We start from the raw sequence: 53,820 nt of genomic DNA on the forward strand, positions 1-53,820 counted from the left end.
TCGGAATTAGAATCCACGACCTTCTGACGCCCAGGCCCGTGCTCTATATACTACGCCACAGCCGTCCTCTCCCAAGTGCTTAGTACAGTGCTCTGCACATAGGGAGCACTCAGTAAATACCATCGATTGATCTTGGGATAAAAGGACCCCGGCTCCATGCTTCCACCGCTGTTAGCCGGCCACTTTCCCCATTCCAAAAATGCCAACTGTGGTGGCAGACTAGCGGGACGGGAGGGGCAGGGGGGTGCCTTGAGAAGAGCCAACCGGTTGGTGGTCTGGATCGCTGACAAAGCAACTTGATCTTTCCCCGGATTTCAGATGAAAAGGATTCTCCCATCCCTCCCTTCTCCTCTGGCTCCCAGAGGAAAGCGAAGAGGAAGCTCTCTTGCGGTCTCCCATACGAACTTTTCTTCCTCTAGTAGGAGTAACCAAGCCTTCAGAGCTGTAGCGAGAGGGAGGGAGGGGGGAGAGAGAGCGAGTACCCATCCGATTCCCTGCCTTCATCCACTTGGTCAGCGGGATCGATGAAACCCAACGAAGCTCCAGACGTGGGGCCCGGTGGTTCAGTCCCCTTTCTGGGGCAGAGAAAAACAAGCAGACCCGTTTACTCAACTCCCAGTCCCATAGCAATGCGACCGTTCCCTCCTTGACCATGGTCGCTCGCTCCCTGCGTGACGAACAGGAAGTTTGGGCCTTTTTCGGGCTCGGCTCTGCCGGGATGCAGCCTCCGTGTTAAATACTCGTTTTGGAACCGAGGCCAGAGCCCGGGACGGCAAGAAGGACTTCGCCAGCGGCAGGAGGATCGAAAGGCGGCGAGCAGGCCATGGGGGATGGACTGGAGGTTGGAGGCGGGAGGTCTCCTCCCTTGCAGCTGGGAAATGAGATCCAGAACTGGGAAGATGCAAGCGGTGGGACCCTGCCCGGCCCTGGAAACTCCACTCTCCCTGGCCGGTGGCCTGTCAGGTAATAATTGTGGAATTTGTTAAGCACTTACGATGTGCCAGGCACTGTACTAAGCACTGGGGTGGATACAAGTAAATCGGGTTGGACACAGTCCCGGTCGCACATGGGGCTCACAGTCTTAATCCCCGTTTTGCAGATGAGGTAACTGAGGCACAGTGGCAAGCCACAGTGACTTGCCCAAGAAAACACAGCAGACAAGTGGTGGAGGGGGATTAGAACTCATGACCTTCTGACTCTTGTGCCTATGCTCTATCAGCTACGCCATGGTGGGGAAAACCCTGGGGGTCGGGGCGCAGAGCCATACCGTGTTGCTGGGGCCCCGGGCCGGGGAGAAGCAGGAGACCTCTCTGTTCTCAGGAATGCCCCCAGAGCTGCCCTGCAGCTGCAGGGTCATCGTCATCATCATCAATCGTATTTATTGAGCGCTTACTATGTGCAGAGCACTGTACTAAGCGCTTGGGAAGTACAAGTTGGCAACATATAGAGACAGTCCCTACCCAACAGTGGGCTCACAGTCTAAAAGGGGGAGACAGAGAACAAAACCAAACATACTAACAAAATAAAATACATAGAATAGATATGTACAAATAAAATAAACAGGGTCATGCAGGTGACACCTCACCTCTCCAGTGGAAACACAGGAGACATCAATAACCCTGCCTCGCCGGCCCCCAGCGGATGTAGAGTGGCTCAGTGGAAAGACCCCAGGCTTGGGAGTCAGAGGTCATGGGTTCTAATCCCGGCTCTGCCACTTGTCAGCTGGGTGACTTTGGGCAAGTCACTTCACTTCTCTGGGCCTCAGTTACCTCATCTGTAAAATGGGGATTAAGACTGTGAGCCCCATGTGGGACAACCTGATTACCTTGTATCCCCCTTGCGCTTAGAACAGTGCTTTGCACATAGTAAGCGCTTAACAAATGCCATCATGATTATGTAGAGAAAGCCGGCCCCAGTGGGTGGAGATGGTTGGTGGATTCTGCTATCCATGCCCCAGGCAACCGGTATGGGTCACATCCTCAGCCTGAATCCAACATGGCTCAGTGGAAAGAGCACGGGCTTTGGAGTCAGAGGTCACGGGTTCGAATCCCAACTCCGCCAATTGTCGGCTGTGTGACTTTGGGCAAATCACTTAACTTCTCTGTGCCTCAGTTACCTCATCTGTAAAATGGGGAAGACTGTGAGCCCCCCATGAGACAACCTGATCACCTTGTACCTCCCCAGCGCTTAGAACAGTGCGTTGCACATAGTAAACGTTTAACAAACACCATCATCATCCGGGTCACATCCTCACCCTGAATCCAACATGGCTCAGTGGAAAGAGCCCGGGCTTTGGAGCCAGAGGTCATGGGTTCAAATTCCGGCTCCTCCAATTGTCAGCTGTGGGACTTTGGGCAAGTCACTTCACTTCTCTGTGCCTCAGTTACCTCATCTGTAAAATGGAGTTTGGGACTGTGAACCCCCCCGTGAGACAACCTGATCACCTTGTAACCTCCCCATCGCTTAGAACAGTGCTTTGCACCTAGTAAGTGCTTAATAAATGCTATTATTATTATTATTATTATTATTATGCCATGGCAGATCTGGTGATCCCAGGGTCGGTGGGGAGGGCTTGTACTGCAGTTTGGCCTTGCCATTTCAACAGGGCCACCAGGCAACACCTGGGGCGGTGGGGGCCCTTGAATTGGAGCCCCCACCCTGTCCTCATGGCTCTTCATGCATCCTCAGTGTTGCAGAGGAAACCGAGGCCCCGAAGGATCATCATCATCATCATCATCAATCGTATTTATTGAGCGCTTACTGTGTGCAGAGCACTGTACTAAGCGCTTGGGAAGTACAAGTTGATAACATATAGAGACAGTCCCTACCCGGCAGTGGGCTCACGGTCTAAAAGCAAAGGATGAGGGCTGAATTTGGTTGGGATTGAGCAGAAAACTGGGCCGCCTAGACGAGAGCAGGGTGTGTGTCCGCCTTGGGACATAGTGTTTGAAGCAGAGTGGGAGCTCTGGAATAAGTTTATCCTTGGGGGTGTCGTCCTCTCCACCGGGCCAATTTGGGGGTTGTGGGGGGAGCTGAGCTTCCCCAGCCCCCCTTCCACAGCCTCATCTACCCCTGGTCAATCCCAGGGACTCCCCCCGGGCCTTCACTTTCCAGTCCCTGTGCCAGGGGCAGCTAAAGGGGCAGGGCCCAGGGCCACGAGAAGGTCAAGCCGAGCGGGAAGCAGATGGGGAGAGCCTGGAGAGGAGGGCCCGGGCCCGGGCCCGGGATGGGTGTGGGATCCCAGGCCCCGAGCCAGGCCTGCCGAGAAGAGCGGAAAGAACAAGATCAAACCCCAGTACAGGGTGTGTGGAAAAGCAGGGACAGTTCCTGCAAAGTGTCACGGGTCCGCAACCCGCCCACCCCGCCTCATCCTCATCCGTTCCTTGGCGCCATCGCAGAACAGCGTGGTCCCCCCCTGGAGCGGCGGGTGGAGGGGAGGGGGCTTTCCCTCGGGATAGATCCAGTGGTGGGATGTGTGTGCATGCACCCATGTTCGACTGCATGCACGCATGTTCGACTGCATGCGAAAATGGACCCGAGTGTGGCGTTTGTACGGATGATTAGAGTCTTCCACGTGCGTGGACCTAGGTGGAGAGGAAGGGGCCCTCCGACATTGCGCCTTCCCTCTCCAGGGTTTAGTTTCTGCATCAGTGGAGAGGAAGGGGAACCCCGAATCTGCGTCTCCCCTCTCCCAGGGTCCGGTCTCTGAATTAGTGGGGAGGAAGGGGCGCCCCGACTTTGCATCTTCCCTTTTCAGGGTTCAGTCTCTGCATTAGTGGGGAGGAAGGGGCGCCCCGACTTTGCGTCTTCCCTCTTCAGGGTTCAGTCTCTGAATTAGAGGGGAGGAAGGGGCGCCCCGACTTTAAGTCTTCCCTCTTCAGGGTTCAGTCTCTGCATTAGTGGAGAGGAAGGGGCGCCCCGACTTTGTCTCCCCTTTCCCAGGCTCGGGTCTCTGCATCGGTGGGGAGAAGGGGCGCCCCAACTTTGCGTCTACCCTCTTCAGGGTTCAGTCTCTGAATTAGTGGGGAGAAGGGGTGCCCCGACTTGGCGTCTTCCCTTTCCAGGGTTCAGTCTCTGCATTAGTGGGGAGGAAGGGGCGCCCCAACTTTGCGTCTTCCCTTTCCAGGGTTCAGTCTCTGCATTAGTGGAGAGGAAGGGGCGCCCGGACTTGGCGTCTTCCCTTTCCAGGGTCCGGTCTCTGAATTAGTGGGGAGGAAGGAGCGCCCCGACTTTGCGTCTTCCTTTCCAGGGTTCAGTCTCTGAATTAGTGGGGAGGAAGGGGCCCCCCGACTTTGCGTCTCCCCTTTCCCGGGATCGGGTCTCTGCATCGGTGGGGAGAAGGGGCACCCCAACTTTGCGTCTTCCCTTTCCAGGTCTTAGTCTGTGAATTAGTGGGGAGGAAGGGGCGCCCCGACTTTAAGGTTTCCATTTCCAGGGTTTAGTCTCTGAATTATTGGGGAGGAAGGGGCGCCCCGATTTTGCGTCTTCCCTTTCCAGGGTTCAGTCTCTGCATTAGTGGGGAGGAAGGGGCGCCCCGACTTCAAGTCTTCCCTTTCCAGGGTTCAGTCTCTGCATTAGTGGGGAGGAAGGGGCGCCCCGACTTTGTCTTCCCTTTCCAGGGTTTAGTCTCTGAATTAGTGGGGAGGAAGGGGCGCCCCGACTTTGCGTCTTCCCTCTTCAGGGTTCAGTCTCTGCATTAGTGGGGAGGAAGGGGCGCCCCGACTTTGCGTCTTCCCTCTTCAAGGTTCAGTCTCTGCATTAGTGGGGAGGAAGGGGCGCCCCGACTTTGCGTCTTCCCTCTTCAGGGTTCAGTCTCTGCATTAGTGGGGAGGAAGGGGCGCCCCGACTTTGCGTCTTCCCTTTCCAGGGTTCAGTCTCTGCATTAGTGGGGAGGAAGGGGCGCCCCGAACTCGTCGTCTCCCCTCTCCCCGGCTCGGGCCCCTGCATGGGCGGACTGGAGCCTGCCTTCGCCGGCCACACTTTCGTTTTCTCAAGGGGGGGATCGGCGGGGATCGGCCCCTCCGAGGAGCCCAGGCCTCAGCCAGTCATTCCATCGTCGGCCCTGAGCGCTGATGGTGTGCGGAGCACTGGGATAAGCGCTGGGAAAGTACAAGTGGGCACCAAATAGGCCCAACAACAGGCTCACTAGAAGGGGGGGGTCAGATGACCAAACAGACTAAGTAGACCCAGCCCAGCCGGTGGGAACGCCCCCTCCCTCCCCTGGCTCCCCCCCCCTCCTCCTCCTCTCCCCCTGTGCCCGGGCTGCAAAGGGGCGGGGGGCGACAGAGGGTGGTCGCCTCGATGCCCTCGGCCTGCTCTCCTGAGAAGGTAGGTGCCCAAAGCCGGGAGGGGGTCGCCTGGCACGGGGGGACGGGGCCTAGACCGTTAGGCCCACCTAATTGCGTTGCATCGCACCCTCATTCACTCATTCCATCGTCTCAATCGAGCGCTTACTATGTGCAGAGCACTGGACTAAGCGCTGGGGTTAGCACAGGTCGGCAACCTAGAGAGACAGTCCCTACCCAACGACGGGCTGCCAACCCTAAGTGCCACTGGTTGATAGGAGCCCGTCGTTGGGTGGGGACTGTCTCCATCCGTTCCTGAATTAATAATAATTACGGAGTTTGTTAAGCGCTTACTAAGAAGCAGCGTGGCTTAGTGGAATCAATCAATCGTATTTATTGAGCGCTTACTGTGTGCAGAGCACTGGACTAAAGCGCTTGGGAAGTACAAGTTGGCAACATAGAGAGACGGTCCCTACCCAACAGTGGGCTCACAGTCTAGAAGGGAGCGCGGGCTTGGAAGTCGGAGGTCATGGGTTCTAATTCCGGCCCCGCCACTTGTCAGCGGGTGACTTGGGGCAAGTCGCTTCACTTCTCTGGGCCTCAGTTCCCTCATCTGGAAAATGAGGATTACGATTGTGAGCCCCACTTGCGACAACCTGATAATCTTGTATCTACCCCAGCGCTTAGAACAGTGCTTGGCACAGATTAAGCGTTTAACAAATACCATTATTATCGCTATTGTTATTATTATGTGCCAAGCACTGTATATTATTATTATTATGCGCCAAGCACTGCTCTAAGCGCTGGTGTGGATACGAGGCAATCAGGTTGGCCCACATGGGGCTCACAGGATTATTCCCCATTTTACAGATGAGGGAACTGAGGTCCAGAGAAGTGACTTCCCCGAAGTCACACAGCAGACAAGTGGTTGAGCCGGGATTAGAACCCAGGTCCTTGTCCCAAAGCCTGGGCTCTTGCCACTAAGTCACGCTGCTTCTCACTAAGCGATGCTGCTTGTACTTTCCAAGAGCTTAGTACAGTGCTCTGCACACAGTAAGAGCTTGATAAATGCAATTTAATTAATGAATGAATGAAGAAAAAGCCAGTTTCACTCCAGGGCTAGCAGAGGTAAGGGCCAGGGGGAGAAAGGGAGAGAGTGACAGAGATAGAGAAAGAGACACAGAGACACAGACGAATCCGGAATGGAAGCAAAGAAGGAAGAAACCCAGTTCCGACTCCTATCTTGAGAAGCGTCCCTTTACAGGAAGCCGCTTGTTACTTTCCAAGGCTGGTGTGGAGACCCACAGGATCAAACCTCCAACTCCCATCCCAGTGTCTGTCCTCCAAGGAGAGGGAAGTGGCCCATTCCCGCAGCCACAGATAAAGAACTGGGAGCCAGAACCATGTAGGTCGTGGACCAGGGAACATGGGGAGGACACTTAACGATGGTATTAAGCGCTTACTATGTGCCAAGCACTGTTCCAAGTGCTGGGATAGATGCAAGGTTCTCAGGTAGGGCGCAGTCCCTGCCCCATGTGGGGCTCACGGTTTTAATCCCCCTTTTACAGATGAGGTCACTGAGGCACGGAGAAGTGGAGTGACTTGTCCAAGGTCACAGCAGACAAGTGGCAGAGCCGGGATTAGAACTCAGGTCTTTCTGGCTCCCAAGCCCGGGCTCTGTCTGCTACGCCGGGCTGCTTCTTACTTAGCTCTCCTGCACTGCCCACTCTGAGTCAGGCTGGGTGGCCGGAGCCCTAGATCAGAGTCGAACATCTGGGCTTTTCCCTTGGCTTCATGTGAGTCCTGGGGCAGATAGTATTATTATTGCTATTGTTATTGTTAATAATTATTGTATTATTATCAATAATAACGATAGTTGAGGTATTTGTTAGGTACCTACTTCTACTGTGAGCCCCATGCGGGACAGGGACTGCGTTCAACCTAATTAGCTTATATCTATCCCGGCGGTTAGAACGGTGTTTGACACATAGTAAGCACTTTAAAAATTCCATAAAAAGCACTATATGCCCATTAGTCGTATTTGTTGAGCACTTACTGTATGCAAAGCACTGTAATAAGTGCTTGGGAGAGTACAGTATATAGCAGAGTTGGTAGTCACGCTCCCAGCCCACCAGGATCTTACTGTACATTTACTTAAAGAAATTATGGATAGGAATGTAAGTGCTGGGGGCTGCGGATGGGGTGAATAAAGGATGCAAATCCAGGTCGAAGGGCAGTGTAGAAAGGAGCACTCAATCACCTTGCCCCCTCCTACCTCACATCGCTACTCTTACTACAACCCAGCCTGCACACTTTGCTCCTCTAGCTCCAACCTTCTCACTGTCGCTCGATCTTATCCATCATCATCATCATCAATCGTATTTATTGAGCGCTTACTGTGTGCAGAGCACTGTACTAAGCGCTTGGGAAGTACAAGTTGGCAACCGCCGGCTTCTCACCCACGTCCTGCCTCTGGCCTGGAACGTCCTCCCTCTTCATATCCAACAGACAACTGCTCTCCCCAGCTTCAAAGCCTTATTGATGGCACATCTCCTCCAGGAGGCCTCCCCTGACTAAGCCCTCCTTTCCTTTTTTCCCACTCCCTTCTTCATCACATTGATTTGCTTCCTTTATTCATCCCCCCTCCCAGCTGCACAGCACCTATGTACGTATTTGTAATTTATTTATGTTAATGTCTGTCTCCCCCTCTAGACTGTAAGCTCACTGTGGGCAAGGAACCTGTCTGTTATATTAATTATAATAATGATAGCATTTGTTAAGCGCTTACTATACTGTTCTATTGTTCTATTGTACTCTCCCAACTGGTTAGTACAGTGCTCTGCACACAGTAAGTGCTCAATAAGTATGATTGACTGACTAACTGATTGAGTGGGGGAAGAGGAAATGAGAGCTCAATTTGGGGAAGGCTTCTAATGCCAAGCACCTACTCACTGAGATAGATACAGTATGTCTTTTGTACTGTACTCTCACAAGCTCTTAGCACAGTGCTTTTCACACAGAAAGTGCCCAATAAATACAATTGAATGAAAGATAATCAGTTCAGACAAAGACTTTATCCCACAAGGGGACTGACAGCCAATGAGGGAGGGAGAAGGAAACTGAGGCATAGAAAAGTTTTGACCTGCCCAAGATCACACAGGAGGCAAGTGCTGTAGCTGGGATTTTAACCCAGGTCTTTTGACACCCCACCCCCCAACCCCCTCATGCTCTTTCCACCAAGCTCCTTTAGGTGACTAAGATTTCTCATGGGGGAAGTCTTTCCCTCTCTTTCTCCCAATTTCTGGTGAGGTGGTGTGTGAGTATTGGGGCAGGCCTGGGAGCGATGGAGAGAAGTATGAGCGGCTAATTCATTTTTTTAAATGGTATTTGTTAAGCTCTTACTATGTACCAAGCACTGTACTAAACACTGGAGTAGATAGAGATAATCAGTCCATATCCCTCATGGGACCCACAGCCTTGTCTTGTCTTGTTTTATGCTGTCGAGTCATACCCGACCCATAGCGACTCCATGGACACATCTCTTCCAGAACGCTCACAGCCTCAATCCCCATTTTATAGATGCGGTAACTGAGGCACAGAGAAGTCAAGTGACCTGCCCAAGGTCACACAGCAGACAAGCGGCGGAGCCGGGATTAGAACCCAGGTCCTTCTGACTCGGAGGTCTGTGGTCTATCCACTAAGCCACGCTGCTTCTTATTCAGTGGCGTGGTTGGTACTGCCTTTCTGGGGGTCAAAAACAGGAAGGCCCGAGGCTCAGCTGATGAGGCAGGAATGTAGGATACCAAGCCAGTGAGGGGGAACTGGAAGACAGAACTCTCTGCTGGGGGTGGCTGACTCCTGATTCTCAGTTTTGCCGCGGACTTCCTCTAGATCGGCAGCCACTTCCCCTCTTTGCTCCTCAGTTTCCCCGGGAGTATTGCTGTGGCCCTTGGGTATGATGTGTTGTTGTTATTTCACCTAATAGATTCCAGATTTTGAATCCCTTTCTCCTCCTCCTTCTCTTCCCCCTTCCCCTCCTGGGGTGGGACTAGGCAGCATCCACTCTCCCTGGGATTTCAAGGCTGGACTGAGCAGCAAGAATCCCAACTAGCATTCTGCATCTAGGGAAGAGAGGAGCCGCCCCCGCCTTCCCCTGCCACCCTCCTGGTGCCCATTCTCTTGCCCCCTCTGGCCTTGAGCTCCGAGCAGGAAGTGTCCAAGAGAAACTAAAACCATCCTCATTTACAGGCAGATCTCCACCCCAGAACCTCCCATTCACACACCCACACACCTACTCTGCAGCAAACTAATCCCTACACCTACGCCATAGGGAGCCCTCACCCACCATCCATTTCTTTGGAATCCAGGGAGCCCCAAAATGCAGCCCTAGGACTTATTACAAGGCAGGGTTTGGCACTAAGGGGGCAGTCCACGTGCCCCCTCCACGCACTGCTCCGACACTCATCAGCCAAGTCCGTTTGACACTACCCACCGTGCCCTTTTCCTCCCTTCCTCTCCCTATTTCCTCTCCTCTCCCTCTGGTCCGTCCCCTCTCCGCCGCCCCCTTGCTCCATGCCTGCCCCATTAGTCATGGGCAGAGTCCCTGTTTCCCTTCAGGGCCATCTCACTCCCACCTCCTGCCTCTTGTGCCCTCTTCACCCCCTTGCCATGACCTCATTGTGTGTGCCAGGGCATGGAGTGCCCCCCCAGCGAGGCAGCTCCCCCCTCGAGCCAAGCTGACTGAGGCAGGGATCCCCCAGGGGTGCAGGGGTGGGGTCCCTTCCTCCCGGCAGGACAGATCTGGGCAAGGACAGCAGGGCTCAGCACTAGGGAAATAGTGCAGTTTCTGGCTCAATGAGTCCCCCTCCCAGTTGAGGTTCCAGATTCCCCATCAGCGGCAGAGGGGCAGAGGAGATGCCAGCCTAAACCGATTCCCATCCCGGGACGGATTGTTGCCCGGGACCCAGCCATTCCTCAGAGTCACTGCCATCTGGGTTAGAGGAGGGGCACGAGCGTGAATCTGCCAAAACTGCCAGCCGAGCCATGTTGACGTCTCCGATCTCCTCTGAGGGCCAGGGCTGACCGTACCGGCTGGCTAAAGGCAAACATAAAGTAGGCCAGATCCCAAGCCCGGAGATAACTCCTCGCGCACTTCCTCTCTCCGACCTCAGTTGTGCTACGTCCTTCTTCTATCATCCCCCCCTCACAGGAAGGGGCCGCTGAGTGCTTGGAGATCCTCAGAAGGGCTGGAGGACTGGAATGTTTCCCATCACCCCCTGTTCCTTGCCAGTTAATTCCCCGCTCCCTCCTTCCCTCCACCCTCAGAGCTTCTGGCCCAGCTGAACAAGTAGTGCATTGTGCCCAGCTGAGAACAGGCAGAGGGAGGGACGGAGGAGAAGGCTGGTGCCCGGAGAGCGGCCAGTTCCCTGGGAGTTGGGAGAGCCTGGATCCGTCCCCCATTCCCACCTCACCCCACCCACCCAATCTCCCACCGACAAGCCTTCTCCAGGCCGGAGGGACCTGCAGCTCCAGGGCGAAGGCCGATCCTTTCCCGTTCTTCGCGCCAGGGGCCTCTCGGAGCAGCCGGCCCGTCCGCCCGACGGCGCTGAGGGCACCATGGGCTGCAGCCTCCCGCCGGGACTCAGCCTAGATGACTTCATCCCCAGGCACCTGCGCACCCACACGCTGCCGCCCCACCGTGGGCCCCGGGTGAGTCCGGTGGCGGGAAAGGGAACCAGGAGGCATTGACCTCAGCCGCAACGCGATGGAGGGCGACTTTACGGCTCTGAGGGTGGCAGGGGGTGGGAGGGGTAGTTCTCAGGAAGTGAAAGAGGGGGCAAGCCGTCGAGTCCAACCCCGTGAGACTCAGAGCTCAGGCCTGATCTCTTGTTCTTAACACTGGACTAAGGCTCTCTCTGACCCCGATCCTCTTGGGGCTTTCTGCTCCCAGCTGCTTTCTCAGCTTAAGTGCGTTCTCTCTCTCTCTTTCTCTATCCCTCTCCCCCACCCTCCCCCTCATCTGCTTCCTCTGTTTCTGTCTTCTGTCTCTTCTGCCCCACGTGTGGAGCCCACTAGCCCCCAATCTACCCTCTGAGAGTCCTCTAGCGCAGCCCTCTCCTCGCCGTCCCCTGAGCTCCCTGCTTCCCCACCGACAGGTGCCTGTGCTCCGGGATGGAGGCTCTAATACCCTCAACTTCCAGTTTCATGACCCTGCTCCCAGGACCGTGTGCAATGGGTCCTCTCATCCCAGGCGACCCGCCCTCCGTGATCTAGGTATGTCCACCCCCAGGCTGCCCCTACATTACCCTCGCCCCCCTCGGCTTCCCCCACACTCTCTTCACCCCCCCGCCCACCCCGGCATCTGCTCAGCAATTCCCTGGGGACTGGGATTGCCCAGCCCCTGAGAGCTGAGCCAAGCTGCCGGGAAGTGGGAGGCAGAGAGCAGGGGATGGGGAAGACAAGGGCCCCCTGCCTTAGTAAAAGTCAACGGGAGGAGACAGCTGCCAGCTAACTGCTACATCCCCCAGCTCCCAACCCCTCGGCTCTTCGGCTTCGGGGAAAGCCAGTGCCCCAGTGCTCCCATTTTAGGGTTCCAAGCCAGTTCTGGAACCATCCCCAGGGTTTGGCTCTCATGTTTGGGGTTCTGCCGGGGCAGGGTGGACAGTCCAGGCCCCCTGAGGTCTGGGCCGCACCCCCTGTCTGGGCCAAACCCTCTCGGTGTCCTCGACATGGGTGGGCCTGCTCACCTCTGTTAGTTTTCTTGCAAAGGGCTCATTCTCTTTTTCCTCCCAGCCACACCCCCTGCCCAACTCACTTCAAACCCCTTCCATTCCCACTCCCAGGTCCTTCCTGGTACCAGACCTGGCCAGCCCCAGGGGGCCGGGTCCCCAAGAGCCCAGAACCCCCTCCCCGGTGGTGTCCCCAGGACTGGTCAGCCACCTGGACCAAGGACAGTCGGCAGAGGGAGAAGCGCTGGGTCAAATATGAGGGCATCGGACCAGTGGATGAGAGCGGCATGCCCATCGCTCCCCGCTCGGTGAGTCCGGGGGCTCGGAGCGGATCCGGGCCAGGGCACGCTGCAGTGCGTTGTTCTGAAGGGTCGGAGGCCCTGGGCTGTTTCCTCCGCACACCGTTAAGTGCTCAGTAAATACCGTGGAGTGATTGATTGGATGATTGTTGCCCGCCCTGTGCCGTACAGTCGAGCCCCCTGGTGCGGGCCTAGGTGGGAAATGGAAAGCGGTGGGAGGTTCAGGCGGAATCCATCCTAGGCCGACCCTGAGCCCAGTGGGAAGCCCCAAGACAAAGCCTCCTTGTCCAGCGAGCCAGTCTGACTGCGCTGGCGCTGGGCTGGGGAGACCGATGGCTCACGCCCTCTCATCCTCAGAGCGTGGGCAGCCCCCGGGACTGGTACCGCAGTATGTTCCAGCAGATCCACCGAAAACTTCCAGGTGAGAGTGAGCCCACTCCTCGTCTATCTGCCCACTCTCATCATCATCATCAATCGTATTTATTGAGCGCTTACTATGTGCAGAGCACTGTACTAAGCGCTTGGGAAGTACAAATTGGTAACATATAGAGACAGTCCCTACCCACTCTCGATATTCCATGGCCAGGGGTGGGCTGTGGGAAAGGTGCGGGGAGGGATGCGGGGGGCCTGGGGCTTGGAAAAAGCTGTAGGGTCTCTGAGATTTTCCAGGGCCCCTGTGCCCTATCAGGGGCCAATTTCCCCTCCTCCTCCTCTGGTCCCCTGGCTGGGTTGTCCGGGACATTTGGAGTCCATGGAGCTGCCAGCATTATTTTAAGACCTCCTATGAGCAACCCAGTCCTAATTCCTTCTCTCCCTCAGGACATTCTCCAGGCCCTGACTCATCTCGTTTGGGGGAGTGGCGGGGAGAGGTGGCCCCGGCCTCAGCCCCACCTCTCAACCATTCCTTCTCTTCCTTTTGCAGAATTCCAACTGGATTGGGTTTCCGAAGACAGGTCCAGAGGTGAGGGTGTACTCTGGGGACCACTTCCGCGCAGCGGAGCGAGCCGGTTGCTCCCTGGGCCCCTTCCCTCTGGACGTTCAGATAGGACATTCTCCCACCTAGTCCCAGGACCCAAAGACCCCTACCCTGAATTCCCATTCTTCCCGGGGTTCCTTAGGAGAGGAAGGGGAAGTCATATCACATCAGCCGTCATCTTCCACTCCTCCCGTGGTTCCCCCACTGCCCATTCTGCTCCCCGACCACCTTCTCTGCTCCCTTCAGAGACCAGGAGTCCTGGGCTGCAGGCGGGAACGGCTTCTAGGACAGGCCTGGCCCGGGGCTGGCAGCAAAGCCGCCCCTCTCCTCCCGGCTGGTAAGTGCTGGAGGCGGCGGTACCCAGGGCTGGTGGGCGGGAGGGTCAGAGACAGCCAGCTCTGGTTTAGGAGATGTGGGGCTGGAATCCCACTGGTTCCATGGCATCATCATCAATCGTATTTATTGAGCGCTTACTGTGTGCAGAGCACTGTACTAAGCGTTTAAGCGGTTAATGGCATCTGAGGAGCAGCGTGGCTCAGTGGAAAAGAGCCCGGGCTTTGGAGTCGGAGGTCATGGGTTCAAATCCCGACTCCACCAATTGTCGGCTGTGTGACTTTGGGCAAGTCACTTCACTTCTCTGGGCCTCAGTTACCTCATCTGTAAAATGAGTATTAAGACTGTGAGCCCCCCTTGGGACAACCTGATCACCTTGTAACCTCCCCAGCGCTTAGAACAGTGCTTTGCACATAGTAAGCGCTTAATAAATGCCATTATTATTAATTATTATTATTATTATTAGGGCTGATCCTAGCGGTTGGCCGATGCCTCCTAGTGGCGATTTGCGGACACTGCACCCAAGCAATCTAGGGCAAACTCAAGAAGCAGAGCCGGGATTAGAACCCATGATCTTCTAATAATAATAATGACGGTCTTTGTCCAGCGCTTACTGTGTGCCAAGCACTATTCTGAGCACTGGGGTAGATACAGGGTAACCAGCCTGTCCCACGTGGGGCTCACAGTCCCCATTTTACAGATGAAGTAACCGAGGCACACAGAAGTGAAGTGACTTGCCCAGGGTCACACGGCAGACGAGTGGCAGAGCCGGGATTAGAATCCACGTCCTTGGACTCCCGGGCCCATGCTCTATCCACTGGGCTGCCTCCACTTTCCAGCTCGCCCTATTCGGAAAAGGTGGACGGGGGGTCCCCTCCATAAATCCTGAAGTAGGTTTCTACCTCCAATCCACCAGCATTAAATGCTCTGGGGTCCCCTTTTTGACAATCTCCACTTAAGAGGGCTGCTTGGGGGCCAACCTCTCCCATCCCTGTATCATCACAGTGTGGCTCAGTGGAAAGAGCCCGGGCTTGGGAGTCAGAGGTCATGGGTTCGAATCCTGCCACACCACTTAGCTGTGACCTTGGGCAAGCCACTTAACTTCTCTGTGCCTCAGTTACCTCATCTGTAAAATGGGGATTAAGACTGATCACCTTCTATCCCCCAAGCGCTTAGAACAGTGCTTTGCACATAGTCAGCGCTTAACAAATACCATTATTGTTATTATCAATCCATTGTATGTATAATAATAATAATTATGTTACTTGTTGTTTTTTTTAATGGCATTTATTAAGCGCTTACTATGTGCAAAGCACCGTTCTAAGTGCTGAGGAGGTTACAAAGTGATCAGGTTGTCCCATGGGGGGCTCACAGTCTTAATCCCCATTTTACAGATGAGGTAACTGAGGCCCAGAGAAGTTAAGCGCTTACTATGTGCCAAGCACTGGGGTCGTTAGAGTTAATCAGGTTGGACCCAGTCCCTGTCCCACATGGAGCTCACACTCTTAATCACTCACTTCTCTGAGCCTCAGTTACCTCATCTGTAAAATGGGGATTAAGACTGTGAGCCCCACGTGGGACAACCTGATCACTTTGTATCCCCCCCAGTGCTTAGAACAGTGCTTTGCACATAGTAAGCGCTTAACAAATGCCAACATTTATTATTATTATTATTAGTCCTCGTTTTACAGACGAGGTAACTGAGGCCCAGAGAAGTGAAGTGACTTGCCCAAGGTCACACAGCAGACATGTGGCAGAGCCAGGACTAGAATCCAGGTCCTTCTGACTCCCAGGCATGGGCTCTATCCACTAAGCCACGCTGCTTCTCCCTTACTGCAGAGCACTCTACTAAGCACTTGGGAGATTCCAGTAGAGTTTGTAAACATGGTCCCTGCCCCCAAGGAACTTGCAGCCTAGTTGGGGAGATTGGCGCTAAAATAAGGCACAGACAGGAGGAAGAAGCCAAAGGGAAGAGGTACTTGTTAGTAGTGCCTCAGTAAACGGTAACCTCCTGACCTGCCTTCTTTCCCACCTGCCCCCTCCCCACAAATCTGTCCTGTTCCCCTGCAGAGACCTTTGATCTTTTGATCCCCATCTACTTTCCAGCCCTTTTGCCCATTTCGGCTCCAGACCAAATTTACCTTCTCTCGACACACAGATCCGCCCTTCAACCCTGCCCTCGCCACTGAACTCAACTCCTTCTAGACTGTGAGCCCGTTGTGGCGTAGGGACCGTCTCTATATGTTGCCGACTTGGACTTCCCAAGCGATTAGTACAGTGCTCTGCACACAGTAAGCGCTCCATAAGTACAATTGAATGAATGAATGAATGAACCCCCTCATTCCCCTGTCTCTCCGCCAATCTTGAACCACCAACCCGCAGCCCTGGATCCCCTCCGTAGCATGTTTCCTCTGCTCTTGTGCTCAAGCTTTGGAGTGCCCTGATCCAAGCACTTATCCTGTCCCGCCTTGACTACGGCATCAGCCTCCTTGCTGATCTCACGGCCTCCTGTCTCTCCCCACTCCAGTCCATACTTCACTCTGCTGCCCAGATCGTTTTTCTAAAAAAAGTTCAGTCCATATCTCCCCACCCCTCATACACCTCCGGTGGTTGCCCACCTACCTCTAAACCAAACAGAAACTCCTTACCATCCATTTTAGAGTTCTCAATCAGCTCTTCCCCTCCTAACTGACTTTTCTGGTCTCCCACTACAATCCAGCCCACATTCTTTGCTCCTCAACACCAACCTACTCTGTGCCTCGATCTCATCCATCCTGCTGCCAGCCCCTTCCCCACATCCTCCCTCTGACTTGGAAGTCCTTCCCCCTTTGGTATCCCATGGACCACCAGTCTCCCTACCTGCAAAGCCATCCATCTCCCTCTGTAGACTGCAAGCTTACTGTGGGCAGGGAACATCATCATAATAATAATAATAATAATAAAATAATAATAATAGTGATGGCATTTATTAAATGCTAACTATGTGCAAAGCACTGTTCTAAGTGCAGGGGGAGATTACAAGGTGATCACCTTGCCCGTGGGGGGCTCACAGTCTTAATCCCCATTTTACAGATGAGGGAACTGAGGCCCAGAGAAGTGAAGTGACTTGCCCAAAGTCACCCAGCTGACAATTGGCGGAGCCGGGATTTGAACCCATGACCTCTGACTCCAAAGCCCGGGCTCTCTCCACTGAGCCACGCTGCCAACTCTTATATCGTGCTCTCCCAAGTGCACAGAACTGTACTAAGGACTGGGAGAGATTAAACAGGTGGGAATTAGACGTGGGCCATGTCTCTTGGGGGGCTAATGATAATAATAAATCTAATAAAATAATAAACTAAATAATAATAAAAAGGGGGGGAGGGGTTGGCGCTATCTCCCATGTACATGAGTGGTGTGGAGGTTCATGAGTGCTCATTGTTCTACAGCACACACTTCCTCAAAGGAGCCAAGATGTTCTTTCCAGATGCTGGTAGCGAGCCGTTATGGACCCTTACTATCTCACCCCACCCAGGACCCCCATCCCAGTGTCTGTGGTCAGAACGAGAACCTGGTTTTGAGTTCTCGCTCTCATCTGATCCCAGACTTGGAGTTTCACTGAGGGCCAGTGGTGAAGATATCATCTAGACTGTAAGCTCCTTATGGGCAGCAGATGTGTCTACCAATTAATTCTGTTGTACTTTCCCAAGAGCTTAGTACAGTGCTCTGCCCACAGCAAGTCCTCAGTAAATACCACCGACTGAGCCAACGCATACAGAGTGGGGCAGGAGGCAAAAGGCGGGTGGAATGCAGATTTCTTTTTTAGGAAAGGAAAGGTGAGACGGTGTTTTTAAATTCCTAGTTGCCTAGAGTGGCTAGAGGGAAGAGCATGGGGCAGGGCGTTCTGGTCTCAGTACAGTCACTGTGCTGCTGGGTGACCTTGGAGGGGTCATTTAATCGCTCTGGGCCTCGGTTTCTTCGTCTATAAAATGGAGACACTAAAACCGCCCTCTCCCTACCTGGCGGGACTGTTGGGAGGATCGAATGAGATCACTGATGTGAAAGTGCATTGGGAAAATGAGGGTGCTCACAGGTGGAATTTGGGGTTACTGTATCCCCTGCTTCCTGAAGGCCCCACTGCCATACACGGGGGAGAGTTTGGGCTCGCCTGTTCTCGCCATACTGAAAGTGTTTAGTTGTGAGCAAGAGATCCTCTCCTGGATTTTTTTCTTTGGAGGGTGTTAATCTTTCTGACCGATGAGGGCTACTCATGACCCAGGTTTTATTGCAAAGGGTCTACCCTGAGAGGCGGTTTGTTGATAGGGTTAGCCATCGTTAACGCTACAACAAAGACAGGTGGCAGGGCCCGGAGGGGCAGGCAGGATCCCCCAGGGGTAAGAGGGTCCCCAGGGGCAGGAGGGAGATGGCACCGGAGAGTGAAGGAAATTTTTGGCTTCCTTGGCGGGGGGTTGTATTGGCTGGAGGGGCCGCAGCTTCTGAGATGGGCAGTGGTGCATGGCCAGTGGCTGAGAAGGGAGACCACTTCCTTGATTCTCTGGGACCCCAGCCGACCTCCTGTTGAGCCTCAAAGACCCTTCATCCTCTTCCCCCGAACCCAGGAATTACAGGGCCGACCCTGGGGCGGTGCCCGGGAGCATCTTCAGCTACCAGCCTCGGAGCTCATCTGTCCTGCAGGCGCCCAGGCGGGTAGGTGACCCTCACTCTCTCCCCTCCCCACTTCTCTCGTCCAGCAGAGCCCCTGAGCCCCTGCATGCTGACCAGGGAACGTGGAAGCCTCGGCGTTGGCCAGGAGTGACCCGGGTGGTCAGGTCCTAGGCATCGCGACCTTTCTCCTCTCCAAGCCCGGCTGCTGGCAGTAGTGGGCACTGAGCGTGGCATCCACGGTGGCCTTCCCGGGGGTGGGGGGAGGACAAAGGTGGGTGCCCAGGGCATGCCACTCAAGTCCCTTTTTCCTGCTGTGACCTGCAGGTGGTAGGGTCCCGGGAGAAAGCTGAGAACATCTGGGACCAATTTCTGCGGGAACTGGAAATAGGGCAACCGGTAAGGAGCCCTACAAACACGGCGGGGCGGCCAAGCCGGAAGCCCATTGTGCCTCAAGTGAAGCTGGGAGGGTGAAGAGACTGGGGAGGGAAAATCTAACCACTTCTGGGCCCTGGTAATACCACCTGCCCAAATTCCTCCTCTCCTGGCCCGTGTCCTCTGACCCGCTTCTGCCCTTTGCAGCCCAAGAAGCCCCTGGTGGATGTGTCCACTGAAAAACCCTCACAGCCAATTGAGGTCGGTGTCCCTGGGGACGGGGCGGGGGAGGGTGGGTAGAGGCAGGCAGAAGCAATGAGTGCAGTTCGTCTGTGGCACAGCCCAGAATGGGCAACCGGGCTGGGGGATTGGGTGGGGAATGGGGGGGACACAGGAGGTGCCTCTTCTCCTGACTGAGACGAGGATCCTGCTAGCTGCTGTCCCTCCTCCCCCTAAGCAATGCCTCCATCCGGCCAGTCTCCAGCCCTCCGGGCTGACCAACCCTTCCATTTCTGTCAGATCTTGCTGGAGAGGGAACTGGCCAAGCTGAGCGAGCAGTTGGACAAGGACATGCGGGCAATTGAGACCCAGTTGCCCTTGAGCAAGGTACCGGTGCACTTGGCCCAAGTTGCCCTCCCCGGACAGTGGCCGGGGCAGGAAGTTGGGCGGGGGTGGGGGGGTGGCGCGCTGGAGCCCTGCCCAGTGGAATTGGGCTGAACTTTGGAGGGGCCGTCCAGAGGCCTGGGCCAGAACCCCAAGTTGGTTGGTCAATCTAGTCTCCACCTGTCCTGGTGCCTCTCACGGTTGCAGCTCTGCCTTCTCCTCCTCCTGCCTCCTCCATCCTTGCCTCCTCCTTTCTCCTCTGCCTCCTACTCTTTCTACTCCTGCCTCTTTGTCCTCCTGCCTCCTTCTGGTCCTCCTGCCTCCACCCTCCTCCTGCCTCCTACCTCCTCCTGCCTCCTCCTCCCTCCTCCCCCTACTTCCTCCTCCTCCTGCCTCCTCCTACCTCCTCCTCCTCCTACCTCCTGGTCCTCCTGCCTCCTCCCACCTTCTTGTCCTCCTGCCTCCTCCTCCCTCATTGTCCTCCTGCCTCCTCCTCCCTCGTTGTCCTCCTGCCTCTGCTCCTCCTCCTCCTGCTCCTCCTCCTCCTCCTGCTCCTCCTGCCTCCACCCTCCTCCTGCCTCCTACCTCCTCCTGCCTCCTCCTACCTCCTCCCCCTACTTTCTCCTCCTCCTGCCTCCTCCTACCTCTTCCTCCTCATACCTCCTCCTGCCACCTCCTCCTCCTACCTCCTGCCTCCTCCCTCCTCCTCCTACCTTCTTGTCCTCCTGCCTCCTCCTCCCTCCTCCTGCCTCCTCCTCCCTCCTTGTCCTCCTGCCTCCTCCTGCCCCTGCTCCTCCTCCTCCTCCCGGTCCTCCTCCTCCTCCTCCCTCTTCTTCTGGCTCCCGCCCTCCCCATCTCCTCCTATCTCCTCCTCCTGCTCCTGCCCCTGCTCCTCCTCCTCCTGCTCCTCCTACCTCCTCGTCCTGCCGCCTCCTCCTCCCTCTTCTTCTGGCTGCCGCCCTCCCCATCTCCTCCCATCTCCTCCTCCTGCCCCTGCTCCTCCTCCTCCTCCTCCTCCTCCCTCTCCTTTGGCTCCCGCCCTCCCCATCTCCTCCGGTCTCCTCCTCCTCCTGCCCCGTCTCCTCCTCCTGCTCCCGCTCCTCCTCCCGGTCCGGCTGCCCGCCACGCCCTGTCCCAGCGCGGGGACCGTAGGAGCTCCCGGGCCCGTCGTGCGGCCCGCCCCGCGGCGGTGTCGGTGTTGTTGGGGGAGTCCGTCCCCCGGCAGGACCGGCCTTCCTCCCGGTCACCTCTCCGCCCCCCTATCCCCAGGAAGCCCAGCGGCCCCGGCGCCCCCCGCAGCGGGCCCGCCCGGACGGGTGAGTCACCGACCCACCGAGCGGGGGACGGGCCGAGGGGAGGGGCCCGCCCAGGGGAACCGGGCGCAGCCCGGGGACAGCGGGAGGGACGGAGGAAAAGTTGGGGGCCTCAGTTTCCCCCGCCCCGGGGAGGGGGGCGGCGGCCGGACGGGTCACCCTGGCCCTTCCGGACCTGGGCCGGAGGGGAAACAGGACATCCTGAGCGGGGCGGGGGCCTGCAGCCAGGGCAAGCCCAAACTCCCAAGTTGGGGAGGTGGGGAGGCTCACACTGCGGGCCTTCCTCCCCATCCCCCCCCCTCCTCCTCCTCCCCCTCCTCCCCCAGCCCCCCGACTTGCGGCCCCAGCCCCGCCCGCCTCCCCGGGCTCGCCCACCGCCCCAGAATGGAGGAAAGCAAAGGGAGCCCCTTCCTGGGCCGGAGAGACTTCCTCTACCCGCCGCCCACCCAAGGTAGGACTCGCCCCCTCTCCCGGACTCCCCCCCACCCGCCCCGAGCCCACCCCGGGAGAGACAGCGCAGTGTGAACTTGAGCGAGTCACCTCACTTCTCCAAGCCTCAGTTCCCACCTCTGTAGAATGGGGATAAAGGCCGTGAGCCCCATGTGGGACGGGGACTGTGTCCGGCCCGATTACCTTGTATCCACCCCGGCGCTTGGCACGTAGTAAGGATTAACAAATTCCACAGTTGTCATTATGATCCCCGCCCAACATAACAGGAGCAGGGGCAAGCGCCGTGTCACCCCTGGAGGGCCCAGGACCGCCCTTGCCCCCAGCCTCGGATCTTTGCCCGGCGGGCACTGAACTTGTGGCTCTCCGCAGATCCTGGTGGGGCCGAGTCCGGAGGCAGCCCAGGCAAGAAAGAGGAGAAGAAGGTAAGGGGGCTGAGGTGGCAGAGGCCGAGCGGAGCTTGCAGTGAGCTCTGCCCCGTCCCCAGGGCCCCCAAAGGATGCCCAGGGGAGCCGGGGCTCCTCCACAGAGGAGCGGCGAGCCAGGGTGGCCCAGACACTGGGGCCAGGGGATCCAGGGGTCCGGCCCATGCAGTTCCTCTGAACTCTGCATCCTCTCCCCTGCCAGATGAAAGCTGCCCGACTCAAGTTCGACTTTCAGGCCCAGTCACCCAAGTAAGTGAGACCCTTTTCGCTCCCCCCTCCGGACGCCCCCCTGTTCCGTCCCCGCCGTTAGCCCCGACCTGGGGCGGGAGGCCGGGGGGGCTCTGACCAGGTCCCCTGCCCTCCCCTCTGGATCTCACGTCTGACCGCGAGAAACAGGGTCGGGGAGAATGTTCCCTCACCCACACCCGCTTCCTGAGCCAGATGCACACCTTGGCAGCCAACCCTGCAGGCCGGCCGGGTGATCCTCTCCGGCCAAAGGGTGTGTAGGCGGCCTCCTTGCTGCCCTCCCCTTGGGGCAGGGAGGCTGGCGGGAGAAAAGAAGAAGGGGAAGGGGCGGGGATGCCCTCGTACTTGGCCGCGGACCGGTCTCGGCTCACACTGACCCTGGGAATCCAGGGTGGCAACTCTGCTGCCCCTTGATTCACCCTCCCTAGTGCCAGCCGACCTTCCCGCTCCTGCCGGAGACCTGCCCCCGGGCACTCCTTGACCAGTCTGCCGTGGGGCTTTACCGAGGGACTCTGGGTGGGCGTGCAGGTCCCTGGCTGGAGCTGGCCAGCCCACCCATGCATCCACCGCCAGACGAGGGCCCAGAGGGTCTTGCGCTTGGGGCCTGAGAGATCGAACGCCCGAGTGCCCAGTGAACCATCCTCTTGAATGCCTTTTGACTTTTGGAATGACCTTTGACCCGTGGCTACCAGGGAGCTGACGCTGCAGAAGGGGGACATCGTATACATCCACAAGGAAGTGGACAAGAACTGGCTGGAGGGGGAGCACCACGGCCGGGTTGGCATCTTTCCCACCAACTATGTGCAGGTAAAGTTGTGCAGACCGACTGCGGATGGACTCAAGGACTTGGGGCCTGGAAGCCCCACGGAGCCTCCGGGTTTCTTTCCTGCCCTGCTGTAGGTGCTGCCCCCAGATGAGATCCCAAAGCCCATCAAACCCCCGACTTACCAGGTGCTGGAATACGGGGAGGCCCTGGCCCAGTACAACTTTAAGGGGGACCTCGAAGTGGAGCTGTCCTTCCGCAAGGTGAGGGTACTGGGGGAGGAGGGCAGGGAGGGGCAAGAAGGGCAGACAGGGAAAGATTCGGAAGGGAAAACCAGTGTTTTTTAAAAAGCAGGGAAGTAGCCAAAAAAAAAAAGAAACTTTCCTCTTCCCTGATGCACTTGGATAGTAATAATAATGGTATTTGTTAAGCGTTTACTATGTGCAAAACAGTGTTCTAAGCACTGGGGAGGTTACAAGGTAATCAGGTTGTCCCATGGGGGGCTCACAGTTTTAATCCCCATTTTCCAGATGAGGTAACTGAGACCCAGAGAAGTCACCCAAAGTCACGCAGCTGACAGTTGGCGGAGCCGGGATTTGAACCCATGACCTCTGACTCCAAAGCCCGTGCTCTTTCCACTGAGCCACGCCGCTTCTCTATAATGATGGCATTCATTCAGCGCTTACTATGTGCAAAGCACTGTTCTGAGCTCCGGGGAGGTTACAAGGCGATCGGGTTGTCCCACAGGGGGCTCACAGTCTTAATCCCCATTTTCCAGATGAGGTAACTGAGGCCCAGAGAAGTGAAGTGACTTGTCCAAAGTCACACAGCTGACAATTGGCAGAGCTGGGATTTGAACCCGTGACCTCTGACTCCAAAGCCCGGGCTGTTTCCACCGAGCCACGCTGCAAATGCCTCCCCGTACATTTGCCGTCTGTCTTTAAATGATGGTGTTAGTTAAATGCTTACGAGGTACCAAGCACTGTACTAAGCACTGAGGGTGGCTACAACACAGTCGGGGCAGACAGGTAACACAGCAGGCAGGTGGCAGAGCCGGCCTGCGCTCTTCCCACTGGGCCAGGTAACCCTTTTAGGGGTCTGTAAAAGCAACAATCGCCCCTTCTCTGTCCTGGGGGAGCTGGAACCGCGCCTTCTGGGGGAACTGGAGTCTTGCTTTCTGGGGGGCTTCGGGGGGCTGGAGTTGTGTCTTCTGGGAATGCCCGGGAGAGCTGAAGCCGCATCTTCTTGGGCAGTGCCAGGATAGTACAAAAGAAAAGTGCAGACCCTGGACTCATCATCATCATCAATCGTATTTATTGAGCGCTTACTGCGTGCCGAACACTGGACTAAGCACTTGGGAAGTACAAGTTGGCAACATAGAGAGACAGTCCCTACCCAACAGTGGGCTCGCAGTCTAGAAGACTCCCCTCAGGAGTTTCAGAAGAGTTGATGCGGTATTTTCCCCAGGCTCCCCAGAAGGCGCACCTCCAGCCCCCCCAGACCCCTCTGAAGGTGCAGCTCCGGCTCTCCCAGGCCCCCCAAAAAGCGTGGCTCAGTGGAAAGATCCCCGGCTTGGGAGTCAGAGGTCATAGGTTCTAATCCCGCTCCGCCACTTAGCTGTGGGACTTTGGGCAAGTCACTTCACTTCTCTGGGCCTCAGTTCCCTCATCTGGAAAATGGGGATGAAGACTGTCAGCCCCACGAGGGACAACCTGATGACCCTGTATCCCCCCCCCCAGCGTCTAGAACAGTGCTTGGCACATAGTAAGCGCCAAGACTGTGAGCCCACTGTTGGGTAGGGACTGTCTCTATATGTTGCCATCTTGTACTTCCCAAGCGCTTAGTACAGTGCTCAGCACACAGTAAGCGCTCAATAAATACGATTGATTGATAGTAAGCGCTTAACAAATACCATCATTATTATTATCTTCTGAGAGGGTCTGGGGGAGCTGGAGCTGTGCTTCGGGGAAAACACTGCTTCAACTCTTCTGAAACTCCTGAGGGGAGTCCAGAGTCTGCGCTCTTAACTTTTGTAGCACCCTGGCAGTGCCCAATATGTGCGGGCACGAAGGAGGATTGATTTCCACCCCCAGGTCTAGTCACCCCAATAGCCCTCCGTGGTGCTTACCGAGGTAATGATTTACCTTCTCCACTCGTTAATTCATTTATTTTTTCCCTACTCTCGCTATTACCAGTTATATCTGTTTTGCCTCCTCCTTCCACTTTCGGTAAACCATTTATGTCTCTTTTCACCCCCTTTTAGACTGTAGGCTCCTCTGTTGTACTCCTCCAAGTGCTTTGTACATAGTTTGGCACGCAGTAGGTGCTCAATAAATGCTACTGACCAAAGCGGGGAGGGGGAGAAAGACGGGGGAATGAGAGAGATATGTAAGAGAAGCGGTGTGGTGGAAAGAGCACGGGCCTGAGAGACTGAGGACCTGGGTTCTAATCCCGGTTCTGCCACTTGTCTGCTGTGTGACCTTGGGGAAGTCACTTAGGTTCTATGTACTTCAGCTCACTCGTAAATTGAGGATTCAATACCTGTTCTTCCTATTTAGACTATGAGCTCCATATAGGGGCGGGCACTGAATCCCACCTGATTATCCCAAATCTACCCCAGTGCTTACTGCAGTACTGGGCACGTTGTAAGCGATGAACAAATAGCATTGTTGATGTAGTGGATAGAGCACGGGCCTGGGAATCAGAAGGTCGTCGGTTCTTATCCCAGCTCTTCCACTTGTCTGCTGTGCGGCCTTGGGCAAGTCACTTCACTGTTCTGTGCCTCGGTTACCTCGTCTGTAAAATGGGCATGAAGACCGTGAGCCCCACACAGGCCAGGGACTGCGTCCAACCCGATTTGCTCGCATCCATCCCAGCACTTAGTATAGTGCCCGGCACATTGTAAGCGCTTAACAGATACCGCAGTTATCATCGCTACCGTCCGACAGGAGGAGGTTGGAGGAAGGATGCTAAGAAAGGGAAGAAGGAAGAGGGAAGAGTTGAAAGGGAGGAAGGTTGGTTTGGAGGGGAGAGTTTAAAGAAGGAACTCCTTCTGACTGTAAGCTCGTCAAAGACAGGGACCTCATCTTTAACTTGTTTTCATCTGTGCCCCAAGTGCCTGGTCACGGCGGCCCTCAGGAGATGCCAGCGATGATGCTGGCCCCGGGGAGGGCCGGGTTCCCAGCTGTCCGCCTGCATTCCTCTCCCCCACAGGGCGAGCGGATCTGCCTGCTGCGGAAGGTGGACCAGAACTGGTACGAGGGGCGCATCTCGGGCACGGGCCGCCAGGGCATCTTCCCTGCCAGCTACGTGCAGGTGACCCGGGAGCCGAGGCTCAAGGCCTGCGAGGAGAGCCCCACCCCCGCGCACCTGACCTTGGCCGGCTCCCCGGGCCCCGGCTCTCCCCGCCTGGCCGCCGCCCGCTCGGCCCGCTCCCCGGGCTCCCCCTCGGCTCCCCGCAGCCCGGCGGATCCCACCGACTGGGGGGCCCGCACCTCTCCCCGGCGGGCTGGCTTCACCTTCCCGGCGCAGGAGCCCTCCCGCCTGGCCTCGCCCACCAGACCCCAAGCCCAGGTGAGGTCCCTCCCGCCTTCCACCACTCCCACCATCCCCATTCCTTGCTCGAGAGCCCTCCCACCTGACCTCGCCCACCAGATAATAATGATGGCATTTTTGTTAAGCGCTTACTACGTGCCAAGCACCGATCCCAAGCCCAGGTGAGGCCCTTCCCGCCACCCCTTGCTCCGAAGCCCTCCTCCTGGCCTTACCTCGCAGCGAGGGGCTGCCCCCTCCCTCCGCTTTCTTCTCTCATAATTGGGAAGTGGTCTCGGGCCCGGGCTCCTGGGATTTTCCAACCTCGAGGAAGATTTCCCCCGTGGAGATCTCCGATGCCCTGGCAAAGCTACTCCCGCAGTGGAGTGCTAGAGCGGGGACAGTCGGTGTCAGGGCTCAGCTGCCTTGCTGTTATTTTCAACCAGCCGGTGGCCAACAGTCAGGGCTGGGTCGTATAGCCATTCACTCTCCGGTCACCCTCCTGAATCGTCATCCGGGCTGGGCCGGGTCTCCCTCCACCGGCCCTACAAGCTGGTCGCTCCTCTAATAACTTCCTTCTCTCTTCCCCGTGGTCCCATAGAGTCCCAGTGCCTCTGGCCCCTTTCATCAGGGCCCCAGCCACCTCCCTGCACCTTCCGCCGACTCCTCCGAAATCCGCTGGACCCCGTGAGTAGAGCCGGCCCCGGGCACCTACCAGGGCCAGGAGTGGCACCGGGACGGGGCCTGGAGCCGGGGAGGAGCCTGGGAGGATTCAAAGGCAGTTGGGAGGAGCTGGGGGAGGGAGAGAAGGAAGGGATTGGGAAGATGCCACTCGGCGGAGGAGAGACCGGAAGGGTGAGGGTGCTCCCGGTCTCCCGGTGACGTTGCCCTCTGCCAGGTACCGAGCGGTGTATCACTATCGGCCCCAGAACGCAGACGAGCTGGAGCTGCAGGAGGGTGACCAGGTGGACGTGATGCAGCGGTGTGACGACGGCTGGTTTGTGGGTACGTCGCTAGGGACTGGCGGAGAGGGACCGGTGGCGGGGCCCCGTTTTGGAGCTTCCTCAAGCTGTGGCCCCCGCTGTGAGACGCCCCGCTGGGGAGGTCCCCAGCCGGGGAATCGCCGGGTCCGCAGGTTTTCCACAGACTGGCACGGCCCATCATCATCATCAATCACCAATCGTATTTATTGAGCGCTTACTGTGTGCAGAGCACTGTACTAAGCGCTTGGGCTGGGCCAGTGGGGAAGGAGGACCCGGTCAATGGCGTCCTCAGCGATGCTGTCTCTGCCTCACAAAGAGTCATGGGCCCCAAGCCAGGATCAAGTGGGCCAGCTATAAAAAGGGCTTATTTTGCTATCATTTAGGAACTTGCCGGGGCCAACTCAGACGGCCTGGCCTGGGCAGGTGGGACTGTGTCTGTTGATCGCTATATTGAACTCCCCCAAGCGCTTAGTACAGTGCTCTGCACACAGTAGGCGCTCAATAAGTGCGACTGATTGAATGAATGAAACTCACGGTAGTGCAACGTTCCATTTAAGTCAACAGTTCAATCTCCCACCAAGTCCTCACCAGGACAGCCAAATGAGTCAATCGGTCTTATTTATTGTGCACTTCCTGTGTGCAGAGCACTGTACTATGCGCTTGGGAAAGTACAATGCAACAGAGTCAGTAGACACAATCCCTGCCCACGACTAACTTCCAATCTAGAGGGGACGTCACCGGCTCTGCCCGTTGGTGGAGGGGTTAATGGGCAGTAGAGTGGGGAGGAGATGCCAGAGGCCTGGATATGCCTGGATATTTGACCAACCTGCTCTTCTACATGAGATAATTGATTACCCAGCGCTTAGAACAGTGCTTTGCACATAGTAAGCGCTTAACAAATGCCATTATTATTGTTATTATTACCGGCTGTGGTGCAGACAGTTGGGGAAAGACAGGGCAGCGAGCAGGCAGGTGAGGGTATTTATTTCCAACTCTGTCACTAGAGAAGCAGCGTGGCTCAGTGGAAAGAGCCCGGGCTTGGGAATCAGAGGTCATGGGTTCTAATCCCGGTTCCGCCACATGTCTGCTGTATGACCTTGGGCAAGTCACTTAACTTCTCTGAGCCTCAGTTATCTCATCTGTAAAACGGGGATTAAGACTGTGAGCCCCATGTGGGACAACCTGATCGCCTTGTATCCCCCCCAGTGCTTAGAACGGTGCAAGCGCTTAACAAATGCCATCATTATTGTAATCATTATTATCAAATTAAGCAAATCACTTTTCTCTCTGTGACTGTCTCCCCACCTGTAAAGTGGGGTGATCTTACCGGTCCCTTCCCTCTATGTCTAAGTATTCTGTGAGGACAGGCCGATGTGTTCTGCCTGAGAGAAAAAGACGGTGTAGAGCTCTGAGGACTTATTTTAGTTCTCTACACATTGGTAAATTGGGTGGGTTCAAATCCCGGCTCTGCCAATTGTCAGCTGTTTGACTTTGGGCAAGTCACTTCACTTCTCTGGGCCTCAGTTCCCTCATCTGTAAAATGGGGATTAAGACTGTGAGCCCCCCGTGGGACAACCTGATCGCCTTGTAGTAATAATAATAATAATAATGATGGTATTTATTAAGTGCTTACTATGTGCAAAGCACTGTTCTAAGTGCTGGGGAGGTTACATCATTAACAAAATAAATAGAATAGTAAATATGTACAACTAAAATAATTAGAGTAATAAATCTGTACAAACATATACAGGTGCTATGGGGAGGGGAAGGAGGTAGGGCGGGGGGATGGGGAGGAGGAGAGGAAAAAGGGGGCTCAGTCTGGGAAGGCCTCCTGGAGGAGGTGAGCTCTCAGTAGGGATTTGAAGGGAGGAAGAGAGCTAGCTTGGCGGATGTGCGGAGGGAGGGCATTCTAGGCCAGGGGGAGGATGTGGGCCGGGGGTTGACGGGACAGGCGTGAACGAGGCCCGGTGAGGAGGTTAGCAGCAGAGGAGCGGAGGGTGCGGGCTGGGCTGGAGAAGGAGAGAAGGGAGGTGAGGTAGGAGGTGGCGAGATGATGGACAGCCTTGAAGCCGAGAGTGAGGAGTTTTTGCTTGATGCGTAGGTTGGCTGGTAGCCACTGGAGATTTTTAAGGAGGGGAGTAACATGCCCAGTGCGTTTCTGCACAGAGATGATCCGGGCAGCAGCGTGAAGTATAGAGACAGGAGGATGGGAGATCAGAGAGGAGGCTGATGCAGTAATAATAATAATAATGATGGCATTTATTAATCGCTTACTATGTGCAAAGCACTGTTCTAAGCGCTGGGGAGTTTACAAGGTGATCAGGTTGTCCCACGTGGGGCTCACAGTCTTAATCCCCATTTTCCAGATGAGGTAACTGAGGCCCAGAGAAGTGAAGTGACTCGCCCAAAGTCACACGGCTGACAATTGGCGGAGTGGGGATTTGAACCCATGACCTCCGACTCCAGAGCCCGGGCTCTTTCCACTGAGCCACGCTGCTTGTAACCTCCCCAGCGCTTAGGACAGTGATTTGCACATAGTAAGCGCTTAATAAATGCCATTATTATTATTATTATTTTATTATTGTGGGCGGGGCGGTGTCGCTGTGCCGTTCTCCGATTTTGCCACCAGGGGGCAGGAGGGAGGTGCAGGTGGCAAAGCTGGTGGAGCGAGAGGGGAAGGGGAATCTACCTCCAGTTCTCGTTCCTGCCCCCAGGGGTCGCTGTTCGTTCATTCATTCATTCATTCATTCATTCATTCATTCATTCATTCATTCACTCAATCGTACTTATTATCATCATCATCACCATCAATCGTATTTATTGAGCGCTTACTATGTGCAGAGCACTGGACTAAGCGCTTGGAAAGTCCAAGTGGGCAACATCGAGCGACGGCCCCTACCCAACAGCGGGCTCACAGTCTGGAAGGGGGAGACAGACAACCAAACGAAACATCTTAACAAAATAAAATAAATAGAATAAATATGTACAAATAAAATAAATAGAGTAATAAATGCATACAAACATATATACTTATATACAGGTGCTGTGGGGAGGGGAAGGAGGTAAGACGGGGGGCTGGGGAGGAGGGGGAGAGGAAGGAGGAGGTTCAGTCTGGGAGGAGGGGGCTCTTGAAAGGGGCTGGAGAGCACCGTTCCCCTCCCCTCTCTCATTCACTCATTCATTCATTCATTCATTCAGTCCATCGTATTTATTGAGCGCTTACTGCGTGCAGAGCACTGTACTAAGCGCTTGGGTAGTACAAGTCAGCAACATATAGAGAAGGTCCCTACTCAATAACGGGCTCACAGTCTACAAGGAGCCATTTAGCAGCACCTGTATGTACGTATATATGTCTGTATGTATTTATTACTCTATTTTATTTGTACATATTCTATTTATTTTATTTTGTTAATATGTTTTGTTTTGTTCTCTGTCTCCCCCTTCTAGACCGTGAGCCCACTGTTGGGTAGGGACTGTCTCTATATGTTGCCAACTTGTACTTCCCAAGCGCTTAGTACAGTGCTCTGCACACAGTAAGCGCTCAATAAATACGATTGATGATGATTGATGATGACCGTCTCTATATGTTGCCAACTTGTACTTCCCAAGCGCTTAGTACAGTGCCCTGCACACAGTAAGCGCTCAATAAAATACGATTGAATGAATGAATGAATGAAAAAGTTGGCAAAACACTGAACTTTCCGTCTTTCCTCTCCCCAGGTGTCTCCAGGAGGACTCAGAAGTTCGGGACTTTCCCTGGAAACTATGTTGCCCCGGTGTGACCCGTCACTAAGGCAGTCTGGAGTGAGCCAAGTTCCCTGCCCGGAATCTCTGGTGGGGAGGGGCGGGTGGCGGAGCAATGCAGTCCGGGGACGGGCCGTCCTCTCCTCCGGCTCTCTGGAAGCCCCTCTCTGAAACCGCACTTTTTCCCTCCCGTCCCTGCACCGCCCCGCTGTGCTGCCCCCCTGGGCGGATTGGGCCGAGGCCCCTCTCGGGTCTCTCCCCGTCCGAGTCCCAGGGAAGAGAGATTCCTCCGGCGTGGGCACACCCCCTCTCCCCGGTGTGGGTCTCTCCGCTAACAGGCACCAGCTCCCAGCCCTGATTGAGACCACATTTCAGCCTCCTCCTGCTGCGGCATCTACTCTTTAATCGGAACCAGCTCCCCTAGCTTTACCCCATGGGGTTTCCTCTTAGCACGACCGGTTTCTCAGCCTAATACGGACCAAATGCCTCCTTGAGCCCCCTCCCCATCATCTCTCAGCCTTCCCCGGTCCCCCCCCGACTTTCCCTCTACTTCCCCTCTAGACTGCAAACTCATTATGGGCAGGGAACGCGTCTGCTAATTCTGTTGTATCGTGCTCCCCCAAGCACTTAGTACGGTGCTCTGCACTTAGTAAGCGCTCAATAAATACAGCCGTGATGGGTGGGGATGTATTCCTGGCCCGGACCAGAGGCTGCCTAGCGTTCCCCGGCCTCTGGTTCCTACTCTCCCGAACTAATGGACTGCAGGTAAGGGGCCCTTCCTAGGTCAGGTACTCCTGGTCCTGTAACTTTGGGAGCCATTAGCTGCCCTTTTCCTCCAGTCCCCCTCCAAGAGAGTGTAATAAAATGGAAATGGTCTCCCCCCTGCCTCTGAGCTCTCTGTGGATGGGTCGGGCCACGCCGGGGTACGGGGAAAGGAGAGAGGGCGGTTTCTTTCCACCGACACTTCCCACGGTCCAGAGGTGGATGGGGAAAAGCCAAAGTGGGGAGTGGCGTGGCCAGCCGGCCGCCGTGGGGCAGGGAGAGGGAGAGGGAAGCCATCTCAGCCCCCAGGGTTCACGTCGAAGGTGGTGGGATGGAGACTTATCAACTCCCTCACGGCCTGCTGGCCCAGCACACCATTTCTCGGGCCAGTAGTTAGTCTCTTTGGCCACTGATGTGTTTCTGAGGGCCTATTTTCCATGCCGACTCTTCTGTGAGAAATAGGGTTTAGAAGACTGGGTGGTGGGTGAATGCTTCTTAGGTAGAGGATGGCTGAAGACACCCCTCCCCGGGCCCGGCAGACACACACTCCACCTGCCCATCGCAGGAGGCCAGATTGGGCTTGGGCCTCTTCTGGGGCCGGTGTGGAGGGTTGGTGGTCCATTTCAGTCCTAGCTGCCCCCCTCTCTCTCTCTTGGCTTTCGGTGGGTATTCCCCTCTGCCCTCTCTGACACCCACGTGCCCGGGAGTGTCCCTGCTGGGGGGCTCCAGAATCCGGAAGGACCCTGAGGTGGAGCAGGCCTCGGGAGGTGCCAACGAGGAGCCGAGAAAGAAAGTCAGCAGCTGAAACCAGAGATGCACAGGGTACCTGTGTTAGCAGGAATGAGCCGAGGGGGTCTGGGTCACTTTAATTCTGAAAGGAATCAATCAGTGCTATTTATTGAGGGCTTACTGCATGCAGAGGACTGTACTAAGCGCTTGGGAGAGTGCAGTATAACAGAGTTGGTAGACACGTCCTCTGCCCTCAGTGGGCTTACATACAAAAACCAGAGTTCTGAGATCCTAGTGCTATTGGTGGCAGCGGTACCGGGAAGCTGGAGACTGGGAATTGGGAGAATTCATTCATTCAATCATATTTATTGAGCAATTACTGTGTGCAAAGCACTATACTAAGCGCTTGTGAGAGTACAGTATAACAACAGACGCATTCCTGCCCACAACCTGCTCACAGTCTAGAGCATGGTTTCCTCTATCTCCTGGGACTTCCCAGCTTTAACTCCCCCTCTAGAGTGTAAGCTCCTTGAGGGCAAGGAACGTATCTGCCAACTCTGTTGTACTCTCCCAAACACTTAGTGCAGTGTTCCACACACAGTAAGCGCTCAGTAAATACCACTGATTGATTTTAGGAGGAAGTAATGCCAAGATGGAAGCACTTGGGAGGGGTGAGGTGAATGAGGTTGTTGGTGTGGTGGGAATCCCCTGGTGGGGTGACACAGGGCTCCGGGGAGAGGTTTGACAGGACCTGGAGGTCCAAGGTCCAAGTTCAGCAGTCCCAGCACCTGCATGTGGGCCATGGTCTCTCGAGTCCCATTTGGGGCCTACAGATTGTGTAATCACGTACACAAGCACACCCCGCTTCCCTGCTGGGCCCCAAACTCATTTGTTTTTTAAAAGGATGGTATTTGTTAACTGCTTATTATGTGCCAGGCACCGTACTAAGCACTGGGGTAGATACAAGCTAATCGGGATGGACACAGTTCCCGTCCCACATGAGGTTCACAATGTGATCGCCGTTTTACAGATGAAGGAACTGAGGCACAGGGAAGCAAAGGGACTTGCCCAAAGTCACACAACAGACAAGTGGCGGAGCTGAGATTAGAACCCGGATCCTTCCGACTCCCAGGGCCATGCTCTGTCAACTAGGGCTCGCAGCTTCTTATCATTACTGCTTTTTGCTGCTTATCTCACTCCTGCTTTACCAAGTCTTCTTGCACGGGCCTTGGGGGAGGGATCAAGGCAATTGCCCTTACAAGACGGGGAGCCTTTACTTTCATTCATTCATTCATTCATTCATTCATTCAATCGTATTTATTGAGCGCTTACTGTGTGCAGAGCACTGTACTAAGCGTTTGGGAAGTACAAGTTGGCAACGTATAGAGACGGCCCCTACCCAACAACGGGCTCACGGTCTGGAAGGGGGAGACAGACAACGAAACAAAACATGTGGCCCTGGGTAGCAACAATGCACTCTCCTCTGCTGAAACCCGTTCAATCTGGTCCTCCTCCTAAGGCGGTTGCCATAATTTGCCCTAAAGTGACCCTCAGCAGGTCTGTGGTCCTGTGCTGGACATGGGAAGAATAGCCCGGGAGGCAGGGCTAGAAGTGGCCAAAGGCTGAGGCCTCATCACAGGCAGGGAATAGTCTTGCCAAATTCATTCAGTCGTATTTATTGAGCGCTTACTGTGTGCAGAGCAATGTACTAAGCACTTGGGAAGTACAAGTCGGCAACGTATAGAGACGGTCCCTACCCAACAATGGGCTCACGGTCTAGAAAGGGGAGACAGACAACAAAACAAAACATGTAGATGGGTGTCAAAACCATCAGAATAAATAGAATTATAGCTAAATGCACAGGAAGAAGCATATAGCTGAGGCAGAAGCCTCAGTCCCTCAGAGTCCAGGCTGCTGGACTGTGAGCCTCCAGGGATCGTCTCTGAATCCTCCCTGTGCCGTCTGTCTGTTCAATGTCTCCAGCATGAGCTCTCAGCTCTCCCCCTGTCCTGTTCTCCCTGCCCCATAACTTAATTTCCTCACTTTCAAGTTGGCCAAGTTCTACTTCTTCCACACAATTTAGCCCCTCAACGTCCTCTTTAATCCTTCTCTCCTATTGGGTCAGTTTAACACTGCAGGGAGAAGCGCTCCTGATTCGTCTCCTCCCTGTCTGATTTTTAATGGGATTTGTTAAGCACTTACAAATGTACTGTATCGTACTCTCCCGAGTGATTAGTAGAGTATTCTGCCTAAGGAAAGAGTAAATAAATGCCACTGATTTTGATTGATTACCTCCGGTTTGGGGCAGCACAGAGGATCGGAGAGGGGCCTTGCAGATTCCAATGGGGCCCTTTCCCCTTCCACGGCCTTCGGCCAGATAGAAATCAGGAAGATGACCTGGATAGGGTGGTGGTGGGGTGCTGGAGGTGGGGTCTGGGATGACGGGGTGCTGGAGGTGGGGTCCGGAGGATGATGGGGTGCTGGAGGCGGGGAAGCGCCTTCTCCAGAAACGGGGCCTTTGGGTGCCTACTAGAGCTGTGGGTCGGACTTTGGTCGAGGACCCGCTTGCCCAGATGGATGCCCAGACCCTGTGTGACTTTGGGCAAGTCACTTAACTTCTCTGTGCCTCAGTTACCTCATCTGTAAAATGGGAATTAAGACCGTGAGCCCCCCGTGGGACAACCTGATCACCTTGTAACCTTCCCAGCACTTAGAACAGTGCTTTGCACATAGTAAGCGCTTAATAAATGCCATTAAAAAAACAAAATGAAACGACCTTCGCTACAGACCCCTGTAGGCTGACTCTGATGCGGTCTACCCTGCCCGGGGAAGCGGGGCGAGCCCTGGGTGAGGGGTCCCCGGATCCAAAAGTTGGCTGGTGCCAAGGGGGGAGTAGAGGAGGGAGGAATGCGAGGGTGGGGCCTGGAGTGTGCATGGCGCTGGCTGGCCCCATTCTCGTGCCCCCTTTGGGATTGGTAGTGCTTGCCATCACCCAAGGGGGGGTGGGGGGGTCCCCAGAGACAGAGGGTGGAAGAGGAGGAAAGACAGGCTGGCTCTGGGGCTCCATCACCCGCCTAGGCTCAAACCCTCGAGGGGCAGATGTCAGCACCCCTCAAGTTGGCAATCTGTCTCCATTCATTCGTTCAATCGTATGTATTGAGCACTTACTGTGTGCAGAGCGCTGGACTAAGCGCTTGGGAAGTCCAAGTTGGCGACACAGAGAGACGGTCCCGACCCAACAACGGGCTCCAGGGTGGGGCGGGGGTGCAGCTGGTGGGGAAGGGCCACCCCGGGGGGCAGAGGGCTGCGAAGGTGGGCACTCTCCTACCCTTCTCCTGGGGTGTCTGGGGGCAGGACGGGACTGCGGGCCCGAGGGACGGCGGCATGGAGGAGGAGGAGGAGGAGGAGGAGGAGGAGGAGGAGGAGGAGAAAGAGGAGGGGGCGGTGTTTCCCGGTCCGGGCGGCCTCGGGATCACATGGGCATAAGCAGCTCCCCGAGCCCCGGGCGGGCTCTTCCTCCCCAGAGCCGGGGCGGTGGCAGTGGCAGCGTTGGCAGCGTTGGCAGCAGTGGCAGCAGTGGCGGCAGTGGCAGTGGCAGCAGCAGCAGCCCCGGAGCCTCCTCCCAGTCCTCCCCGTCCCCTCCTCCCAGTCCTCCCCGGGTTCCCGGGCCGGTGGGTCGGTCCGGCCCAGGTGAGCGGCGGAGCCAGGTAAGAGCCCCGAGCCCCGGGGCTGCCCCTTTCTCCGCCCCCCGGAGGCTTGCCCCTTCGCCCCCCGGGGCTCTTCCTCTGGCCCCCCGGCGCTCCCCTGGAGCTCTCCCTTTCCCTCTCCTGGACTACTCTGTCCCCGCCGGGGCTTCCCCTCTGCCCCCCGGGGATTTCCCCCGCCCCTGCATCCCTGGCTCTCCCCTCTCTGTCCCCCTGACATTCCCCCCTGCCCCCTGACACTCCCCCCTCTGCCCCCCGGGGATCCCCCCCTGCACCCCTGGCTCTCTCCCCTCTGTCCCCCTGACATTCCCCCCCCGCCCCCTGCCCCCTGACACGCCCCCCCGGGGATCCCCCCTGCACCCCTGGCTCTCCCCTTTCTGCCCCCCTGACATTTCCCCCCCCCCCCGGCTCTCCCCTCTCTGCCCCCTGACACTCTCCCCCCTGCCCCCCGGGGATCCCCTCTTTGCCCCCTGGGGATCCTCCCTGCTCCCCTGGCTCTCCCCTCTCTGTCCCCCTGACATTCCCCCCCCCGCCCCTCCCCCCTCTGTCCCCCGGGGATCCCCCCTGCATCCCTGGCTCTCCCCTCTCTGCCCCCCTGACATTTCCCCCCCTGCCCCCTGGGCTCCCCCCTCTGCCCCCCGGGGATTCCCCCCTCTGCTCCCTGGCTCTCCCCTCTCTGCCCTCTGACACTCTCCCCCCTGCCCCCTGGGGCTCCCCTCTTTGCCCCCCGGGGATCCTCCCTGCTCCCCCTCTCTGTCCCCCTGACATTCCCCCCTGCCCCCTGACACTCCCCCCTCTGCCCCCCCGGGGATCCCCCCTGCACCCCTGGCTCTCCCCCTCTGTCCCCCTGACATTCCCCCCCCTGCCCCCCAGACTCTCTCCTGTCTGCCCCTCTGACACTCCCCCCCCCCGCCCCCTGTCCCCCGGGGATCCCCCCATCTCCCCTGACTCTCCCCCCTCTGCCCCCTGGGCTCCCCCCCCCCGCCCCCCATCGCTCTTCGGACAGCTATTCTGGCCCCCGGGGATGCCCCTCCGCCTGCCCCGCCTCCGGTGCCCCCCGGGGTCCCCCGCTGTGCCCGCCCCCTTGGCGCCCAGTCCAGCGCGGCCGCTCAAAGTCCGAAGGGCTGCGCTCCTCCCGGGGAGACTCTGGCCGGAGCCGCCCGGCTGGACGGGGGTCGTCCGGGGGCAGGGGGCAGGGGCACAGGGTGGGCGGCACTCAAGGACTTCGCCCTGGGCCCTGGGAGAGTGAGTGAGAGGGAGTTTGGGGGGGTCGGGGGGAATCCCTTCCCGGTGGGGTGGGCAGGAACCGGGCAGGGGCGTGCAGTGGTGGTTAGTGCTTGCAGCTGGTAGTGTTGTGCACACTCAGTGCTGCAGGCAGAAGGGCTGCCGTGCCCGGGACTAGGGCTGGGGGCTGGGGGGAGAAGGGGGAGGCTCTGCGGGGTGGGGCTCCAGGGACAGGAAAGGGGCTGGTTATGGGGGGGCTGCTCTGCAGGGTGGGGCCCCAGGCTGGCCAAGCTGCTTCCTACCAGCGCTGGTTGCCTGGGTGGGGAGGAGGGTGGAGGGGGGCAGAGGAAATCCTCCAGGGGCAGAACGCTTGGAGCCACTTCCTTCCCCCGGAGTGGGGGAAGAGGAGGAGGCAGTGCTCCCTGGCAATTGGCACTGCCAACCTCGAGCACGGGACCCCGAGTGAATGGCCGTTTGCTGACTTTCAGGGGCGCAGGGAGGAGGACGGGTTTACTGGGGCCAGGCCCCAGTCCTCTGTCAGCCAACTGTCAACCAGTCGAGGCCGTGCCCCTCCCTGCTCTGGCATGGGGCTGAGGGCCTCGTGGGATATCTGGACCCAGGGAGGCTTGCGCGCCCCAGCCATGCCAGCCTCCTACCTAGCTCCCACCCACCCCGGGGGCTGTTCACCCTTTCGGCTGCCCAGGTTTGGGTTTTCTGGGCGCCCGGCCCTTCCCCTCCCACCTTACAGCTTGTGGCGAGGGGACAAGGGACGGGAAGACAGGAGCTGGCTGAACTAAACCTTCCCGGCCAAGGCGGGTGAGTGGGGAGCTCCTGAGCTCTTGGGTCCCCACCCCTCGGGCTGATCTCACGTGACCCCCTCTCCCCCGGGGACCAGGAGAGGAAACTTGAAGTCACCTCTGGGCCCCACCTCCTGTGGAGGAAGTGAAACCATCTCTTGGCGGTAGGTTACTCACTTCCTCTGCCCATAGCCTGCTGTTTCTTGCGGGCCCTCAGGCCGTCATCTCTCCGCACCCCAACTGCTCTCTCCCTTCTCCCCCCCACCCCGACACAGGCATGGAGCTGATGGTGGAGGTGCTGGGGCCGGCCCCCTGGGGCTTCCGGATCACGGGGGGCAGAGATTTCCACACCCCTATTACGGTGTCCAAGGTAATAGCGGGGTGCCCCGGGCCAAGTGGGGAACAGGGCCCATCGGCCCTTTTGGGGGGCACGACTCTGGGCACGGTTGCTAGGGGCTGCTTCTTCTGGGCCGGTGAGGTGGAAGGGAAAGGCTGACCAGTGAGGTTTGCTCTCCTCCTTCCCCCCCATTGATGGAGTGACTTCTCATCACTCCTTCCCATCTTGGGGGAGTCTGACGGAAGACTCAGAAGAGTTGGAGGGTGGGTGAGCGAGTGTGCGTGTGTATGTGTGTGTTTGTGTGATGGGGGATTCATTAATTAATTCATTCAATCATTCATTGAGTGCTCACTGTGTGCAGAGCACTGTACTAAGCCCTTGGGAGAGTACAATATAACAATAAGGCTGCCCCGCCAGGGAGGGGGTAGAGGGGAGGTCAGAACCGAGACTCTAGGCCCCCCACCCCCAGGGTAACCTTGACCGGCCCGGCTGTCTCCCAGGTAACCGAGCAGGGCAAGGCTGCCGCTGCTGACCTCCGAACCGGGGACATCATTGTGGCCATCAATGGGGAGAATACGGACACCATGCTCCAGGCTGAGGCCCAGAAGAAGATCCGTCAGAGCCCCTCACCTCTGCGGCTGCGACTGGACAGGTAGAAAATCTGCCCGGGTTCTATGGGTCAGTCCGCTGGCACCTTCGGGACTCAGGGCCAGTATTGGTCAGGCTGTCTCCAGGGGAGAGACCAAGGACATTCACTAGGCCGGAGGAGCAGGGTCCATCCAGCCTCGGCACCCTGGACACCTCTTCCCTGCAACCCAGTGTGTCTCCCTTTTGCCCAGGAATTGTCAGCCCGCTGGTTCATTGGAGCGGTAGCTGGTGTGGCTTTCTGTGTCCTCCAGATGGGCATGGGCACTTTGGCAGGGAGACGTTGGGGCCGGGGAGCGGGTGTGAGGGAAGCTGGATGCCTCTTTGCGGGGTGTGTGTGATTGGCGGCGGAAGGGTCTGTGTGTTGAGCTGGGAATGGGCGGCCCTGGGCTGGGAGCTGATGGGGTGTGCAGCGTGGGGCAGGGCAGCCTGGATTGGCACGAGGCACCTGCAGCCCAGGTTTGACTGGTTCCCAGGAGTGTGCAGGGCGTGGGCACTGAGTGTTGACACCTGGGGGACGCCCCGAGGGCTTCTCAGGGATGAGGGGTGCAACTCTGCAGAGGCCCTGGGGATGGGAGGGTCAATAGCCCCAGTTTAAAACCAGGGAAGGGTACTTGGGGTTTGAGATAAATGGGAAGAAGTGTCCCTCCTCTTCTCCCTCTGCTCCTCCATCTCTCGCTTTCTCCGCTTTTCCTTTCCCTAGACGCCTCCGTGCTTCCCTGGGGCATCCCTCAGCCAGAGGGCAAGGGTTCTGGGGACCAGGTGGTCCCCTGGGGTGGGGACAACAGGTGACACAGAGGCATGGAATGTAGAGCTGGCCCCAGCTAGTGAAGGTCCTCCTGGGTGAGGCCTCCGCTCTGAGTCAGAGGTGTCACCTTCTGCTTTCAACTCTGCCAACCTGTTATCCACATCCACCCTCTGGCACTTGCGTTGCCCACACTAGCCCTCATCCCCCACTTATGCTGGAAGCAACATTGCCTAGTGGAAAGAGCATGGGCCTGGTTTATAATCTTGCCTCCATCACCTGCCTGCTGTGTGCCCTTGGGCGGTGACTTAACTTTTCCGTGCTTCAGTTTTCTCAACTGTAAAATGGGGATTCAATAATAATACTAATGATAATGGCATTTATTAAGCGCTTACTATGTGCAAAGCACTGTTCTAAGCGCTGGGGGAGGCACAAGGTGATCAGGTTGTCCCACGGGGGGCTCACAGGCTTCATCCCTATTTTACAGATGAGGGAACTGAGGCCCCGGAGAAGTGAAGTGACTTGCCCAAAGTCACACAGCTGACAATTGGCGGAGCCAGGATTTGAACCCATGACCTCTGACTCCAAAGCCCGGGCTCTTTCCACTGAGCCACGCTGCTTCTCCAGGATTCAATCGTGTTTGCCCTGCTTGGGACAAGTGCAGTGTCAATCTGATTATCTTGTATCTACTCCAGCGTGTAGGACAGTGTTTGGCAGATATCAATCAATTAATCGATGGTATTTATTGAGTGCTTACTATGTGCAAAAGCACTGTACTAAGTGCTTAGGAGAGTGCAACAGAGTTGCTAGTCACGGTCCCTGCCCACAAACAGCTTTCTGTCTAGAGAGGGAGACAGCTCTTAATATAAATAAATAAATTACGGCTATCTACATAAGTGCATAGTGGGCCTGAGTATGGGGGTGAATAACTACCAAGTGCTCAAAGGGTAGAGACCCAGAGAAGCAGCGTGGCTCAGTGGAAAGAGCCCGGGCTTTGGAGTCGGAGGTCATGGGTTCAAATCCCGGCTCCGCAGTTGTCAGCTGTGTGACTTTGGGCAAGTCACTTAACTTCTCTGTGCCCCAGTTACCTCATCTGTCAAATGGGGATCAAGACTGTGAGCCCCCCATGGGACAACCTGATCACCTTGTAACCTCCCCAGCGCTTAGAACAGTGCTTTGCACATAGTAAGCGCGTAATAAATGCCATTAAAAAAATGTACAGGCAACGTTGAAGAAGGAGCCCGGGAAAAGAGAGCTCGATAGTAAGTACTTAGCATGTACCGATGCTATCAATCAGTGGTGTTTATTGAGCACTTACTATATGCAGAGCACTGTACTAAGTGCTTCAGAGAGCCCAAGACAACTGACTCATTCCCTGCCCACAATAATAATGATGGCATTTACTAAGCGCTTACTATGTGCAAAGCACTGTTCTAAGCGCTGGGGGGGGGGAAACGAGCTTACATTATTATTACTCCCCACAACTTTATCCATCCCCATCCCCAATTATCCACCCTCTTCCCTCTACTACCCCTTACTATCACACCCAACTCCCACCCCGGCCCCCGCGGCCCCTTATGGAAACCCTCTCCCTCACTTTCCATATTTACATCACCCCTCACCCCACCTCGCCGTCTGCCTCTTGGCAGTTGGCCTCCCGGGCAGCTTCCCCTCGAGGTCACGTTCTTTGCTGCCCTCAGCAGTCCCGGCTCCAGGCTGAGGCCTAGAGCGACGACCAGGACAACCGTCCCACTTCCGGGCCCGGGCATGGCAGCCGCCACCCCTCCCTCTGCCGCCCGCCTTTTCTGAGCCCCAGCACGGGCTCATGCCATTCCGGGCCCTGAGTGTTTACAGGAGCGGTTCTGGAAGAGGGTGGGGAGGTCTCATGGCATCTGGGAATGGGACCAAGATCCACAGGAGACAGCAAGCCGGGGTGGGGGTGGGGGTCAGTTGCTGTCATGCTCAACTCCAGTTCCTCCTTCCTTCATCCTTGCCAACTCCACCTAACTCCCAGGGCCTCAGGTCAAGGCTGGCAGGAATCTCCGAGTTTCCCTCCTGCTTTCTCTGCCCGCCGTCCCAGAGATGGGGCAGACCCCTCTGCCCACGGCCCCGGGTACTTCTGTATAGTTCAGCAGCACTGAGAAGTGTTAGGAGTCAGGGGAAGAAGGGCCAGGGATGAGGTGTCGTCACCGGGGACAAGGCTGGGCCTAGGAGGGCCCCCTTCTATCTGACTCCACTCCCGGGGTGGGAAGGCTGCCTTGGCTGCTGGCTTTGGGAGCTTCTTGCTGACCTCCCTGTAGGATGACCAGACATGTAGGAATGTGAGAAGGGGGACCTCCCCTTTCCTCCTCCTCCGTGTCCATCCCCCAGACCCTTCCAAGCCCTCCCGACCCCTGGGTCTGGATCTTGGCCCCTTAATGATTTCCAGGATTTGGGCCAGCCCAGATCCCAGCTAAAGGGAAATATTTTGGGGCAGGGGGCACAATTCGTATCTCACTTGGAGCACCCTCCCTTGCCCCTCTCTCTCTCTTCCTCTCCCCTCCTCCGCCCTCTGCTCCATCTTTGCCCTTCCTTCCCTCCCCCAGGACCCGGTCATCCTCTCCAGGTCAGACAAATGGTGAGAGAGTGCTGGACTTGCAGGCTTCCCGTTTTCAGGTAAGACCTCTCTTCCTGCCCACGGGGGCACTCCTGGGCTCCTGATGCTCTAGACCGGGAGCTCTCTGTGGGCAGGGAATGTGTCCGTTTGTTATTATGTTGTACTCTCCCAAGTGCTTTGCACACGGTAAGCTCTCAATAAATATGATTGAATGAAGGAATGAATGCCAGGGAGGCTGGCCTCGAGTGCCAGGGAAGAGGGGTAGAGGCGGCAACGTGGATGATTTGGCTCACCTCCCACCCTCCTCCCCACCAGGGCTCGACGAGGACTCGAACAGACAGTCAGGCTTCCCTGCGGTCATCGTATTCCAGCCCAGCATCCCTTAGCCCCAGGGCCTGCAGCCCCTTCACCCCGCCCCCTTCCAGCCCCCCAAACTTTCCAGGCGAGGGGGTGGTGAGCAGTCGGAGGTGAGAACTTGTGGAGGTGGGACTGCCTAGGCCCCACTCTCCTATCTCCTCCATTCCCTGTTCTCTCATCTTTCCTTCCTCCCCCTTACCCTTCCTTCCCTGGTCCCCCTTACCCTTCTTCTTTCCCTTCTCCCCCTTATCCTTTCTTCTTTGCTCCCCCTTATCCTTCTTTCCCCTCTCTCCCCTTATCCTCCTTTTCCCTCTCCCTGCTTATCCTTAATTCCTCTCTCCCCTTTGTCCTTCCTTTTTTGCTCCCCCTTATCCTTCTTTCCCCTCTCCCTCTTTGTCCTTCCTTCTTTGCTCTCCCTTATCCTTCTTTCCTCTCTCCCTCCTTAGCCTTCCTCCCACCCCCATCTGCCCTCCCGCTGCCCCGGTTTCATCTCGGGCAGGAGTTTGTCTCTAGGCCCCAATGGACTCATTTCCCCATTGCAGCTTCCAGAGCCTGACGCATTCCCCCGCCGTCATCTACGCCGACCATCCGTCCCTTGGGGGCCGCCCTGGCCCCAGACAGGTGAGCGCACCAGGGAGCCATACTGGGGTGGGAGAGAAGTAGAACTCTGCTTCCCCAAGCCCCTTGGCCCCGCTGCCGAGGAGCGAAGGAGACATCGGCCTGGCTCCCAGAGGTGGGAGAGTCCCCGGGGCCAGCTGGCACCTGCCTCCTCCTGCCTTCCGTCTCCCAGCAACGGCTTCCCGTTGGGTCCCGTGGGCACCCCGGGGGCTTGGGCCACTCCTTTCCAGCAGGGCCAGGCTAGGCCCACCCTGTCTTGCCGCCCCCTGAGCCCGACTCCCCTCCCCTGCTTCCCAGCCCTGGATGCCCCCGCCACCCCCCGCCCCGCTCCTGTTTCTCTTGGGCCAGGAGCTGAATAGTTTAGCTGCTGTTGTTGGATGCTTCCCTCTTGGCTTGCGCTGCATTTCTTGATAAATTCCTCCCCCATTGCAAGCCATGCACCCCCTCCCCGCCCGCCTCCCTCCTCCCTTCTCCTCCATCGTCTTCGAGCCTGCTCTCCCCACGCCAACCCAGCTCCCTCAGGGGGTGTCTCTCCTGCTTCCGTAGCCTGGGTGGCCACAGGCATGCCACCCCCACCCCCCCCCACCACAGAACAGACGGGGCTGTGGTTCTGAATCAATAGGGCCCTCCCCCACTCCCGCCCCCTCCGCCTGCCCCTGGCCCAGACCTGACCCTTCTTGTCTGCTGCTGCTGCTGTGCTGGGCTTGCTGGGGGGAGTGGAGGGGGAGGATGGTGGAGGGGGATCGGCCCCAGCTGTGGGGGTGAAGGCAGCCATGGGGTGAGGCAGACAGTGTCCAGCTGCTGAGCTCCTGAGCCCCCGGGGGTGGCCTGGGGCCCGAAGCTTGGCTCCACACAGACTTGGAGGGAGCAAGAGGCTGGAATCCATTGTAGTTTGGGTCCCTGTCCCCCTCGCCACTCTTGCACCCTCACGGCAGCGGGGCTGGGAGGGCCTCTGGGGACCAGAACCCCGGGATTATCGGTCTCCCACTGCTCCCCGCTATTTGGGGACACCCTCCCGGGGCTCAGGCCTGCAGCCTCCAGAGAAGCTATAGAGGGAAGAGAAAGATGAGGAGGCTTCTCTAGAAGTCAAAGTCCAACTCACCCATCCCCTGAACCCACCTCCATCCATGGGGACCCTGCCGGTGGGGCAGGTGTCCTCAGGGCCCAGTGGAGGCCACACCCTTGTTGATAGGACTCTGCCACTACAATGCACACACATATCTATATGTATGTATAGATAGATACATAGTAATACACATTTATGTGTCTTAAATCTAGCTACAGCTAAAGATTGTGGTGGAGGCCCTGGAGTGATGAGGCAAGCTCAACCAGGGGCAGATGTGGTGGTTGGACACAGAGGGAAGTGGGTTTGAGAAAGAGAAACAGCGTGGCTCAGTGGAAAGAGCAGGGGCTTTGGAGTCAGAGGTCATGGGTCCAAACCCCGGCTCTGCCAATTGTCAGCTGTGTGACTTTGGGCAAGTCACTTCACTTCTCTGTGCTTCAGTTACCTCATCTGTAAAATGGGGATTAAGACTGTGAGCCCCCCGAGGGCCAACCTGGTCACCTTGTAACCTACCCAGCGCTTACAACAGTGCTTTGCACATAATAAGCACTTAATAAATGCTATTATTATTATTATTATAATAAAGAGAGGCAAGGGCTGGGTAACAGGAGGTAGGAAAATGAAAGGGGGGCAGAGAGAGAGAAAGAGAGTGAGTCAGTCTCCATGGTGTCCTTGGTACATGGTTTGCACAAAGCATTTCCAGAGCTATGTAGAGCAGCTTTGAGGCTAGAGGCAAGGAGGATAGCCAGACCTCAAAGATGACGAGTGAAGGGGCCAAGGGGGTTCCCAAGACATCCCTGTGTTTTCCTGTTCCAATAGGAACAGGTCCCCAGTAGGGTGAGGGGAGACCTGTGGAACCACCTCTTCCAGTCTGCCTTGGTCAGGGTGGGTTCCCCAGGGCAGTCTAAGAAACCCTGGCAATCCTGGACCTGACTTAAGTGCTGGGGGTGGGGAGGCGAGGGCTATTAGTGCCCACAGTTGTCGTGGTAAATGTATTTATTGAGCACTTGCGGGGTGCGTTCGAGGGATGCAACAGGTGCAAAAACCTGAAAGCTTTTACTCAGCAGGCAAGGCAGACACGAAAGTACTTTAAATTATTAGAATCAGAATGAATAATAGAAAATGCACTGGAATATGCCCACGTTTTCAAGTCCTGAAGCTGGCTCTGAATAAATCTCTGAGCTAAAGGGTTGGCATTTGGCCTGCCCTGACTAGGCTGGTGGGAATTCACTGAAGGGTGTTTGCTGGAGGAGGGGAGATTTGAGGAGGACTTTGAAGGAGGGCTGGGCTGAGGTTTGGCGGATTGGGGCGGGGAGGGAGTTTCAGGCTCCGGAGGCAACGTGAGTGAAGAGTCACAGGTGGGTAAGACTATTGAAGCCGGTGGAAGGAGGTTGTTTTTTGGGTTTTTTTTGGTGCCAAGAGAGATGGGCGAGCACTGAAGGATTCTGTGCTTCCAGAGATGTATGTGCTGAATAGTGTTTCAGGAGATGATCCAGGCCGCAGCGTGGAATGTGGATTGAGTGGGGAGAGGCTAGAAGCGGGGAGGTCAGCGAGCCGGCTGATGCAGTAGTCAAACCGGGAGATGACAAGCGCTTGAACCAGGGTAATGGCCATTTGGGTGGAGAAGGAAGGGGTGGATCCGGGAAATGGTTTGGAGGATGAATCGGCAGGATTTAGCAGTTGATTGGAGGTGAGAGCTGGACGCTGGCAGGGAGCGTCACTAAGGTCTCGGGCTTCGGGTTGGTGTGTCATAGCTGGAGATGGGAGAGTTGGGAGGAGGGGGGGACTGAGGGGGAAAGATGGGTTGAGTTTTGGACATGTTGCGTTTGAGTTGCCGGCCGGCCATCCAGGTGGAAGTGTTTCGGGGGCAAGGGGAGATACTGGATTGGAGACCAGGGGCTAAGTCGAGGCTAAAAAAGGTAGATTTGGGCTGCTCCACATAACAGGCCATGGCTGAAGTCATATGAGTCGATCAGCTTCCCCAAAAAATGAGTGTTGATTAAGACTGTGAGCCCCATGTGGGACAGGGACTGTGTCCAATCTGATAAGCTTGTATGATAATAATAACGATGGCATTAAGCGCTTACTATGTGCAAAGCACTTTTCCAAGCGCTGGGGAGGTTACAAGATGATCAGGTTGTCCCACAGGGGGCTCACAGTCTTAATCCCATTTTACAGACGAGGTAACTGAGGCCCAGAGAAGTGAAGTGACTTGCCCAAAGTCACACAGCTGACAACTGGCGGAGCCGGGATTTGAACCCATAACGTCTGACTCCAAAGCCCGCGCTCTTTCCGCTGAGCCACGCTACTTCTCCACGCTATACCTACCCCAGCGCTTAGAACAGTGCGTGACGTATAGCAAGCTCTTAACAAATTCCATCATTGAGAGCACGGGCTCGGGAGTTAGAAGGTCACGGGTTCTAATCCTAGCTCCACCACTTGCCTGCTGTGTGACCTTGGGGAAGTCACTTCGCTTCTCTGTGCCTCAGTTACCTCATCTGTAGAATGGGGATTGAGACTGTGAGCCCCACGTGGGACAGGGACTGAGTCCAACCTGATTTGCTTGTATTCACCCCAGCTCTTAGTACAGTGCCTGGCACATAGTATGTACTTAACAAATACCATTATTATTATTATTATTATTATTATTAAGTGAGAAGACTAGGGGACCAGAAGAGATGCGTTCTGGCCCAGGTGCCCACTAAGCCCTGGCAAGTGCCCAGAAGCTCGGTGATTCCAGTCCTGACTCTTGCTAGACGATTTGCACCCCTGCCCGAGAGTCAGTGAGCACGGCACACCCCCAGAGATGCCCAGTGGAGGGGCTTCTTTGTTAGAGAAGCAGTGTGGCTCAGTGGAAAGAGTGCGGGCTTGGGAGCCAGAGGCCATGGGTTCTAATCTCAGCTCTGCCGCTTGTCAGCTGTGTGACTTTGGGCAGGTCACTTAACTTCTCTTTGCCTCAGTTACCTCATCTGTGAAATGGGGATTAAGATTGTGAGCCCCATGTGGGACAACCTGATTACCTTGTATCTACCCCAGCGCTTAGAATAGTGCTTGGCACATAGAAAGTGCTTAACAAATGCCATTATTATTATTATTATTCGGCTCCTTCCAGACCCTTGGGTCGGCGTGGGAGCGGGTGTCGAGCCTTGATTTAACCGCGTTAAATCAAGGTTGCCTCCCTCGCCATCAAGTCAAATGACTCTTTCCTCAGGCTGGGCTCGGCCGAGCTGGTGACTCCGCTGTGCGAGTTCTGCCTCCTGCGCCTGCCAGACCCAGGAATTCCTTCTCCTCCAGTCCCCGACAGAGGTAGGATTGGGGCTGAGGAGCCGGCAGGCAGAGCCGGGTGGGATGTAGCCGGGGAGGGGGTCATTCATTCATTCATTCATTCATTCATTACCTCCTCCAGGAGGCCTTCCCAGACTGAGCCCCTTCCTTCCTCTCCCCCTCGTGCCCCTCTCCATCCCCCCCATCTTACCTCCTTCCCTTCCCCACAGCACCTGTATATATATATATATATATATATATATATATATATGCTTGTACATATTTTTTACTCTATTTATTTATTTATTTATTTTATTTGTACATATCTATTCTATTTATTTTATTTTGTTAGTATGTTTGGTTTTGTTCTCTGTCTCCCCCTTTTAGACTGTGAGCCCACTGTTGGGTAGGGACTGTCTCTATATGTTGCCAATTTGTACTTCCCAAGCGCTTAGTACAGTGCTCTGCACACAGTAAGCGCTCAATAAATACGATTGATGATGATGATTCATTCAGTCGTATTTATTGAGCACTTACTGTGTGCAGAGCACTGTACTAAGCGCTTGGGAAGTACAAGCTGGAGTCGAATCTCTCTGAATCCCAGAGAGTCCTTCACACGCACACATGAGCGTACACGCACAGAGACACCATTCTTCTAGCAATCAGGGGCATTTATTGAGCGCCTTTGCGGTGCATGGCACTGTTCTAAACATTTGGGAGGGACAACAGCAGCTGACTCCTTCCTCTCTGGTCTTCTGGGAAGAGGGTTAGGCGTTTCTGGGCCTATCCTCCTGCACCCATCTTGGTGATTCCCCCTTTTAGACTGTGAGCCCACTGTTGGGTAGGGACTGTCTCTATATGTTGCCAACTTGTACTTCCCAAGCGCTTAGTACAGTGCTCTGCACACAGTAAGCGCTCAATAAATACGATTGATAATGTTGATGATGATGATGATTCTTTTACTTCTATTTATTTTACTTGTACATATTTACTATTCTATTTATTTTGTTAATGATGTGCATTTAGCTTTCATTCTATTTGTTCTGACGACTTGACACCTGTCCACATGTTTTGTTGTCTGTCTCCCCCTTCTAGAGTGTGAGCCCGTTGTTGGGTAGGGACCGTCTCTACATGTTGCCGACGTACTTCCCAAGCGCTTAATACAGTGCTCTGCACACAGTAGGCGCTTAATAAATACGATTGAAAGAATGAATGATTCTTGAGGTTCCCCCCCTTAAACTCCATACCACTGCGCCTCCCACCCCCATCGCTGCCCTCCCCTAATGAGAAAAAAACCCCCAGTTTGCCTTCCTTGTGGCACCATCTTAGAGGCTGGAGACACAACCAGAGTTGCTCGCTGGATAGAGCGCGGCCCTGGGAATCAGAAGGACTTGACTTTTAATCCCAGCTCCACTACTTGTCTGCTGTGTGACTTCGGGCAAGTCACTTAACTTTGCTGGGCCTCGGTTACCTCATCTGTAAAATCGGGATTAAGACTGTGAGCCCCATGTGGGACAGGGATTGTGTCCAACCTGATCATCTTGTACCTGCGCCTTCACTTAGTACAGTGCCTGGCACGTAGTAAGTGCTTAACGAGCACCATAATTATTAGTATTATTTTTAATTCATTCATTCAGAGGAGCAGCGTGGCTCAGTGGAAAGATCCCCGGCTTTGGAGTCAGGGGTTATGGGTTCAAATCCCGGCTCCGCCAATTGTCAGCTGTGTGACTTTGGGCAAGTCACTTCTCTGGGCCTCATCTGTAAAGTGGGGATAAAGGCTGTAAGCCCCCTGTGGGACAACCTGATCACCTTGTATCCCCCCAGCGCTTAGAACAGTGCTTTGCACATAGTAAGCACTTAACAAATACCATTATTATTATTATTATTGTAACCTCCCCAGCGCTTAGAACAGTGTTTTGCACATAGTAAGCGCTTAATAAATGCCATCATCATTATGATCATTATTATTTATTGAGCGCTTACTGTGTCCAGAGCACTGTACTAAGTGCTTGGGAAAGTACAATACAACAATAAACAGTGACATTCCCTGCCCACAACAAGCTTACAGTCTAGAGCCGGGAAGACAGAACCCAGAGAGCTGGGGCAGCCAGCTGGTCTCACTTGATCCACAAAGCTCGGGCTCTTTGGAGATCTGAGCCCTGATCCCTCTGAACCCCTTAAGCCTCCAATTTGAAGAGCCCACCCTCACCTGTTACCCCAGCAGGGAGTCTCCCCCACCCTCCCTTCCCCTTCCTGGATCTCGGCTTCCAACAGCAGGGACCCGGAAGGAGGAGGCCAGCTTCTTGAGGAGGATTCCGAGGTCTTCAAGATGATGCAGGAGAAGCGAGAGGGGCAGGCCGCCCCTCGCCAGTCCAGCTCCTTCCTGATGCTCCAGGAGGCCCTGGAAGCTGGGGAGAGAGGTAAAGGGAGAGCAGGTCGGGAGGGGAGGGGAATTGGGCCCCAACAAGCCCCCTGCCATCTAAGATCTGGGTTGATCCCTATTTGAAAGCACTTCTGTACATATCTGCAATTTATTTATATTAATGTCTACCTCCCCCTCTAGACTGTAAGCTCATTTTGGGCAGGGAAGTGTCCCTTTATTGTTATATTGTGTCCGCTTATTGTTATACTGTCGCTTAGTACGGTGCTCTGCGCACAGTAAGCGCTCAATACATATGAACGAATAAATGAATATTTCTCGGGCAGATGGCACGACGGTCTTCCTGCCCAGCTCACTGAGCCCAGCGGCCCCCCGCCTGGCCGGGACTGCCCTGACTCCACCCCCAAAGCTGCACGTCTGTGAGAAGTGCCACAGTGGCATCATGTGAGTGAGGGGGAAGGGGCTGGGGCTCCCGGGGCAAGGTGGGCACCGAATTGGCCAAAGGTTGGCGGGGCGGGGGGCTTTCCTCTTAGGAATTGGCCCTACTGCCTCTGGAGGAGGGGGAATCCTGGTTTTGTAGATCAATGGGAAGACCCCGGCCCCCCTCAGTGGCCGGGGCTCCTCTCCCCTGGCGTCTCCCACCCTGCTGACCGTGGGTGGGTGGGCTGGTGGGTCTGCCCTTCTGGCTCCTTCCATCCCCCTGGGTGATGTCACTGCCCCTTTTAGGAACCAGGCGGTGCGGATCCAGGAGGGACGCTACCGTCACCCGGGCTGTTATGTCTGCACCGACTGCGGCCTCAACCTGAAGATGCGCGGGCACTTCTGGGTGGGCGATGAACTCTTCTGCGAGAAGCACGCCCGCCTGCGCTACCCGGGCCCGCCCACCCTCAGTGCCCGCTCCTGAAGGGCCTCAGCCAGTCCCTGCCCTGACCAGCCTGCCCTGCCTTCCGCCAGGCGACCTGGGTGTTCCTGAGCGCTGTGTCAAGGCTGGGAACCTGAGTTTGGTACCCGTCCTTGCCCCATCCCTGCCGTCCCACACAACCCTCAGCCCAGCAGGGCCTTGTCTCAGGGGTGGGGAAAGAGGGCCGGCCTTGCAGGTGGGCTGCTCGAAGGCAGCGGGTCTCCCCTGGCGAGCGAGGCGGGCACCGGGCGAAGAAGTGATGCGGGCACTGAGCCTGGAGCTGAGTGGGGCTCCTCATTTAGCTATTGTAAGGCACGCGCCGGGTACGGGGTGGGCAGCAGAGGGGGGCGGGAGCAAGGGACAGAGGGAGGACACATCTTTCAGAGGAAAGGACGGGGGACGATGCCAGGTGAAAAGGTCTTGCTTTAAAGCCACTGTGTAAAGCTTCCGTGAACTATATATAAATATATATAAATATGTATATCTATGTACAAATAAAACAGATGGTAATATATATATACCCGCACTTACCCTCACTCTCCCCTGTGCGTGAGGGCTCAGGCTCTGATAGCAGGGGAGAAAAGCAGTCTTCAGAGAGATAACGTTTGCCGCTGTTACCGTATTACGTTCGAATGATCTCGATGATAATGTTAATCAGCACTGTGGTTTTTGTTAAGCGCTTACTACGTGGCAGGCACTATACTAAGCCCTGGGGTAAGAGAGGTGGTAAGCGGGTCGGACGCAATCCTTTTCCCCCACGGGACACCTGGTCAGATGCAAGGTGGAATGAGAACAGAAGCAGGTGTAGACAGAGGGGCAGAGACTCAGTAGGGCTGGGCAGGGCGGGATGTTTTGGAGCCGGAGTCCGGCATGTAGAATAGGCAGCATTTCCTGAAAATGCCCCGTGGATTGACACCTCCGGGTGCGGCCCGAACCAACGCTAAAAATAGCAGGCCAAGGGAGTAAGCTGCAGTGGGGGGACCTCACCCTGTGACCGACTGACCCACGGAGCGTGGGTGGGGCCCCCGGAGGTGACCGACCTCATTTTTTCAGGTCCCTGCCTGGATGAGGGCGAGGTATCTTTCCAGGAGGCGGGGCTCAAGAAACACGCAGGAGAGGAAAGTCAAAAATCAAAGTGGAAGAAACATGAAGGGGTCAGAGAGAGGGAGGTGGGAGAGCGAAGAGATGGAGTCTTGAGTTCAGGAAGGAGCCTGGGAGAGGGGCGGGGGTGATATATCGACACGGGCAGACACACACACACCTACACAATCACAGATTCCTACACACAGACATACATGTCCAATCAGACGTATTTATTGAGTGCCTTCTAGGCTCAGAGCACAATACTAGACGCTTGGGAGAGTACAATATAACAGAGTCTGTAGACACATTCCTAGCCCACAAGGAGTCTTCTAGACTGTGAGCCCGCTGTTGGGTAGGGGCCGTCTCTATATGTTGCCAACTTGTACTTCCCAAGTGCTTAGTACAGTGCTCTGCACACAGTAAGCGCTCAATAAATACGATTGAATGAATAAATGAATGAAAGGAGCTCACAGTCTAGAAACATACATATGCAGACAGACGTGGCTCAGTGGAAAGAGCCTGGGCTTTGGAGTCAGAGGTCATGGGTTCGAATCCCGGCTCCACCACATTCTGTTGTGTGACCTTGGGCAAGTCACTTCACTTCTCTAAGCCTCAGTTACCTCCTCTGTAAAATGGGGATTAAGACTGTGAGCCTCACATGGGACAACCTGATCACCTTGTATCCCCCCCCAGCGCTTAGAACAGTGCTTTGCACATAGCGCTTAACAAATGCCATCATCATCATCATCATCACCCAATCACAGACATCTACCCACAATCACAGACGCACACATACACATCCAATCACAGACTCATACCAAGACACACAGGAAGGTAGACACTTACGAACAAACGGAATGCCAGCGCTGTTTGGCCAGGGGTTCCCCCCCTGATGTCAGTGAGCCCCACTGGTGGGGTATTCATGGCAGAGCCTAGGGGGGCAGCAGCAGTGGGAGGGCCATGCCAGCCTGTCCCTCTAGACGGTATGCGCTCAGCAAATACGATTGACTAACTGACAGCCTGACAGGCCTGGTGTTGCAGATGGCAGGAGGCCCCTGAAGTGTCTTCCTGGGTCCACCTCCCATGACAGACCTGCCTCCTCCAGGTCAAAGACGTGTCGCGAGTTGCCGAGCCGGGCCGAGCGAGAGCTTCACCCCTTCTTCCTTCAGCGGTGATGGCCATTGTTTTCCCCGCCTGCCCCGCTCAGGACTTCCTCCACTGGTCGGCCAACGGCGGGACCTTCAGACCCACCGGCTGGTGGGGCGGAACTGCCTGATTCTGAACGTCCCCGGGAGGGTGAGTCGTTTTGGGCCGGTGTAGGGGGCCAGCTTCAGCCCCAGCTTCAGCTCGAGTAGCTAAAATCAGCCCCAAAGGCTCAGACTGGTCCCCGAGGTGGTAGGGAGTTCCAGTCGGGGCTGTTCTGCTCCGCTTGGCCGGGCCCCCCACAAGGCAACCCAATTCCCACGTTCTATTTCTGCCCAGTCCTACAGGCGCCTAAAAACAGGCCCAGGGGTCAGAAGTGGACTGGCCTGGTGACCCCAGGAAGCCCCGAGGCCGAGGAACCCGTAACCTGTACCGCCTGTGGTTTCCATGCCTTTGTCCAAATCCCTGCCGAGAAGCTTTCCGCCATCATCACCATCATCATCAATTGTATTTATTGAGCGCTTACTGTGTGCAGAGCACTGTACTAAGCGCTTGGGAAGTACAAGTTGGCAACATATAGAGACAGTCCCTACCCAACAGTGGGCTCACAGTCTAAAAGGGGGAGAGAGAGCCTAAAGGGGGCCGCCAGGGTGACCGCAGATTGCCTTGAGTGTTGGTGGTGGGCACAGGGTGCATAGGGTGGCCGGCGGTTTGAGGAATTCTGGGGACACAGTGGGGTCAGCAGCTAAGGTGTTGAGTGTCCGGACATGAGCCGACGCC

At 56.1% G+C, this 53,820-nt stretch overlaps 2 protein-coding genes across 7 annotated transcripts; both read left to right on the plus strand.

Annotated features, from left to right (window-relative positions):
* The first annotated feature begins 904 nt into the window (after window positions 1-904).
* SORBS3 (sorbin and SH3 domain containing 3) lies at window positions 905-31,571 on the plus strand. 4 transcript variants are annotated; one of them, XM_038746983.1, is made up of 21 exons: window positions 905-963; window positions 10,853-10,994; window positions 11,441-11,558; window positions 12,128-12,321; window positions 12,670-12,733; window positions 13,235-13,273; window positions 13,535-13,625; window positions 18,220-18,307; window positions 18,590-18,661; window positions 18,845-18,898; window positions 19,157-19,243; window positions 20,510-20,556; window positions 20,880-21,004; window positions 21,373-21,425; window positions 21,628-21,674; window positions 22,364-22,478; window positions 22,572-22,697; window positions 25,648-26,007; window positions 26,567-26,652; window positions 26,864-26,970; window positions 30,669-31,571. In XM_038746983.1, exons 2-21 carry the CDS (start codon window positions 10,902-10,904, stop codon window positions 30,728-30,730), a joined length of 2,028 nt encoding a protein of 675 aa, XP_038602911.1. In that variant the 5' UTR covers window positions 905-963; window positions 10,853-10,901; the 3' UTR covers window positions 30,731-31,571. The 4 variants fall into 4 exon arrangements, with proteins under 4 accessions (XP_038602911.1, XP_038602910.1, XP_038602907.1 ...); XM_038746982.1 differs by lacking the exon at window positions 905-963 and adding an exon at window positions 5,252-5,328; XM_038746979.1 differs by lacking the exon at window positions 905-963 and adding an exon at window positions 5,288-5,328 and having other exon boundaries at window positions 10,785-10,994.
* Window positions 31,572-35,830: 4,259 nt separating this feature from the next.
* Window positions 35,831-51,285, plus strand: PDLIM2 (PDZ and LIM domain 2). 3 transcript variants are annotated; one of them, XM_038746705.1, is made up of 10 exons: window positions 35,831-35,890; window positions 38,184-38,278; window positions 38,746-38,897; window positions 42,221-42,290; window positions 42,547-42,698; window positions 43,131-43,209; window positions 47,481-47,575; window positions 49,808-49,953; window positions 50,240-50,357; window positions 50,640-51,285. In XM_038746705.1, the coding sequence occupies exons 2-10, from the start codon at window positions 38,186-38,188 to the stop codon at window positions 50,815-50,817; spliced, it is 1,083 nt and encodes a 360-aa protein (XP_038602633.1). In that variant the 5' UTR covers window positions 35,831-35,890; window positions 38,184-38,185; the 3' UTR covers window positions 50,818-51,285. The 3 variants fall into 3 exon arrangements, with proteins under 3 accessions (XP_038602633.1, XP_038602635.1, XP_038602634.1); XM_038746707.1 differs by lacking the exon at window positions 35,831-35,890 and adding an exon at window positions 37,506-37,927; XM_038746706.1 differs by lacking the exon at window positions 35,831-35,890 and adding an exon at window positions 37,988-38,072.
* Window positions 51,286-53,820: the final 2,535 nt, after the last annotated feature.

This window comes from Tachyglossus aculeatus, chromosome 5 (genome assembly GCF_015852505.1).
Source record: "Tachyglossus aculeatus isolate mTacAcu1 chromosome 5, mTacAcu1.pri, whole genome shotgun sequence".
In the NCBI taxonomy this organism is placed as follows: domain Eukaryota; kingdom Metazoa; phylum Chordata; class Mammalia; order Monotremata; family Tachyglossidae; genus Tachyglossus; species Tachyglossus aculeatus.

Bases quoted from the DNA above. Each gene is read 5' to 3' on its own strand.
- SORBS3 (XM_038746979.1), top strand. From the start codon at position 5,302: ATGCCCTCGGCCTGCTCTCCTGAGAAG. The intron at 12,322-12,669 runs GTGAGTCCGGGG...TCTCATCCTCAG, and splicing joins TGCCCATCGCTCCCCGCTCG to AGCGTGGGCAGCCCCCGGGA. The intron at 26,653-26,863 runs GTGAGTAGAGCC...GCCCTCTGCCAG, and splicing joins TCCGAAATCCGCTGGACCCC to GTACCGAGCGGTGTATCACT.
- PDLIM2 (XM_038746705.1), top strand. From the start codon at position 38,186: ATGGAGCTGATGGTGGAGGTGCTGGGGCCGGCCCCCTGGGGCTTCCGG. The intron at 38,898-42,220 runs GTAGAAAATCTG...TCCCTCCCCCAG, and splicing joins CTGCGGCTGCGACTGGACAG to GACCCGGTCATCCTCTCCAG. The intron at 42,291-42,546 runs GTAAGACCTCTC...CCTCCCCACCAG, and splicing joins TGCAGGCTTCCCGTTTTCAG to GGCTCGACGAGGACTCGAAC.